This window comes from Sus scrofa, chromosome 9 (assembly GCF_000003025.6).
Source record: "Sus scrofa isolate TJ Tabasco breed Duroc chromosome 9, Sscrofa11.1, whole genome shotgun sequence".
Classification (NCBI taxonomy): domain Eukaryota; kingdom Metazoa; phylum Chordata; class Mammalia; order Artiodactyla; family Suidae; genus Sus; species Sus scrofa.
This window is the reverse complement of record NC_010451.4, coordinates 65,174,587-65,246,675: the sequence shown is the minus strand read 5'-3', so window position 1 is coordinate 65,246,675 and position 72,089 is coordinate 65,174,587. Positions and strand designations below refer to the sequence as shown.

The 72,089-nt window shown below is 42.3% G+C and overlaps 1 protein-coding gene and 1 pseudogene across 4 annotated transcripts; both read right to left on the bottom strand.

The window, feature by feature from the left end:
- LOC100525002 lies at window positions 13,671–14,603 on the bottom strand (annotated as a pseudogene).
- On the bottom strand, window positions 26,929–71,188 carry MDM4 (MDM4, p53 regulator). Of its 4 annotated transcripts, none has more exons than XM_013989569.2 (12): window positions 71,033–71,188; window positions 55,355–55,467; window positions 53,536–53,610; window positions 50,826–50,959; window positions 49,394–49,449; window positions 45,375–45,442; window positions 44,578–44,677; window positions 41,204–41,364; window positions 39,063–39,212; window positions 36,268–36,348; window positions 33,780–34,337; window positions 26,929–29,738 (listed from the first exon to the last, which is right to left on the bottom strand). In XM_013989569.2, the coding sequence occupies exons 2-12, from the start codon at window positions 55,439–55,441 to the stop codon at window positions 29,718–29,720; spliced, it is 1,491 nt and encodes a 496-aa protein (XP_013845023.2). In that variant the 5' UTR covers window positions 55,442–55,467; window positions 71,033–71,188; the 3' UTR covers window positions 26,929–29,717. The 4 variants fall into 4 exon arrangements, 3 of the variants coding, with proteins under 3 accessions (XP_013845023.2, XP_020918887.1, XP_020918886.1); XM_021063228.1 differs by lacking the exon at window positions 71,033–71,188 and adding an exon at window positions 70,765–70,807; XM_021063227.1 differs by lacking the exon at window positions 71,033–71,188 and adding an exon at window positions 70,647–70,770.

Below are 72,089 nucleotides of genomic sequence, written 5' to 3'. Positions count from 1 at the left end.
TCAATCCCTGGCCTCACTCAGTGGGTTAAGGATCCAGCATTGCTGTGAGCTGCAGCATAGGTTGCAGATGCAGCTCAAAGTGGGCATTGCTGTGGCTGTGGTGTAGGCCAGCAGCTGCTGATCTGATTCAACCCCTAGCCTGGGAACTTCCACATGCTGCCAGTGCAGCCCTGAAAAAAAAAAAAAATCTGTGGTATCAGCTTCACTGACTGCATGTCCTCTGTCTAATCATTATCGAGGGTTGAAAAGGTTGAGCAATTACTGAAAAAGAGAGAGAGAGTTTCCCCTTGAAAGTGCTCCCTGTGGGCCTGAGAGATGAGGTGGAGCACACTCCTCCCCATCCTCGGGCAGGGAAATCCTAGAGCTGACCACTCTGCAGAGAGCCAGTGGGGTCGACCCATGTCCTGCCTTATCTGACCTATTTCCCTGTAGCCCCAGGTGAAGCGTGTTGGAGAGGGTCCCAATCCTGGGGACAGCCGGATCACTATCACTGGGTTTGCCACATGACTTTATAACATGCCTCCAGAGCCTCCTTCCTCTGGTCACCACGAGGCCCCTAAGGGCCAGTCATGTTCTCAACTCCCTCTGCTCAGCCCTGGCTCAGTGCCTGACTCACTGTGATAGGAGTACACAGAGCAAACGCCAAAGGAGCACTTGCTCCCCGCCAGGTACAGGGGCCTTACACGCATTAATAACCTAAGAGGTAATGCAACTAGTGTGCCCATTTTACAGATGCTCAGACTGAGGCCTAGAGGGGTGAATTAACGTGCCCACAGTCCTACGGGCAAGAGACATCCAACTCATTTCAAGGCTCCTGAGTTTCTGGGTGACACGTCCCTGAAATATTCATATAGCAGCAGAAATCTGGGGTCAGCTCCAGATCTGGGAGGGACGGCTCGGAGGAAACGTTGCCCCTGCTCTGCCTCTGTGGAGCAATAGGTGGCCTCAAAGGGTTAACAATTTCCCCAGAAATGAATTAATGATCATAAATACCTGTATTACAATAGCACTTGCACTGCACTTGCATAAACTTTTGAAAACACTCTCCCATCAAAAGTCTCTGTTTTTCCTTTTATTTATTTATATATAATGATTTTTCTTGTTGTCATTATAGCTGGTTTACAGTGAGTGTTCTGTCTTTTCTACTATACAGCATGGTGACCCAGTTATACATACAGGTGTAGATTCTTTTTTCTCATGTTTTTTCTTTTCTGGGGGGCCACCCCATAGCATATGGAGTTCCCAGGCCAAGAATCAGATCAGAGCCACAGTTGTGACCTAAGCCAAAGCTACGGCAATGCTGGATCCTTAACCCACTGTGCCGGGCCCGGGATTGGACCTGTGTCCCAGCATTCCCAAGAGCCCACGATCCTGTTGCACCACAGCAGTATCTCCTCAAACGTCTTTTTAAGTGCTGTGAAAAAGGCAGGGAGGGTGTCATGTCTATAGCCGTAAAGAAACGGAGGCCCCGAGAGAGGTGACCCATCCAAGGTCGCAGCATGGTGAGGGCAGGAACAGGGCCCATGAGCTGAAAGACTCAGATAGAATGGAGCTCATCTTTCCTTGGGAAGCAAGCCCTCCCTTCTGCCATTTGCCAGTGGTTCGAGGCATCTGAGGGGACACCCTGTGATGGGACCCGGGGGTCTCGGGGCCTGCTGATGACCGCACACAAGTCTGCTCCCTCCTTGGAGCAGTGGCTGAGTCACTAGTACTCAGGATGGTGCCGAGATGGCACCTCTGCCCGGTGGCTGCCCACTGCAAAGCCAGCTTTCCGAAGGGAGACCAGCAGTTATTTCCCACTTTTACGGACGTAACAAACGCCAGACTCGAAAGTGAGCTTGTGCAGTTGCACCTGCCTGAGTTCCTCCAACAGTTGGTCATGGAGAAACTGGCCCCTCCACCCCAAATGTGGCCAAATCCAGAACCTGGGTGGTAGAGCAACCTCACGGCCACACCTGCGAATCCAGGCTGAGCTGGAAGGGGGCTCCAGTTGAGACAGTCGCTGTCATAAGAGTACATTTGGGATGTCTGTAGAGTTATGCACTGTCTGGACACTCGGGAACCTAACAGGTAAATGGACATTTAGAGACCGCCTAGGAGGTCAGTTGCCAAGTAGCTCCTTTTCTTTTCTCTTTAAAAAATATGTAAATTAAAATATGTAAATTGTCATGTCAATTTCTGTACAGCAAAGTGACCCAGTCATACTTATATATACATTCTTTTTCTCATATTATCTTCTATCTTCTATCACAAGAGATTGGATAGAGTTCCCTGTGCTATACAGTAGGACCTCAGTGCCTAGCCATTCTAAATGTAATAGTTTGCATCTACTAACCCCAAATTGTCCCTCCATCCCACCTCCTACCCTCTCCTCCTTGGCAGCCACAAATTTGTTCTCTGAGTCTGGGAGTCTGTTTCTATTTTATAGATAGATTCATTTGTGCCATATTTTGGACTCCACATGTAAGTGATGTCATATGGTATTTGTCTTTCTCTTTGTGACTCACTTCACTTAGTATGAGAATCTCTAGTTGCATCCATGTTGCAGCAAATGGCATTATTTCGTTGTTTTTTATGGCTGAATAATATTCCATTGCGTTTACGTACCACATCTTCTTTATCCATTCATCTGTCAATGGACATTTAGGTTGTTTCCATGTCTTGGCTATTATGAATCATGCTCCAGTGAACATACTGGTGCATGTATCTTTTTGAATTGTGGTTTTGTCTGGATATATGCCCAAGAGTGGGATTGCTAGGTCATATGGTAGTTCTATATTTAGTTTTCTGAGGAACCTCCATACTGTTTTCCACAGTGGTTGTACCAATTTACATTCCCACCAAGAGTGTAGGAAGGTTCCCTTTTCTCCACACCCTCTCCAGCATTTGTTGTTTGGATACTTATTAGTGATGGCCATTCTGGCCAGTATGAGGTGGGATCTCAATGCAGTTTTGATACTTTTTTAGAAACTGCACATCTGCAAGGTTACAGTGAGTCTCCCAGGGGCCATGTGCCTTTCCCCCAATCCCCCACCTCCAACCACAGGACTAGACCAGCAGTGGAAGCGCACCTGAGTTGGGCCAATCAGAGTTCTCCCATGGGAGTTTGGATTTTGAACCAAGAGATGCCAAAAAAGTCTGGCTTTCTCAGAAACAAGAGGGATATAAACTTCGGAAATGTTGGTGCTGGCCTTTTTCCTCCCTGCAGACAAAGATACAGAGGAAGCCATTCTGCAGCAAGAGAAAAGAATGAATCAGATCTGGAATTCCCACTTTGGCTCAGCATAATGAACCCAGTTAGTATCCATGAGGATGTAGGTTCCCTCCCTGGCCTCGCTCAGTGGGTTAAAGGATCCGGCAGTGCTGTGAGCTGTGGTGTAGGTCGTAGATACAGCTCAGATCTGGCATTGCTGTGGCTGTGGTGTAGGCTGGCAGCTGTAGCTCCAGTTTGACCCCTAGCCTGGAAATCTCCATATGCCTCAGGTGGGGCCCTAAAAAGCAAAAATAAATAAAATAAAATAAAATAAAATAAAATAAAAAAGTAAAGTAATAATATCCTGGTGGTGAGAATTCTCAAGCCCTGAGAGTGAGAGTGTGTGTGGGTTAATGCAACCTCTCTGAATAACCATTTAACAGTATGTATATCAAGGCCCTTAAAATGTTCACTCTTACACCCACCCAGTCATTGACTTTGTAGAATGTATTCTTGGTAGAAAACTTTAATTCAGAGATATTACCCATAGATTTATGCAGAAGGATGTTCATTGCAGCTTTATTTATAATAGTGAAAAATGGAAACAACTTAAATATCCAACCATTGCATACTGGTTAATAAATTATGATACATTCATATCACAGAGATAATATATGTAGCACTGAAAATTATGTTTGTAAAGATTATTTAATAACAGGAAAATTCTCATTACATTAACTGAAAAACAAGAATATAAACATTTTGAAATATGTATAAGCACAGAAAAAAAGGCTGCAGGGAAATGTATCAAAATATTAACCATGGATCTTTTTTTTTTTTTAGGGCTGCACCTGAAGCACATGGAGGTTCCCAGGCTAGGGGTTGAATCAGAGCTGCAGCTACCGGCCTACACCACAGTCACAGCAACTCAGGATCCTGGGATCTGAGCCGCGTCTGCGACCTACACCACAGCTCACAGCAATGCCAAATCCTTTACCCACTGATCGAGGCCAGGGATTGAACCTGTCAGTTCCTCCTGGATACTAGTCAGATTCGTTTCCACTGAGCCACAATGGAATTCCAAACCATGGATCTCTCTAGAGAGTGGAATCACAGCTGGGTTTTGTTTTCCTAGTTTTAAGAAATACTTCCCAACTTTTCTACAATGAAGCATGAATTGCTTTTTTTTTTTCCCCCTTTTTCTTTTTATGGCTGCACCCATGGCATATGGAAGTTCCCAGGCTAGGGATCAGAGCTACAGCTACCAGCCTACGCCATAGCCACAGAAATGTAGGATCCAAGCAGAGTCTGCAACCTACATCACAGCTCATGGCCACGCTGGATCCTTAACCCACTGAGCAAGGCCAGGGATCGAACCTGCGTCCTCATGGATACTAGTCAGATAAGTTTCTGCTGAGCCTTGATGGGAACTCCAGCATGGTCAAGTCTTGATCAAGGTTACACGACTGTTGGCAGTGGCAGGACGCAAACCAGATTCATTGCCCTGTGAACCAACTGCCTATTTACTCTACTTCCTGCCTTAGTGATTGGGCATTCGTGAGTCTGAGGGCTCGTTCCAGAACCATGTGAGGTGGCAAAGAGGGGGTGACCAGGGAATATTTTTTTCTAAATAAATAATTAAAAGCCACAGACTGGGCCTCTGACTGCAGGGACAAGGGTTGGTTGTTTGTAGTGTCAGGGGAGGCATCGGGGCCAGGGATTGGTGGCACGTCACAGCGGTGCTTGGAGCATCCCATGGGAAGGAAGGAGGAGAGCAGCCAGAGGAAACCAACAGAAAGTCTCCTAAATCTTTGGCGATGGAGAAGCCCAGGAGAGGTGGGTGTGAGAGACTGGGAAGACCCAGCAGTGAAGCTATTGGCTTGGGATCACAAGGTTGACTTTGCAAACTGAATTAAGTGACAACAGCAGGTACCTGGAATGGAGCAACTTGTCAGTGTGTACCCAGGACAGAAGGAACAGTTTCTGCACTTCCAATAGAGGGCTGACTGGGTAGGACACTCCGCTCAAGACTCAGGTCATTTTGTGGTTAGCAGGGACCTCCTGGCCCCTTCATTGGCAGAAACAGAAGCCCATCAGCAGGGAAACACCAGGCAGCCTGATCCGATTGCCACTCATAGCTTTGGTTCAGATATTTTGTCCTCAGAGGCAGAGAAACTTCCAGGAATAAGCACCAGTCTCAGAGCTCAGCATCCCCAGTGTGAGACACAGAATCACACTGCCCCTCCTGAAGAAGTCCATCCTCCTGGTGCCTCAGTGACCCCTTCCACATGCGAGGGGGCAGGGGGCGGTGACAGCAGTACCTCCTTCTCCCACCCTGAGAAAAAGCCTGGTGGAGAGGGAGTTTGCTGCTGCTGCTGGGGTTCTTAAGCTAATTTGAGATAACGGATGTGGAAGTACTTTCAGAAACACAAAGCGGGAGTTCCCGTTGCGGCGCAGCGGAAACAAATCCGACTAGGAACCATGAGGTTTCAGGTTCAATCCCTGGCCTTGCTCAGTGGGTTAAAGATCTGGCGTTGCCATGAGCTGTGGTGTAGGTCACAGATGCAGCTTGGATCCCACGTTGCTGTGGCTGTGGCATAGGCCGGTGGCTACAGCTCCAATTCGACTCCTAGCCTGGGAACCTCTATATGCTGCGGATGCGGCCCAAGAAATGCCAAAAAAAAAAAAACCAAAAAACAAAAAAAAAACACCCCTCTCAATAAATGTAACCTCTTTTTACCTCTAGTATCCATAAAACTGCAGTGCTTCTCAGCCAGCGTGGGTCTCTGGGACTAATGGCCCAGGCATCTCACAGGTCTGGGCCCTCTCTCTGGTCTTTGATCCCAGGAAAATGATGCTGGTTAGTAAAGTCCAGACTTCTTCCATTATGTAGCTACATCTAAAGATCTCTCCCATCAGCTGGAGCAAGAATTAGCCTGTAATTAAATTATAGATATCTGAAAAGAGAGAATGGTCCCATTTTAGGCTCTGACCCTGGGAAGCACCAAGAGGGGTGGTATAATTACCCCAGATGAGGAAACCAGGCCTGGAGAGGGAAACTGATTGACCAAGGTCATGCAGGGATCTAGCAGCGGAGTCCAGATCAAGCCTACTCTTGCCTCCATCATGTCGAGTTACTATCTAACAGGTGGAGGCCAGGGCTAAAAGCCCCCTTGATCAGAAGTTACACCCAGAGCCACCCTTCCTAACTCAGGGATTGGTTAGGTTTGGGGGACACCCTTCTGGGAGATGATCAGCAAAGCCTAGAGCCCTCAGCAAAGAGATCCAGCTCTTAGCTCAGCAGCTTAAAGTTCTGAGACCTTGAGCATGTCCCTTTCCCTCTCCTGGTCCCCCTTCCTCCATGTGGAATGAGACAATTGTTCTTGAAGCCTCCAAGACGCCCTGTGCTCTAACTTTCAGGGGCTCCCAGGCATTCGGTAGAAAGACTGTAAGGCCAAATCTCTCGCTGGGATGTCCTGGTCTTTCCCAGGACACAGGCCTCAGGGAATATCTGTTCATCCTGCTCCCCACCCCACCCCTCCCCTCGCCTCCTGCTTCCCAAATGGATCTGTCCCCTATCCCCTGATTGTCAGTGCTGCCACTAGCTGGAGGGGAGAGAAGGAAGAGACCGGATTCATAGCAGCCTGGCCCATATCTACCAAGTGTGTCGATTCCCACCCCCCCCACCCCCGCTGCCTTCACGCCCACCCGCCCCCCTCATTCTCCATCTCCAGTCTCTCCCTCCTCCCTGCACCCCAGGCCCCAACCTCAGGAGCCTAACAGATTCCAAGGTCAAGAGCTCCTTGCAGCTGGACCCTTTGCTGGGGCATGGGAGGCCCCTGGGCTTCTCAGGGAGAAACCAACTCTGGCCTCTGCTTACTGGGTCCCCTCTGTTCCTTTTGTCCCTGTGCACGAGATCAGGAGAAGTAGTCACAAGTCACCTTGCCTGACATGTGAGAGATGATGCAGAAGCCCGGAAATCTTCAATGCTCACATCAGGAGCAGAGCAGGAGGAGGAAGCCACTCACTCCGCATCTGACAGGCCCTTGGCCAGGACCCTGGTCCTCCCTGTGCGCCCCCCTCCCCCGCAGCCACAGCCAGTAGGGTGATTGGGTAGATGTGGGGGAGGGGAGCTCTGTCTTCTGAGTCAGTTCACTTCATGGATTCAAGGAGAACTCGGACTTCAAAACTGACAGCAGTGGGGGGTGGGGGGTGGGGGGTGGCAACGGAGGAGAAGACAGATCAAAGACCACACCCTCCTGGAGAAAAGAGGCTTCAATCCACCACCGATCCACTCCTTTGGCCTCCTGCCAGCTCCCAGTGCCTGGCTCAGCACCCCTCCTACTGAATCTTTAATTAAAAGAACCCAATTTACATGGGGACGGATGTCAAGCTACATACTTAATCTGCAGCAGAGATGGCCCCTCCTGGAGGGCTGAGACAAGTCAAAGCCCCCTCTGCGGAGCACTCACTCACCAGGGAGCTGGAAGCAAAAAAAAAAAAAAAAAAAAGATTTGGAAAACCAAGAAAAGTAGATGAGGAGAGGGTTGAGGAGTTGGGAGTGCGAGAACATTTGAGGAGCATTGGCCAAGGACGGCACAGGACTCCAGGCCACACTTGTTCCCCTGTGTCTTGCCTCACTCCCAGCTTCAGTGACAAGAGTCCTTAAGCGCCAGGTCATTGCAGTGAGCCCCTTGCCTCCATGCACCGGGCCCAGATGAAAAGCCCTCCTGTGGCTCCCTTCCATCTCTGTTCCCAGGAACTTAGGTCCCTTCCTGACTGCCCACCTTTTCTTTCAAGCTCTCACGCCTTTGCAGGTGCTGCTTCCTTTGCCTGGAGCATCCTTGGCTTGGGTTTCCGTCACTTGCCTTCAAAGAGTCTAACCTAAGAGAATGCTCACCTAGGGGGTAGAATGGACAGATGTTAAGTGTGTGGACTTTGGAAGAAAATTGCCATATTCAGGAGTTCCTGAAGATTTATTTCTTTTCTTTTCTTTTCTTTTTTTTTTTTTTTTTTGCCACACTTGTGGCCTGCAAATGTTCCCAGGCCAAGGAGCAAACCCGTGCCACAACAGTAACCTGAGCCACAGCAGTGACAATGCTGGATCCTTAACCACTGGGCTGCCAGGGAACTCCAAAGATTGACTTCTTTTCTAAGCTCCCATTTGGTCTATGGGAGGAATTCGCATGCCTCCAGCTCTCACAACTTTACTCTGTTTCTCCAGAACTCAGACATCTGGCCTCTCTTTTGCCAATAGAGCATTTGCCCCCCATCCTTTACCTTATAAACTGTTTACAAATCTGCTCCTTGAATTGAGCAAAAACATTTTAATCTGCCCTCAAGAGGAAGGTGAGAGGCAAGTGGGAGATGGGGTGAGTGAGAGATAATTAAACACATTTCGCTACAACATGAAAAAAGGAACAGCATATTGCATTTTTTAGGGCCCCATCCACAGCATATGGAGGTTTCCAGACTGAGGGTATAAAAGGAGCTGCAGCTGCCAGCCTACAACGCAGCCACAGCAACACAGGATCCTTAACCCACTGAGCGAGGTCAGGGATCAGACTTGCATCCTCATGGATGCTAATCAGATTCATTTCCACTGAGCCACGACAGGAATGCCGCATAAAGCATTTTAATGTGCTGCTCTTCCCAGTGAATTAACACAAGCCTCTCTCCTATCTGGTACTCGATAAATATTTGTTGAACGAATGACTATTAACAGTGTGTGATTTTGTCTTTCCTGCTCTAAGTCCACGCAGACAAATCAATATTAAACCTAGCTCATAATGTGGTTTTTGTTTTGGGACTCCAGGCCAAGGTGAAGTCAGTATTTGTTGAAAAGTGAGACTGTTGAAAAGTGGAATTTCTCATTGTGGCTTAGCTTGTTATGAACCCGACTAGGATCAGGTATTGCCATGAGCGGTGGTGTAGGTCACAGATGAGGCTCGGATCTGGCTTTGCTGTGTCTGTGGTGTAGGCTGGTGGCTGCAGCTCCAATTCGACTCCTAGCCTGGGAACCTTCATATGCTGTGGGTACAGTCAAAGAAAAAAGGAAGGGAAGGGAAGGAGGAAGGAAGAGAGAGAGAGAGAAAGAAAGAGAGAGAGAGAGAGAGAGAGAGAGAGAGGAAGAAAGAAAGAAAGAAAGAAAGAAAGAAAGAAAGAAAGAAAGAAAGAAAGAAAGAAAGAGAAAGAAAGAAAGAAAGAAAGAAAGAGGAAGAAAGAAGAAAGAAAAAAGAAAAAGAAAGGAAGAAAAGAAAGAAAGGAAGAAAGTAAGAAAGAAGAAAGAGGAAGAAAGAAAGGAAGGAAGGAAGGAAGAAGGAAAGAAAGAAAGAAAGAAAGGAAGGAAGGAAGGAAGGAAGGAAGGAAGGAAGGAAGGAAGGAAGGAAGGAAGAAACCTCAAAAGGGGTGGGGGGCAACTCGGGCAAAACCAGTTCCAGCCTCAGCTGGATCCTGCCTTACTCACTGCAGTATCGGAAGTCTCTCCCTGGTGCTTCGCCGGGCTGTCTGTCCTTGGTTAGCATCCATGGGGAAATTGCACACAGATCCTGGTTACTACTTGCACACAGAGCGTGCTGAGAAATTCTAGGGACAATAATGTCAGAGTAAATTACCTAAGTGCAGGAGAGTCTACCAAGGGAGCTAGGAGATTGCAGAGCAGGGACAGGAGGTAGGAATACATGATTTCTGCATTAATCACCAAGCAATCTGTGGATGACAAGGGGCCCTGGAGCTACTGGGTCTATCCAGCTGGACTCGATGGAAGGAATGGTCACGCTGGCCAGGAAACCCTCATCCATCACTAAGACACCTGCTTACCTGCCTGCCATGTACACAGGCCTCCTGTATCCTGGCTCAGGAGAGATGCCGCCCTGCGCTGGCTCATCCTCCTTGATCCTCTGGACCATCCCTGCATCCACAAGCCCTGCCACATCTGGCTCAGGCCATGGGGTCTCCCTGGCCAGCAGAGTGCAAAAGAGGGCATGGCTTTGGCCAGTTAGCATTTAGGAAGCTGTTTCCAGGGTTTGGCTCTCTTCAGCTCCTGACGCTGCATCCTCCTCTTCCCACGCCCTGTTATCTTCCCAGTTGTCATGTCCTAAGGAGGGAAGGCACAGTGCCCACCGAGCTCCACTGACTCACTCGGCTGGTCCTCCCCAGCATCCTCCTTCGCCTATCAGGTCCACCCCATCCCTCCATCCCCAGAAGCACAGAGGACCCTGCTGGAGGGAGCTCCCCCTGCCCTTCCCCTCTTCCTCTGGCTGGGCCCTAACCCCTGGATCAAAACCTAGTCCCAGACTCAGATCAATTTGTTTGCAACATTATTTTCTTGGCCAGTGTGTTCTGCCTTTCAGGGCATTTCCATTTTAATGAGACACCACTGTCTTTGCCCAGGTGGATTTCAACAGTGGTGGTGGGTTTAGTGGAGGAAAGAGTCTTGACTAGAAGGGTTATTTCAAGGCTCAAATCCCCAGCTCTGGATTCAGACCCTGGATTTCAATCTGGCTCAGCAACTTCCTAGCTATATATATATAACCTTGGACCAGTCATTCAACTTCTTCTAGTTCCTTGCCAATAACAGGGATAAACATATCCACCTCACAGATCTGAGGAATGGACTTAATAAGTATGTATTTTAAGATTCTGGCATGAAGTTGAAACTGTTCCCCTTTGCATGGTGAGGCTGGTTCTTCCAGCATTGGAGAGGGGGTCCAGGGAGGGGCGTCAAATTGTCCTCTGCAGCTGAATACCAGGGGGGCAGGTTATTCTAAAGGCACGTGGCCCCAAATATCTATAGCACAGCACCCCTCTGGATTTTCACTATTACAGTCATTCTTCTGGGTAAGCATTATTTCTCCCCAGGGTCCTCTTTTAAAATGCAAAAACCCTTGAGAAGCCAAAGTTATTAATACTGTATTGTGAGAAGTTTAATCAAAAGATTTTGTTTAGGGAGTTTCCACTGTGGCACAACAGGTTAAGGATCTGGTATTATCTCTGTGGCGGCTCAGGTCACTGTGGAGACACGGGTTTGATCCACAGCCCCACTCAGTGGGTTAAAAGGATCCAGCATTACTGCAGCTGTGCCATAGGTCAGAGCTGCGGCTCACAATCCCTGGCCTGGGAACTTCCATATACCATGGGTGCAGCCAAAAAAAAAAAAAAAAAAAAAAAAAAGATTTTGTTTATTTTGTCTGTGAAAGTACAGGTGGAGCTCCTGTCATGGCTCAGTGGTTAACGAATCCGACTAGAAACCATGAGGTTGCAGGTTCAATCCCTGGCCTCGCTCAGTGGGTTAAGGATCCGGGGTTGCCATGAGCTGTGGTGTAGGTTGCAGACGCGGCTGGGATCCCTCGTTGCTGTGGCTCTGGCGTAGGCCAGTGGCTACAGCTCCAACTCAACCCCTAGCCTAGGAACCTACATATGCTGCGGGAGCGGCCCAAGAAATGGCAAAAGGAGAAGAAAGAAAGAAGGAAAGAAAGAAAGAAAGAAAGAAAGAAAGAAGGAAGGAAGGAACGAAGGAAGGAAGGAAGGAAGGAACGAAGGAAGGAAGGAACGAAGGAAGGAAGGAAAGAAGGAACGAAGGAAGGAAAGAAGGAACGAAGGAAGGAAGGAAGGAACGAAGGAAGGAAGGAAGGAAGGAGGGAAGGAAAGAAGGAAAGAAAGAAAGAAAGAAAGAAAGAAAGAAAGAAAGAAAGAAAGAAAGAAAGAAAGAAAGAAAGAAAGAAAGAAAGAAAGAAACACAGGTGCCCTGGGGCTCAGAATCCAGAAGAAGCAAGGATTGTCCCAGCTATGGAAGGCACATTATATTGCCTGGCCCCCACTTACCCAGGACCTCATTCCACCCTCAAAACAATGTCAATTATTGTGAAGTGGTCTTTTTTTTTTTAACGGTTAAATCAAGACCCTTGTCCATGGAGTTCCCGTCGTGGCGCAGTGGTTAACGAATCCGACTAGGAACCAAGAGGTTGCGGGTTCGGTCCCTGCCCTTGCTCAGTGGGTTAACGATCCGGCGTTGCCGTGAGCTGTGGTGTAGGTTGCAGACGTGGCTCGGATCCCGCGTTGCTGTGGCTCTGGCGTAGGCCGGTGGCTACAGCTCCGATTCAACCCCTAGCCTGGGAACCTCCATATGCCGTGGGAGCGGCCCAAGAAATAGCAACAACAACAGACAAAAAGACAAAAGACAAAAAAAAAAAAAAAAAAAAAAAAAAAGACCCTTGTCCAAAATATAAAATGAACACATTCCAATGATTTCATTTAACTCATCAATTATTGAGGGAACTAGTAAGACGGTCTAGATGTTCAAGAGAGAATCCAAAGAGCAGGAGGATATAAGCCATCAAGAAGGCTGCAACTAATTTACCTCATAAATGCAACTCTGGTCCATATTCATAGGGCAATAATCAATTGCATCCCTACCAGATACAATTTACATATTTTTTTTTTTTGTCTTTTTAGGGCTGTGCCTGTGGCATATGGAGGTTCGCAGGCTAGGGGTCCAATCAGAGATACAGCTTCTGGCCTACATCAAAGCCACAGCAACATCAGATCCGAGCCGTGTCTGTGACCTACACCACAGCTGACGGCAACACTGAATCCTTAACCCACTGAGTGAGGCCAGGAATCAAACCCAAAACCTCACAGTTCCTAGTCACACTTCATGGCCTTCAACAGCCTTTCCCTACACCACTCTCACTATCTGTAGCAGAGAAGTTTCTGAAGTTCAGTAAGACCTGGTCTGTGCTGAGTGCCGGCCAAGAAGGACAGGCAGCAGGGCTCAGGACCTCCTCCCTTCTGACAGCCCGCCCTAGGGCCCAGGGTAGACAGATGTAAGCAAAGCCAGGAAGGAGAAGGGTACAGACTTTCAAAGCCTACGACTGACTAGATCTTGCAGGACTGGAACAGAGATTTCCTGGCATGTTAGATATTAACATTTGCAGCCTGGTTTTCAACTCCTCCACATCAGGAGTTTGGTTGGCAAAGCCCTGCTGCCTCCCCCACATTTGCCTGCCCCACTGGTACAAGTCGGAACAGCAGAGGCACTGCTTTTTTTCCTCCCCCACCCCCCCCTTTTTTTTTTGCTCTTTATGGCTGCACCCTCAGCATATGGAAGTTCCCAGGCTAGGGGTTGAATGAGAGCTACAGTTGCCAGCCTACACCACAGCCACAGCAACATGGGATCCAAGCTGCATCTTCAACCTACACCAGAGCTCATGGCAAGGCTGGATCCTTAACCCATTGAATGGGGACCAGGGATCAAACCTGCATCCTTAAGGGTACTAGTTGGGTTCTTAATCCACTGAGCCACCAGAGGGAACTCCGAGACACTGCTTTTAAAGGCACAGTGTCACCTTCCTGTGCATTTCTCATGGCAGATAAAGAAAGCAGGGGGAAGGGGCCAGCTCCTGATGGTTTTCTTTTTTTCTCATTGACAAACTGTTTATTGCATTTTGCATCAGTATGGGGTGTCTGTTATTATGTCTTAGAACCCCAGGATTTCGGGAGGTGGTGAAGTGGCCATGGTGAATTTGGGAACCTGGTCTCCCAAAAGTACCTGCCACTCTACCCCTGATTCTGCAGTGGCTGCCAGGGGATCCCCCTCCACAGGCCATCCCACTCCATAGCCATAGTGTGAACCCTGGCAGTGGATGGCAGACACTCTTCCTTGGTCATGCCTTCCCAGTAGATAGCATCCACATAGTCACAGACACAGGAGCTCCCAGAATCCCCAGGGACAGGTCTTACCACCATACCCGCATCGGCACCAAGTGCAGTTGCCCCCGCTCTTGGGCGTCCCAGCCTGCGGTGATGCTCCCTGCCATCAGGTCCTCCTGGTATGGGTAATACGCTCCTTAAAGAGACCAGCCGCCCTGTGTACCGGCAGAGGCTCCCTGAGTAAGGCTCAAGGAAGCTCAATGCTGTGGAAAACGAGCTGATAAGTGACTGCATCAGCTATTGCCTGGGTAATAGCTGCTGAGACTGTCATGAATAGGGGTCAACTTGTCAGTCACTCGATGGGCTCTTCTGGAGGGGGTCTGGGGCGGCCCCTGGAACCATGCCCCCACCATATTGCACAGCCATCTACCCCTGTAGACACTTCCTGGTTTTCCCAAGTGGAGATAATGGCCTCAGGCCCCCAGGCTGGTGCTGGCCTCGTTCTGGAGCAGTTACTAAGGCAGCTGCCCTCTTCCTCCTCTGGTACTGCTCCCAATGGTTTCTTACAAGTGCATTTAAACTGAAACCTATAGTGCAGCTGAACAGCTGGGTTGGAAAATTGGTTGTTTAGCTCTGCAGTTGGTGTCAGGGCCCAGTAGCTGAGAGAGAATAAAAGCTGTTTGAGTTTGCAAACTGCCAGGGCTGTGAACCAAGGCAAATGGCCTCTAGGGAGCAGGGACTCAGCGACTTCTTCCCCCATTTCCACTCATCAGGAGGAGACGACAGCCCTAAGCCAAGAAATCACTGCCAGGGGCCCGGGCTGGTAGCACTACAGGCGGTAACCAGACTCTCGGGTTTTCCTGTACCCAGCTCTGCCTTCAAGGAATCACAGCCCCAGAATTCCAGAATCTCACATCTGCAAGGGACTGAGAATGCACAGGAATGCCCCTGCTTTATGGAGCCCAGAGCCCCAGGGAACACTCATAACTCCTCTGCCCAGGCTGCCCTGCTGTTTGCCAGCTCAGATGGGTAGTAAATTCCTTCTTGTGAGCGCTGAAACCCATTTCTCCTCCACCAGCCAGCACAGTGGGCAGACACAGTGGTAGCGCGATTGGGAATGGCCCCTCAGATGACCTGACCCATAGGTCACAGAGCACCTGCAGGCATTTTTTCTTGGTCTACATAACATTTAAAAATTCCTTTTTTTTTTTTTTCTTTTTAGGGCCACACCCAAGGCATATGGAAGTTCCCTGGCTAGTGGTCAAATCGGAGCTGCAGCTGCCAGCCTACACCACAGCCACAGCGAAGCCAGATCTGAGCCGCACCTGTGATCTACGCTGCAGCTCACACCAACGCCGTATCCTTAACCCATTGGGCAAGGCCAGGGATCGAACCCGCATCCTCATGGACACTGGTTGGATTCATTTCCACTGAGCCATAACGGGAACTCCCAAACCTTTTTCTTTCTTTTTTTTTTTTTTAATCCATTATTTACTCCAGCTTCAGCATTCCCAAATACCTCCCAGCCCAGCTGGCTTTCCTTGTCTTCGAGACCCGGCTGGTCTCTAGAGGTACCAGTTTGTGAGGCCAGGCCTGTCCACTTACAACTCCTCAGGATTTAGCAGTAGTGACCATACATGAAGAGGTTCCTTAGTCTAGTGTTCATTTCCTTCCTTAAAAGTTTAGCCTCAGAGTTCCCAACGTGGCTCAGCGGAAACGAATCTAGCATCCATGAGGATGCAAGTTTGATCTCTGGCCTCCGTTAGTGGGTTAAAGATCTGGCATTTCTGTGGCTGTGGTGTAGGTTTGCAGCTATAGCTCCAATTTAACCCCTAGCCTGGGAACCTCCATATGCCGAGGGTAAGGCCCTGGGGGGGAAAAAATATTAGCTTCTTCCCTTCCAGAGCTATGCTCACCTCCAAGGATTTCCTTCCTCCCATCCTGCTCTAATCTCTATCTTGTGACCTTTATTAATATAAAAACAACCAAACCCCCAAAAAAAGCAGCAGAGGAATTTTGTTACTTTTTCTTTTCATGCGCACATGCATTTAGGTCAGTTGTTCCAACCAGCAGCAGTATCACCTCTTACTTTACCTTCTGGGATTTGGGGAAATTCGAGGTGTTATGATGACTGGGACAATTAATGCTTGAGGGCCAGAGATGCTCAGTATCCTGCTAAGTAAGGCATAGGTGCATTAAAAAAAAAAAAAAAAAAAAAAAAAAAAAGCCCCTAACCCTCATGGAAAAACACTGATTGAAATGGAACTGGCTTAATTTTTTCCTAATCTTTTATTTAACTTCTTTCTCTATGCCTCTGCAAAATGGGGATAACAGATTTCATTCACAGGACACTACATTTCTATCTTTTTTTTCTGTCTTTCTTTTTTTTTTTTTTTTCCCGCTTTCTAGGGCCACACCTGTGATGTGTGGAAGTTCCTAGGCCAGGGGTCAAATCAGAGCCATAGCTGTGAGCCTATGCCACAGCCATAGCACCACCAGATCCAAGTCGCATCTGCCACCTACACCACAGCTCACAGCAATGCCAGATCCTTAACCCACTGAGCGAGGCCAGGGATCAAACCTGCATCCTCATGGATCCTAGTCAGATTCATTACCACTGAGCCATGATGGGAACTCCCGAGAAGACTACATTGCTTTCATAGGGTTCTTGTAAAGATGACCCAAGATAAAACAGATGCTTGACACACACACTGAGCATATAATAAATAGTAAGGATGATGACTGATTTTAAAAAGTAAATAGTGAGGAGTTCCCGTCGTGGCTCAGTGGTTAACGAATCCGACTAGGAACCATGAGGTTGTGGGTTCAATCCCTGGCCTTGCTCAGTGGGTTAAGGATCCTGCGTTGCTGTGAGCTGTGGTGTAGGTTGCAGATGAGGTTCGGATCCCATGTTACTGTGGCTGTGGCGAAGGCCGGTGGCTACAGCTCTGCTTCGACCCCTAGCTTGGGAACCTCCATATGCCAAGGGAAGTGGCCCTAGAAAAAGCAAAAAGACAAAAAAAAAAAAAAAAAAAAAAGTAAATGGTGATAAAAGCCCATGAGTCTGGAATCTAGTCCTGCTAGAGTAGCTAGTCTGCCATTAACCAAGAACGTGGTCATGACCGTGACATTTCTCCTTTCCGAAAAATGAAGGCTTGCACTAGATTTCTGGAGTTCTGTTCTTCCCCAAGAGTCTAAGGTTCTGTGTTACTAAGAAGATGCACGACAGACCCTTTTGATTTTCTTTCAGGCTCTCCTTGTCTGGGCCAGCATTCCCAGGAACAATGTTGAATGCTGACCTGAGGCTGTATTCCCACCACATCCTTAAAGAAGACTGGGAAAGAAGCAATGTGTAATGTCTACAGGACAGATACACACTGGATAGCATTGCTGTCTTGAAGTCCGTGAGGTTTTGAGGGAGGCTGTAATAATGGCTAATGGCCTTGACTTCTTCCAATTGTTCCCCTTCCTCAAATGGAGAAAGAGCTTTCTCCGCAGAACCCGTCCCCTTGTGATGGGTACCTGCCGATCACTAGACTCTTATCACAAAGGGATTCAGGGAAACAGCATCTGAGGCTCAGCAGTGAGGCAGAGGCTCAGAAAGTGATCCCTGGGAGTTCCCATTTCGGCTCAGTGGATTACCAACCTGACTGGTATTCAGGAAGATGCGGGTGATCCCTGGCCTCGCTCAGTGGGTTGCCGTGAGCTGTGGTGTAGGTCAAAGAGGTGGCTCAGATCCCGAGTGGCTGTGGCTGTGGTGTAGGCTGGCAGCTGCAGCTCCGATTCGACTCCTAGCCTGGGAACTTCCATAGGCCACATATTCGGCCCTAAAAAGCAAAAAGAAAAGAGAAGAAAAGAAAAGAGCTTCCCCACCCTTTGTTCCCACCTGCTGGCTGTGATTGGAGGCAAGGTGGGGGCAGCTGTACATCAAAGGAAAAAAGCAGCAGTTCAGCTCATTTGAATAAACCAGGAAGAAAGGAACTGCAATAGCTGATTATCGAGAGACTATTTCCTAACTAGGTTACAGATAGTCAGAAGAAATGGATAAAATAAAAAACAAGGAGTTCCCGTCATGGTGCAGTGGTTAACGAATCCGACTAGGAACCATGAGGTGGCAGGTTCAATCCCTGGCCTCGCTCAGTGGGCTAAGGATCCAGTGTTGCCATGAGCTGTGGTGTAGGTTACAGACGTGGCTCGGATCTTGCGTTGCTGTGGCTCTGGTGTAGGCCGGTGGCTACAGCTCCGATTAGACCCCTAGCCTGGGAACCCCCACATGCCATGGGAGCGGCCCAAGAAACGGCAAAAAAAAACAAAAGAAAAACACAAATATAATTCTCTTTGTGCCTGGTGTGTAATTAGAGTATCATTTATTCTGAACTTCTTACTTCAGATTTGACTTCCTGGACATTTGAGACATCTTACAAAAGCTTCCTCCAAGGACCTGGAATAAGAATGTTTAAATAAAGACTTGAACCTAGGGGGTTGTCCTTAGGCAGAATCAACAATGCTGTTTTAACAGCAAAGGGACCTTCCTCTTAGATTTTATAGGTTGCTGGGGCCCTCTGGTGGAAGATGAAGCTTCCGTCTGCTGGTTAGAGGCCAGAGAGTTGATTGGTCCTTCTTGGTTGAGCAAGCTGAAACCTCTAGCTCTGAAGTGAGCAGAGGAAGACGAAATGTCAGGTGCTTGGGACCTCACACACGTGACCTCATTTGTCCCTCAGTGTTCTGGTTTCTAGGTCAGGGAGCTGAGCTCAGAGACATTGAGTTGCTAAGATCACTTGCTGGGAATTCTAATTCAAAGCCAAGGATTCCAGAAATCCTGATGGTCACAAGTGTTTTGGTTTTGTGGCGGCTTGGCGGGGTGGGGGTTGTCTTTGTCTTTTTAGGGCCACACCCACAGCATATGGAAGTGGCCAGGTTAGGGGTTGAATAGGAGCTATAGCCGCTGGCCTACACCACAACCACAGCAACGCCAGATCTGAGCCGCATCTTCAACCTACACCACAGCTCACGGCAACGCTGGATCCTTAACACACTGAGCAAGGCCATCCATGTCCTCATGGATACTAGTTGGGTTTGTTACCACTGAGCCGTGGTGGGAACTCCCAAAAGTGTTTTAAATACGGATACCCATGCACACATGCATGTGCGCACACGCACACGTGCGCACACACACCCACACCCACACACAGAGGGGAGGGAGGGAGAGAAAAGAAGTTGGAGTAGGAGAAGAGGAGGAGGAGGAGAGGGAGGGAGAGTAGGGGAGGGGAGGAAGAGGAGGAAGAGGAGCAGGAGAAAGCATGTGCAATTATCCCCAAAATGTGTCCCTTGTTCAGTTAGCAGTTTTATTGCAATGTCCTTCGCTGGAGTTTGAATTAAGGTTTTTCAGTATAGGACACCAGAAGTTTCAGGTTTCTTTAAACTGTTTTGACTACATGGCTTATTTCCCACCTTTTCTTTGAAAGGTTAATGATGAAGAGAAAAGCGCCCCAGAGGGAGAGGATGCAAGCTGGAGCGACCCAGAATAAATGTGTTCATCAGCCAAGCACTGCTTGATGTCCTTCCCCTCCGTGTAAAGCAAGGGTGTGGAAGATAATGATCTTTTTTTTTTTTGTCTTTTTTTTTTTTGCCTTTTCTAGGGCCACTTCCCTCGGCGTATGGAGGTTCCCAGGCTAGGGGTCGAATTGGAGCTGTAGCCACTGGCCTACGCCAGAGCCACAGCAACGGGGGACCGAGCTGCGTCTGCGACCTACACCACAGCTCAGGGCAACGCCAGATCCTTAACCCACTGAGCAAGGCCAGGGATCGAACCCGCAACCTCATGGTTCCTAGTCGGATTCGTTAACCACCGCGCCACAATGGGAACTCCGAAGATAATGATCTTTAAGGACATATTAACCTAAGAGATAGTGTCTTGCACACCTGGCCCTAAACCTGAAATGAATGCTCACTCCCCTCTCCCTTCTTTTCTCCACCCTGAAAGGTCTTCTGTGTATGTGTGTGGCTGAAACATGTTGAGTATCTAATGGAAATCGAGGCATCCAGGAGAACAAGACAAAAATCTGTCTTTATTCTCATGACCTTGCCCATAATTTCCCACTTCCCTCTCCCTCCCAAATGTACTATTATAATTTATAGACTACAGCAGGGATTTTCAGAATGTGGTTCCTGGACTAGCAACACCGGTGTCACCTGGCAGAAATGCAGGTGCTCGGGCCCACCCAGCCATACCGGCCGGAACCTCTGGAAATGAGGTCTAGCAATCTGCTGGCAAAGCCCTCCAGGTGATTCTGAGACTTGCTAAGGTTTGAGAGCTACTGCTCGAGCACAGGGTTCTTAACCTAAGGTCCACAGAGGGTGTCAGGGGGTCTTAAAGTCCCTTGGGTTTGCATGTACAGTTTTACATGTGTATTTACCCTTTCTCGGGAGAGCAACCACCTCTTGAGCCCAAAATACCAAATAAGTTGCCTCTGACTTTGTAATTCTGTTTCATGGTAAACATCCCCACGAACACTTCTCTCACCTCCATTTATTTACCTTAAAAGACTCCTGGCTTTCCCCCAAAGAATCTTGGTGGTCATTTTCCCACGCCTCATCTACCTTCAGTAGAGAAGGAATGACCCCCCCTGTACTGTTACCAGCCAGTTATCAGCCAGACTGAACATAAATCTCTGATTTTTTTTTTTTAATCTTTTTAGGGCCACACCCACAGCATGTGGAGGTTCCCGGACTAGGGATCAAATCGAGCTGTAGCCGCCGGCCTACACTACAGCCACACCGCAGCTCATGGCAACACTGTATCCTTAACCCACTGAATGAGGCCAGGGATCGAACCTGCACCCTCATGATGCTGGTCAAATTCATTTCTGCTGAGCCACGACAGGAATCCCAAATCTCTGATCTGTTAAGACTTAAACCTAGACTTCTCTTTTCTCTTCCTTTATTGCGTCATCCGCTGACATTCCAGACACCTTCCCTCATTCATTACAGACTTTGGGTTCCTACAGTCCTGCCATCGTCCTGGGTAATAGCAACGTCATGTGAATGAATGACTCATCCAACACCCCAGCCTCACAGGACTGTCCCTTGACCTCTCAACATCAAAGGATCTCACCTCCGTAACACTCGGACCATTTATTCTGTGCCAGGCCTGGGACTTGCCCTTGCATGGCATTGTGGTAGATGGCTAAGACTAAGTTAGACTGTGGTAACAAACTCCCAAATCTCGGTGGCCTCCAGTAAAATGTCTGTTTCTCTGCCCATTGCAGGACAGCTGCCTCTGTGTTCCCTGTCCTCGTCAATCTTGGAGTCAGCCTGAAGGAGCAGCCCCGGATCTGGGGTGCACTAGTCTTGTGCTGAGGTAAAGGTGCAGACTGGCCCCCAGGATGGTCCTCAAATCTCCGTTCAGAGGTAGCTCGCTGCACTTCCACTCACATTTCATTCCTGCCACTGGGACAGGAGGCACAGTCTTCTCTGAGGCCTGGAGGGAAGAGGCAGAAGTCTTTGAAATCTTTTTCTAGGACATCAGTCTCTCTCGACTCTATCCACTCCTGTTATACCATCCTTTCAATTTCATTAAAGCCCCCTCCTGGAAACAGAGAGAATAGATGCACTGAACACTTAGTAAGTGCTCACTTGACATCTGTTATCCTGTGAGGTACTTGGGGTTTAGAGAATTTAATAACCTGCCTTCACCTTCTTCTTTGTATCTTCTATTTAGAACCATCACTTCAATGGTTAGGGAAATAGGGAGTTCCCATTGTGGCTCAGCAGGTTAAGGACCCAGCTAGTATCCATGAGGATGTGGGTTCCATCCCTGGCCTGGCTCAAAGGGTTAAGGATGTGGCATTACCATGAGCTGCAGCATAGATTGCAGATGAGGCTCGGATCTGGCATTGCTGTGGCTCTGGCATAGGCTGGCAGCTGCAGCTCCAATGACCCCTAACATGGGAACTTTCATATACCACAGGTGTGGCCCTAAAAGGGGGAAAAAAAAAAAAAAAAAAAAACTATCACGGGAGTTCCCATTGTGGCACAGTGGAAATGAATCTGACTAGTATCCCTGAGGATTTGGGTTTGATCCCTGGGTTCATTCAGTGGGTCGGGGATCCGGCTTTGCTGTGACCTGTGGTGTAGGTTGCAGACGCGGCTCAGATCCTGTGTTTCTGTGGCTGTGGCATAGACCATCGGCTATTAGCTCCAATTCAACCCCTAGACGGGGAACTTCCACATGCACAGGTGCAGCCCTAAAAAGAGAAACAAAATGAAACAAAAAACTATTAGGGAGAGAGAAGGACCAGTTAGAATTGCAAGCCCAGGTCGGGGACGAGAATGTGTAGTAACGGCAATCTGCAAGTTGCGTGGTTTTTCTCCTGAAGCACTCAGCAGATGGACCAGAGGCAATTCTTTCCTTAAGTGACATCTGCCAATGTCTGGAGACAATGTTGATTGTCCTAATTGGTTGAGCAGTAGCCAATGCTACTGGCTACTGGCATCTAGTGAATAGAGCCCAGAGAGGCTGTTCAGCATCCTACAGTGCCCAGGACATCCCTCCCCTCCACAAAGAATTTTCCAACCCAAAATGTCGATAGTGCTGAGGCTGAGAAACCCAGGTCTAGCGATGGGATAGTCTCAAGCAACTGTCTTGGAAAGCTGCCTACTCTGTTCTCACTCCTATTTTCCAGGGTATCAGTTTCAGACCTTCTCTATTCTCTTTCAACTTGTACCCCAACTACCTCCTCTTTTACACTCAGCTCTTTCCTGCCATGCTCTCAGCTACAGCCTTCCCAGATGCTACTCTTCCCTCACTGAAAGGCCTTTGCATGTCTCCTCCTATCGATGGAATTCTCCTCCTCTTCAAACTCTTATCCTGCCTTTAGATCTCAGCTTCTCATTTCAAGGAGGTTGTTCCTAAACCCATGACTAAATTAAATTAGGCCCTCCTTCTATGTTTCTCATAGCAGCATGTATTCTCCCAACATAAATCTTCACTGCACTACACACTGATAGTGTTTGATTAGTTCCCCCTAAGCCATGAGAGCAGGAACCATGTTCATCACCTTCACTGTTGTATCCCCAGTACCTAGAAGGCATAAGATACATAATAGGTACTTAATATTTACAGCCCAGGTCTCTCCTGAGCTCCATTTCCATTCGAAGCTCCTTATACGCACAAAATCAACACATCCCAAACTAAACCCATCATTTTTACCTATCTCATTGCCATCACCAAAAACCTACACTTTTTTTTTTTTTTTTTTTTTTTTTTTTTTGCTTTTTAGGGCTGCAGGTGAGGCACACGGAAGTTCCCGGGCTAGGGGTCGAATCAGAGTTATAGTGGCCGGCCTATGCCATAGCCACAGCAACGTGGGATCCGAGCCGCATCTGCAGTCTACACCACAGCCCACAGCAACGCTGGAGCCTTAACCCACTGAGCGATGCCAGGGATCAAACCTGCGTCCTCATGGATACTAGTCAGATTCCTTTCCGCTGCACCACAACAGGAACTCCTTACCCATATTCTTTATCTCAGTTAATGACACCACCATCCAGCCAATTGCCCCAGCCATCCTTGATTCCTCCCTTTTGCTCAGATCCACATTCATTCATGAGGCCTGTCACTTCTGTCTTGATTTCTCTCAAATCCATGCACATCTTTTGGGCTTTTGTCTCAGACACGATGGTTCTCTTTTTTTTATTATTACTCAATGAATTTTATTACATTTATAGTTGTACAACAATCATCACAACCCAATTTTATAGCATTTCCATCCCAAACCCCCAGCGCATCCCCCACACCCCAAAGTGTCTCATTTGGAAACCATAAGTTTTTCAAAGCCTGTGAGTCAGTACATGTTCTGCAAAGAAGCTCATGGTTTTCTTTTTTTAGATTCCACATGTAAGTGATAGAATTTGATGTTGGTGTCTCACTGTTGGACCAACTTCACTTAGCATGATCATTTCTATGTCCACCCATGTTGCTGCAAATGCTGTTCTTTCTTTCCTTTTAATGGCTGAGTAATATTCCATTGTGTATATACAGCACATTTCCTTTATCCACTCCTCTGTCGATGGACATTTAGGTTGTTTTCATGTCTTGGCTATTGTATAGAGTGCTGCAATGAACACTGGAGTACATGTATCTTTTCGAGTCATGGTTTTCTCTGGATAGATGCCCAGGAGTGGGATTGCTAGATCAAATGGTGATTTTATTTTTCACTTTCTGAGGAATCTCCATACAGTTTTCCACAGTGGTTGTACCAATTTACATTCCCACCAATAGTGTAATAAAGTTCCCTTTTCTCCACACCCTCTCCAGCATTTATTGTTTGTAGACTTTTGGATGATGGCCATTCTGGCTGGTGTAAGGTGGTACCTCATAGTGGTTTTGATTTACATTTCTCTGAGTGATGCTGAACATCTTTTCATGTGTTTTTCAGCCATCTGTATGTCTTCTTTGAAGAATTTCAGACACAATGGTTCTAACTGCTGACTGACTTTAATTCTTAGAGGCCTTGGACAGATTAACTTTGCTAAGCCTTCAATACTTCATGGGACAATAGATGCCACGTCAGCACATACTATGTGTTTAATCAATGTTACCTATTATTACTCTTTCCAGGTCCACTGCCATTAGCTTAGGAATATAATCATTTCTAGCCCAGATTGCTGCCATAGGCTAATTGTTCTCCCTACTTCTGTTCTAGCCAGCATTCCAGTCTCTTATCAATAATGTAGCCAGAATGATCTTTCAAAACCGTAAATGAGATGTCACATTCCTGCTTAAAACACTTTGATGGCTCTGCACTGTCTTCAGAATAAAGTTCAAACTTGTCAGCTTGGTTAATCACACCTTCACTACCTAGTCCAATCTCTCATCACTTCTCCAATCATATCCTCTGCTTCAGTTATGTGGAAGAATTTAACATTTCCCAAACAGGCCATTCTCTTACCTGTAGGGTTTTTTTGTTTTTTTTGCCTTTTCTAGGGCTGCTCCCGCAGCATATGGAAGTTCCCAGCCTAGGGGTGGAGTCAGAGCTGTAGCCTCCAGCCTACGCCAGAGCCACACCAACACGGGATCTGAGCCACGTCTGCGACCCACACCACAGCTCATGGCAACACCGGATCCTTAACCCACTGAGCAAGGCCAGGGATCAGACCCACAACCTCATGGTTCCTATTCGGATTCGTTAACCACTGAGCCACAACGGGAACTTCTGTAGTTCTTTCATTTGCTGTTTCCTCGGCCCATGTGGAAACTGTCTTATGTCTTAACTTGATTGTTAGACCGTAGGCAACCTGAGGGTGCTTCCCCATTCCCTATGGTATATTCCTAGTACCAAGCAGGCTCTGGCTCATATTAATGCTTAATAACTATTTACTGAGCAAATTTAACTCCTATCCTTAATTTTGAAGAGGAAATAAAGCAAAGGGAAAGCATTAATCAAATGAGTTTAGGGTTGGGGATGTACATAGCAAGGTTATCCCTGTACCCCCAAAACTGTAACGACCTGAAATCTTTCTAACAGTACTAATACCTTTTATACCTTCAGAGGTTAGATTTGAGCAAATTCTAGCAAACAAGTACTGGCTGGGCATTTGTCTGCTAACAAGAGTTTAGCTCAGTTACTACTTTCAGCTTGCCCTCCTCTAGCCTCAAGGCTACATTCAATAAAGATGATAAATCTGCAGCATCGGGAATCAAAGTGAGTAGGAGGTAAATCCCAGGAAACAAAACATGGTATGCAGTTATTATTAAACAGTAATTTTTTAAAGAGATCACAAAACATGGAAATGGTTGTGTGGACACAAAAACTCGCCTCATCCTTCTCTAATGTTCTGCCTTATTTTTTCTTTTCATTTAAAAAATGCTCTCCCTGGAGTTCTCATTGTGGTACAGTGGAAACTAATCCTACTAGTATCCATAAGGATGTGGGTTCAATCCCTGCCCTCGCTCAGTGAGTCAAGGATCCGGCGTTGCCCTAAGCTGTGGTGTAGGTTGCAGAGGCAGCTTGGATCGCGTGTTGCTGTGGCTGTGGTGTAGGCCGGCAGCTGTAGTTCTGATTCGACCTCTAGCCTGGGAACTTCCATATGCTGCTGGTGCAGCCTAAAAAGCAAAAATAAATAAGTAAATAAAAAATAAACATAAAAAATGCTATCCCTATTTCCAGTAACCACCTGCACCCCATGCCCAGGGCCTCTTCACACAGGTGTATACTACCTATCTCTAGACGTCATTTGTATGGTCAGCCTACGAAGGGTGCTCCCAAAAGTTGTGCAGAGCACCAACTGACCAGAGGCTTTACCCATATTAATGGCCTTAGCTATCAGGGACAATCTTTTGAAAAACATGTGAGCTAGCCAAGCTCTTTACAAGTACATTTCCTTTTCTTTGATATTCCTCTAAAGAACAGAACCAGGGGGTCATGGACCAGCTTTAATGAAGCTCCTGAAAGTGACTGTAGTGTTGTTTGGGCTTTTTTCATACAAGATTTTGTAAGTTTCTTTAGCTTTTCAAGGAGTGCTATAATTCCCAAAAGCTTAGGAACCACTGCTAGAGACCCTAGCAGACGCGAGGCATACAAGTGATCAATGTGTACTTAGGACAAACCCTCAGTACCTCTCCACACCAGCCCCAGCTCAGAAACAAAACAGAACAGAACCCTGTGTCTGGAAGCTTTTCATAAACTCGACAGGGGCAAGTCCGTTACCTCACCATTTAAAATCTCTTCAGGAGCAAAGAGGGTGATATAACTGTGGGTTCCGAAGAGTTAGGCACAGTGGGGGAAACTCCACAGCTCACGGCCCTCAGCTCAATGTTAAAAACACTCTGCAAAATTTTGAGGTTTCCTTCAAGAGTGGGAGCCTAAAAATGAAATACAACAATTATTCTAGTAGTTAACTGTGAGTGTACGTTGGCCAGGGACAGGAGAAGGGGATTAAAAGTTGTTTTTAAGCACTATAACTTCTATTGCAAAAGCTATTCTCTTCACTCCCAAGTCGGAACAAAGACTGTACATAAAGACAGAAAACAAGATCTTGCTGTACACAAACACTACATATTTCCCAATAATGACACCACGAAATAGTAAAATGAAAAATATTTAATGCACAACAAAAAGCACAAGAGGAAAAACAGGTATTAAAAGCATTATACAGTGCAAAACCCAAAAAAGACACAAAGCGATTTAGTGGTGCTTACAAAGATTAGGCAAGAACTCGTGAAAATGTCTCCTTTCCTCATCTGGTGAGCTGGTCACTATTCAAAGTTATTTCAAATTACCTTTTCCTGCCCATTTTAGGAAACCACATCTGCCTCATCAGATGTTAGCTGAAAAATTGCATGTTTGCTACATACTGACAGTGCATTATATGCCACCCACTCAAGTGCATGTACGACAGAGCATTTCTGTATACCAAGACCCTGACGACGCAGGGATAGCTACTACCCCAATTTACACACACACTTCTCTCAGAACCTCGAGGCAAAACTCTTCTAGACAAGAGCCTCATATCAAGGAAAAGATATCTGAGCTAGAGGCATGTGCAAAAGGAGGCAACAGAGGCTCTGTGCGGCAGGTACAAAGGGGAGCTTGTGCTCAGCTTCTAGGACATGAGGTATTCAGATTATATACCCCACAGTCAGATCTACCAAAAGCTTAACAACTTCCAATACCTGATTCAAGGCAATTAAAGGTTAAGCTGCTGCCCACACTTAATCCCTACAATGGACGATGAGGTAGAAAGGGTAGTACACTCATTTTACAGATGAGAAAAAATGGAAGCTTAAGAAGGTCAAGACAGCGGAATCTTACTCTTTATCTCTACCCAAAAAGGCACCTAATAGTGTCGCGCTAGAGAATGGAAAGGTCCTGTTCAGAGGCTTGCCAAGTGCTGAGGAGGACAGAGACATTTCATTCCTCCTTTAAAACATTTTCTCTTACTTTCTAAAGGGGGAAAGGAAAAAAACCAAAGGAGATACTTTGATTCTTTAGGACAAAGGAAGTGGAAAAAATGAAGGAACCTGCAGGGGGAGAAAAAAAAAAAATCCCCCTGTAGGAAGAGGACAAGCTGACCTGAATTTCTTAATACTGGGACAAAAGAGGAAGTAAATCCCGTTGCCTCATCGTATACGCAAATCTTCAACTACAAGTTTTTTACTAGATAGGAGCTCTGATGTCACATCTTTCCTTCTTATTGCTAGAATTTACCACCTAACGCTGCAACAGAAACATTCCCAGGACTGAGTGAAAAAGAGAAACCTTATCTAAAGATACGGTAGTTAAAACCATCCAAGGGGTGATACAGAAGACTTCTGGTATAAAGGCAATACCCAGAAATAAATAATAACCTTGACCTCCAAGGAAAAAAGAGCAATAGTAAGAAAGAAAGGAAGGGGACATGTCTGACATCAAAGTACTTACTGTTTAAAAATAAAACAAAAAAACTATGGGATAAGAAATCAGATGCCCTGATAAACTATTATAAAAATGTCAATTTTCAATAGAGCATTTGTCAAATTACAGCAACTATTCTGCAAAAGAAATTGCTCTGGCAGTACTATTGTCCCTTTTGAGGATCCTTGACCCATTCCACCCCAAGAAATGAGTTCTACTCACTTGCTATGCTCCCAGAAGACAGTGAAGACAGATACTAGATGAAGGACAACAATGTGCAGAAGCAGCATCTTTGATTTCAGATAAGCTACCAAGAAATATTAACCACCTCTTTCCACAGAAACACTTGTTTCTCTAGAACACTTTAGTCATTCAAAAGGCTTTGATAGAGGTACACTAAGCCCAAGTGTAGGTTTATTATAATATTTTCTTTAACAACGCCACATTCACCTATAGTGGCATTATTTGGGATTGCACATTTATTGCATTAAAAGACCTGAAAATGCTAACAGGACATTCTCCCATAGGAGAGAAGAGATCTGATGGCTCCTAAAAAAGAACATATAGCAACGGCAAACAACTAAAGTTCTGTCAACAGAAAGGACATCTCAAGGCGATCTGGAAAAACTGTTCCCAGATTAGTTATTGGGAGTCATCTGAACCACTACCTCAGATAACCCTCATTTCCAGTGGCTTTGGGCCTCTAATATTATATCTCATATGCTACACTGCAATTAAGCTAATCACAAATCTAGGAAATCGCAGCAAAGTAACCTCAGCATACCGCATACCCTACGGCAGTGCAAGACATCTGTAAACATTGTACATGTTACTTTTGGCACAGGGAGAGCTGGCAGGTTCATTTACCTCTGAAGTGCAGCTTCTAGACACAGCCAGTCTACAGCCGTTTTTAGCAAAAGCATTAATAGTCTTGATAGTGTGTGTGCATATATGTACTTCCATGAATGGGAGAGCTGTCAAGATGAATCCTTTTTTAGGACATGAGAATGAGCAATTTAAGTAGATGGTTGGCTAAATGGAAAACAAGAGATTCACAGTATCTAAAGCAATATCCTTTCAGAAGTTCATATAACTCTCTGCAGGGAAAAAAACAAAAAAACAAAAAACCAATTATCTGGTTAACGAGTTTCACCCTTTCCAAAGAGAACCAAGAGGTAACACTACGATAGCTGTGTAGAACCCACGATCTAACATTCACCAATTTCTCATTAGTGACTGTCAAAGGCGCCAACACTGCATTGAAGTGACGTTAAAGTAACAAATGATCCTCACCTTTAAAAATAAATTCTTACAAACAAAATAATTTCCCACAAAGCATTGCATATATCTAAATATACATAAATTATTACTAAGACACAACTGAATATTTCCAATGCTTGGCAGTGATTCAGTCTTACATCAGAGGAGTTCATGGCAGTCTGGATGCTGATCCCTTGTTCAAGCCTAAGATCAGGAACCTATGATATTCCACAGATGGACTGTGAAGACATAGTAATATCAGTTTAAAGCCTTGATCTAAGATTTGTACAAAGTCTGACTTAAGTGTTAAATACAAAAGCAAACCAAAAGTTGTAAGTATAGCGTAAGCAGGATGAGTTAACATTAAGAGACAGAAGACATTTTTAGATAATCTAGAAATTTATGCTATCGCCATTTTTTTGTCTTTTTTCTTTTTTTCTTTTCTTTTTTTTTTTTTTTGTCTTTTAGGGCCGCACCTGCAGCAGATGGAGATTTCCAGGCTAGGGGTCGAATCAGAGCTGTAGCCAATGGCCTATGACACAGCCACAGCAATGCCAGTTCTGAGCCGAATCTTCGACCTACATACACCACAGCTCATAGCAACGCTGGATCCTTAACCCACTGAGCAAGGCCAGGGATCGATCCTGTGTCCTCATGGATACTAGTCAGATTCGTTTCTGCTGAGCCACAACAGAAACACCAGAATTTGTCGTTTCTGTTCTGAAGTTTTTGTCTGGGATAACATGGTCACAAATATTATTTTAAATAACAAAAATAAGAAATTTAATGCTATCATGGGATGATTTCATTAATCACAAGTCTATGAGGTGATGCAGCGGAAACAATAACTCCACTGACATCTATGTTAAAGGATCCTTTCCTGGCAATCAAAGAAACACCTGGAGCACTGGAACTCAAGGTTCTATCCCTGGCCCAGCACAGTGGGTTAAGGATCCGGCATGCTGTAACTGCTGCTTGGATCTGTTCCCTGGTCCAAGAACTCCATATGCTGTGGGGTAGCCAAAAAAGAAGAAAAAAAGACTTCTACCTCAGCATGGCTTACCCATAACTAGAAGCCAATAATAATTTAATGTCCAAATGAAGACATTTCAGAGTGCGAGTGAAGATTCAGAGACAAACTAGATAGGGTGCTAGAAAATGGGTCAACTGGCACAGGAGGACTCTGTGCTAGACGAGGACACACTAAATTAGCTTCAAATATCTACACACACAAATGAAAATTTTAAACTTTTCCTTATGTACATTTTTGAAAAAATTGCAATTTTACACTTGCAAAAGCACCTGACTGGCAAAAAATAAAACAAAATTGAGGGCTATCAAACTATCATGAGGAGAATAATGATAGGGGAAAATAGGGTAGAAAGCAATTTGACTAAATTTTCAGCCCACTTAACCATGGTATAACAAAACACTAAACTCAATGAACTGCTTGTACTTATCAAGAGGGAAATATCCTTGCCCCTAATGCCTGGAGAGAGAGACAGAGACCTGAGCTTCACTCCCCAAGAAGGACAAACACTGGAGAAAAGAGCTCAGGTTCCTCTACCACCTTTACTTGTCTTCCCAGGGAGAGAAGTAATTTAGCTGATTATATAAGAGTTTATCAGGCCTTTTCTCTTAGAGAGGGGATTAAAAGTCTATTCTAAGTCCTATTTTGGCTGCAACTAATATTCTCCAATATTTTAAGGATATTAGTTGTTCCAAATTCAATAAGCACCATCTTTTATTTTTTTAAATTTTTTTTTATTTTTATTTTTTTGTCTTTTCTAGGGCCACTCCGACGGCATATGGAGGGTTCCCAGGCTAGGGGTCGAATTGGAGCTGCAGCTGCCGGCCTACACCACAGCTCACGGCAACGCCGGATCCTCAACCCACTGAACGATGCCAGGGATCAAACCCGCAACTTCATGGTTCCTAGTCGGATTCGTTAACCACTGAGCCAGGACGGGAACTCCCAAGCACCATCTTTTAAATATTTAACAAATAATGAGAAGGAAGGAAGAACAGTTTAAAGATTTACTACAAGAGACTTAGATTCCAGTAATAGCTCTAACAGCTGTAACTCTTAGCAGTCACTTATCCTCCTGGCCATATGTGCCAAATAAAAAGGGCAGACTACATGAGTGCGTTCTAGTTTTAAAATGCTGTATCTTCACAAAACTAGCCCTCTAGAAATTAAAATATCATGCTAAATAAAAGGATCCATCTACTTCCTGTACCTGAAAATCCCTAGGCCAGACCCTCAGGGATCAAAGAGTCGGTGGGGGGTTGCGGCAGGGGCAGGGGGTTGAGTTGGGCTTTTAACAGGCAACTGGGATGAGTCTCAGTCCTTTTAAATTTGTAATTCTAGGATCTTGGTCTTTAAAATGACTATACTCCCAGCCCTGGGCATATACCAAGATCTTCTGCATCAGGAAAGCAGATAGGGATATCTATAAGGAAAAAAACTTGAAGACCTTCCATTTCTATACATACTATCCTAAGATCTGTGTGCTCTTCAAAGCTATCATTTCTCTCTTTCATTACTTTCCTTTCCACAAAAGCCATACTCCCTACTTTCAAAAGAAAGGCTGCCTGGAAGTTCCCTTGTGGCTCAGCGGGTTAAGGAAGGAGCCGGCACTGCCACTGCAGCTGCAGCCCAGGCTACAACTGTGTCCAAGGTTCAATTACTGGCCCAGGAACTCCCATGTGCTACAAGTGTGGATAAAAAAAATAAATAAATAAAAAAAGCTGCTGCTAACACATTTAGAATCTCACTATGAGCCATTGCCTCAGAATAAAAAAAAAAAAAAAAAAAAACTCTCTAGGCATCAAACTGAAGACAAAAAACCCCAGAAGACCTCCAAAACCATGAGCAGAGTCAAGCAAAGAGAGCTTTGGTTAACAACTCTGTATCTTGAGACGGGATTAAGACAGCAGAACAGGACTAGCGCTCACTTCCTCTCATAAAAACAATAGAATTACAACAAATGCTGAACAACCTTCAACCAAATGGACTGGAAACTTTCAAAAAGATATCCTACTGCAGAAGACAAAGAAAAGGCCACATCAAGACAATCTTCAGTCCATAATTTCTGTGTCAAGTTTTCTGCCTTCAACACTATTGCCTGTGGTAGGGTGGTCAAACTAAATAAAGCATCAGAAAATTCATAAAACAAACAAACAAACAAACAAACAAAAAACACTCTGCGCCTCATCTTTCTTAGAAGTGTCATTGAGAAGGTTGTACCAAAGATGTATGTAATACATTTAACTGAATAAAGTCAAATATTTTGACGGAAAACATGGTCTGATTCGGCTGATTAGTTTTATGAGAACAGGCTTGGCCAGTTTTTATGACAAGACTTTTCCTATAAATTCTATCAGCTAAAACTGCAGATCCAAAGTTTAAAGCACATCTACAATGTAGTGGATAGTAGAGCCTCTGTAAATACTTAAATTTACTTAAAAAGTTTAGCTGTCAAATAAAACATGTGCAAAAGGAAAACTAATCCAGGGTGAGCGTCATGAAATGGCAGTGCGAGAAAGGGACACAAGAGAACATTCTGAGGTGACAGAGAAGTTCTATTGCTTATTTTAGGTGGCTACTCAGATGTCGACAGTTCATCAGAAGGGAAGACTTTTATTGTCCGCTAATTGTATTTCAACTTTTAAAATGTGAAAAAGGCTATCTATACTTTTTCAAAATTATTTCTGGGGCATGTTAGCAAAAAGGTTTGATACCATTGTTCTAGGCACATAGAGAAGAAATCTCTTCCAGACTTTATAAAAATATTGGTTCCTCTGAACCATGTAGCCTAATTGTAACACAAAGTGATCTGCAATGCTATATAACCTGACTAATCAACTTATGTTGGATTTTGATGCCTTAGAACATTCCCTAACAGAAAAGAAGAGTAAGGAATAAAATGACCTAAAGAAATGATTAACTGTCTAGTAATTAGGAAAAGGAAAGAATGAATGTATTTGTACTGATTTGTACTTCCTCCTAGATCCTTATCTTTCAGAAGAGAATTGAGTGATTAACTTATCTTTTCATGTTAATGGAGTCTCCAAAATGATAACCTAATTTTAAGGAACTTACTCTCAAATTCCAAAAAAGTTTAGAAGGAAAAGTGTCCCAGAATACATGTATTTATATGAATAAATGAAAGTAGGCAATGGGTGACAATGAGCTACTCAATACTGGTACTTTGATGTATAACCTAATCCTGTTAAAATCACTCTGTAATTCACTGATTTAGCTATGCTATAAATACCTTAATAACCAACTGAATCTCTTTCTTGCAAATAGGACATGAAGCCCCAGCCTTCTTTAATCTTCTGGCACAATGAAAACAAGTGACAAGATGGCCTGTCCTCCCATGAATAATGTTCCCATCTCGTGGTCTTTTCTCACAGAGACTACATGGCTTCAAGAGATTCTGGCAATCTTCCATGTTTTCTGTATCTGTTCTCTGTTCAAAAAGGTTATCTGATTGTTCCCCCATGCTTGATATGGTCTCTTGGCTTTCAGAACTGTGAGCCAAATCCAAGAATTCCACTGAGTTGCAGGGACCAAAACACTTGGGCTTTTCTTCTTTTACATATGTATCCTTAGGCCTAACGACTGGAGCTGATATGGTTCTTCTGCAGTCAGGGACATCAATTCCTTCATTTTCTTGCTTTTCAGGTATGGCAGTGATATCAGATGTGGAGAGAGAATGGGTTAACTTAGAGCAATCTGAATACCAATCCTTCCTCAAGGCCCAGCAACGAAAACAGTACCTCTTGCTTGGAGAGTTATATTTCTTGCACTCAGTGCACTGCCACTCATCCTACAAAGACAAGTACAGACAATTAATACTGTGTGAACATAATGCTGAGAAAAAGGGAGCATAGGCCAAATTCTCATCATCTCACACTAAGCCAGTCAGAGTTCAGACATTTCACACCAGTGGTCTAGCCTAGAATTTGAACAAATTCTATAGCTACACATAGGAAAGTCTTGAGAAGCTTTACAATGATAGTGACACAACTGCCACTTCAAGCCAAAACTTGGTGTAGCTATCTCTAAGAAATTTAAATTATTTTAGCTTTCTATCTAGTCTGAGTAGAATTTACATTGTTTGCTTTTCCCCACTGCCTTCTTTTTAGGTCATTTCTCTTTGTACAACTTACTCTTTTACTGAGCAAGAGGCTAAAGAATGAAGAAGAGATACTGTCACTCTTTCCTACTAAGAAATGTTATAAAATTTGTCAAACGAGAATGCTAAAATTAAAATGAGATTTGAAAACTACTGCATTTACTTAATAGGATCAGGATCATAGGGAGCTAACTGTATGCCTAAATCACAGTCTCTGAAAAGTGAATGTTCTTGTCCTTGAATACCAAGTAATTTTTTTTTCCCTGCTTCTCCATATTCAAATCAGGAGATACCAGACCTCAATGAATTTTAAATGCCTTGCTTAATTCAAAGGTAGCTACCTGGAACAAGTCAAGAGTATTTAATGTGGATAATTGCCTGGTTTTGACAGGATCAATGATTTGACACACGCTGACTTGATTACTTTCAGAACGAAGGCCAAGCACTTCAAGTTGAGAAGTCATAATTCAACTGCCTATACCGAGGCAGGGACACAACCATTTGTTAAACTGGGATGTTCTCCAGAGAGCATCAGAACATTCTTGCCAGTTTAAGATCCTCAGATCTCATCTGAAATGCTACATAAATACTCAAAGGAACTCCATAAAGATTTGGAATTCATAATTAATGGTATGTCATAGTTTAATTGGCATCACTTTTCTTTTTTAGTAGTACATAAAAATAATAGGGTTTATTAAATTCCATGGCATCTCTGAATTGATGAAATATAACCTATTTGCTTAAATAGGTTTTCTTGGCCCAAGTAGCCTCAAAAGTCTGATTAAGATGGAAAACACTTATCTCTGTTATTTGTATTGTGGTCAGCAACACTTTATTAGTTACCTATGCACAGACAAATAATTTACAATGAATTACCATAACAGTCAGTAGTGGTGGGGTGGGAGTTGGGGGACAGGATCAACATCGGAGACAACCTAAAATGTTTATACCCCCAAGCAGCAAAATGTAAAATCCCCTCCTTATCCTTCCGCCACCACCCTTCCTCCCACAGGGAATTATCGGAGGGAAGTACTAAAAGGGAAATGGGGAACTAGTGTGAAAAGAAAGGCAAGGTATACATTTGAGCCTAGACTTGAATTGCCAATTGGCAACAAATCCATACCTAACAGCTTAATAAACAATCTTCATTTATTAGCACTCCATTCATATAAACCTATATAGAAATTAAGTCATTTTACATTTGTTTCTATTTAAGAATGCATCAAAAGTATTATTTTTATACTTGACAAAGAATTTTAAATAGCTTGTAGGTCTATCTTTGGGATTAGACAGGTGTTCAGCGGGAAAGTAGAACTGGACTATTTTGAATAACTGTGTATCCAGCATAATGGTGTAATGTCCAGAGATTTCAAAGCAAGGAGAAAGGCATTTAAGTCATCTCTTTTCAAGGTTGGGACAGGATTAGATCAACTCACCCCATTCTCTTCTCAAATCCCAGTAAAAATGTCTAACAAGATATAAAGAAACCAGTATCTCCTAACACCTAAGAAAAGTAGATAGAAATTGGGGGAAAACAGATTCTTCAACAAGTGAACCGCTAGAACATTAACATCTGAAGAGTTAGAGGGTATAAAACAGCTCTTTTACTAGAAATTCATACCTCAGACGTAACTTCTATATCAGTATCATCGTCTATGGACTTAGAGTCCTCAAGGTCATCATTTTTTCCCACTTCAATCACCTGAGAAGGCAAACACATTTCTTAGTAAGGTTTACCTATTTTAGATGAGGTTATTACCTGAGAGCAAAATGATAACAGAGCTTCAAGTTTAAAACTCACATTCTACTCCTATCACTAGCACTTTAAGAAGGAGACAGCTTAGATGTGAGACCAAAAACATGATTCTGTACAAACCTAGTTGGCATTTCAGCAAAATAAATGATTGAAAAGCACCTAGAAGGGTGACCAAATATCTTATGCATTCAGAAGGGAGAGGGTTCCCAAATTTATGACCTTAAATAAAGAATATCAGAGCACAAATCATTAACTGTGGAAATATTTTATCTTGAAAATCTAGGTAGGCATTCACAGGATTAATAAAACAGGATTCCATGAGAAAATGGAAATAAAAAGCACCATATAAAATAAAGAACTCAGATGTGAAGAACAAAATAAAGTACTGTAAAATTTTACTTTTCATACTCAAAAGTAAAGTTTGTTATGTGATCTTCTGGCTGTCCTGTAAAAACATGACATGCCATGGATTAGAAAACAAAAGTCAAGAAATGCAGAAAGTGTCTTCTAAATTTTAAATTTTAGGAGTTCAGGTCGTGGTGCAGTGGAAACGAATCTGAGTGGGAACCATGAGGTTGCAGGTTCGATCCCTGGCCTCGCTCAGTGGGTTAAGGATCCGGCGTTGCCATGAGCTGTGGTGTCCGTTTGCAGATGCAGCTCGGATCTGGCGTTGCTGTGATTCTGGTGTAGGCCGCCGGCAGCAACAGCTCCGATAAGACCCCTAGCCTGGGAACCTCCACATGCCGAGGGTGAGGCCCTAAAAAGATGAAAGGCGAAAAAATTTAAAAAATAAATAAATAAATAAATTTTAAAATTTAAAATTCTAAAAATTAAAACCCAAGTTTTGCAATCTAGTGATTGGAATAAAACCAATTATGATATGAGTTCCCGCTGTGGTGCAGTGGGTTAAGAATCTGAATGAAGCAGTTTGGGCTGCTGCTAATGCAGGTTCAATACCTGAAGGTGCAGTGGGCTAAAGGATTTGGCATTGCCACAGCTATGGCAGAGGTTGCAGCTGCAGCTCAGATTCAGTCCCTGGCCTGGGAACTTCCATATGCTGCAGGTGTAGCCATTTAAAAAAAAAAAAAAAAAATTACGACAGAATTATGAACCACTATATAGCAACATTCTCAGAAAAGTTCAAGTATTTCAAGAAAAAAAAAAAGAGTTCCCACTGTGGCTCAGTGGGTTAAGAACATGCCATAGTGTCCGTGAGGATGAGGGTTCAATCCCTGGCCTTGCTCAGTGGGTTAAGGAGCTGGTGTTGCCATAAGCTGCAGCGTAGGTCACAGACGCAGCTCAGATTTGGTATTCATGTGGCTGTAGTTGTGGCATAGGCCAGCAGATGCAGCTCGAATTCGACCCCTAGCCTGGGAACTTTCACATGCTGCAGATGCGGCCGTAAAAAGGAAAAAAAAAAAAGTATTTTAAGCCCCATCTGTCTCTAGAGAAGTTTCCAAATGTCACCTTTGTCTTCATTCTTGCCACTTGCACTCCCTTCTAATGTTAACCCCAAATAACTAGCTCAACAAATCCAAGGTATCTATCTGCCCACCACAAACATACCAGTATCTAGAACAAATCCTTCAGGGACCTAAATTACTACAAAAATCCCTTAAATCAAAAGATGCAATTTATGTCTGGTTTTTGCTCTATGTATTCAATCGCTATTTACTGAGAAGCTTACCCATGTCAGTACTGGATCTATAGCCCAATATCTTTAGAGATTTGAGCATGTGTTTGTATGACTCTTGATGTGCTCACACCATGTGTATTCTAGCTCTGTTTTTCCCCTATGTAAACTCTAAAATATGTAACGGAGTTTTCTGGTGGCTCAGTGGGTTGGGGATCTGGTACTACCACTGCTGTGGCTCAGGTGGCTGATGTGGTGTAGGTTCAATCTCTGGTCCAGGAACTTCTGCATACCACAGGTGTGCCCAACCCCCCAATTTTTTTTTTGTTTTTTGCCTTTTTTTAAGGGGCTGCACCCGAAGCACATGGAGGTTCCCAGGTTAGGGGTCTAATCAGAGCTACAGCTGCCAGCCTACACCACAGCCACAGTAACGCCAGATCCGAGACAAGCCGCATCTGCAACCTACACCACAGCTCACGGCAACGCCCAAGCCTTAACCCACTGAGCAAGGCCAGGGATCAAACCCTCATCCTCATGGATACTAGTTGGATTCGTTAACCACTGAGCCACGATGGGAACTCCCCCCCACAATTTTTTAATAAAATAAAATACGTAGTAAGACCTCGGCGTTCTGGTTCCATTAGGTATAAAACAGGTATGAAAACTATTGAGAAATCTAAGAAATAAGGATTTTTTTTTTTCCTACAGGTTATTGTGGCCATGCAGAACTTTGCCTAAAAGAAAAAAACTCCACAATAAGAGATTGGACAAGCAGGAAAAGGGTACTTTATTGCTTCTAACACAGTAGGAGCTTTACCCATGAAGTCCTGTCCTATTTTTAAGACAGGCTTAGTTAACTTAATGTCAATCTTAAAACTGGATATAGGAAAATATTAAAAAAAATACAAGGGAGGATACATGAGTCATTCGTTGTACAAAGCAGCATAGTGTCAGGTCACCATATCTGAAAAGATTATACTACATGCAAGGAAATATAATCAAGGCCCGAAATTTTTCTACAACATACCTTTTTATCTCTCACCTTCCCTACTTCTTCACTTGTTTGTTCAGTATCAGCAGCTTCAACTTTTATTCCAATACCAAACTGCTCTGATACAGACTCATTCAAAAACCACAAGTCATCTGTGGTGTCTGAAACAATGGCAGTACCAATATCCTAAAAGAAAACACCAACATGAGCTTTTGTAGTCCGAGGCTTATCAGGGATGTTTTACCAACATAAATGAACCCCACACTCACTGTCCTCACACATCTCAAGAGAATGCCTAGTCTCTCTACAGCAGATATCTACTTGGCACCTACTATGTATAAACTAATGGGGGGATAAAAGAGCACCTGGCAAGGAATTTTCTATTTTAACAGTAAATTAGGCCTAACACCTGAGAAAGAGTATTAAAGCACTTAAAAGCACTTAAAGCCTAAAAACTTATAATTGCTCAACTAAAAAGAATCCATTCTCTACATTCCTTTCTACAGGTGGCTCTCTAAGGACCTAGAAACTTTCTATTATTTATGACATAACCTTTCCTTTAATAGCCAGTGATGTTTATTAAAGAAATATGAGAAATATTGATGGAACTCAAACCTTCTGTCTCCTTTCTGAACTCCTTTTTTAAAAAGATTTTATTGAGGTAAAGCTGGTATACAACACTTCTTCCTTTCTTTTTTTTTTTTTAGGGCCATACTTACATTAAGTTAAGCATGTGTTAAGTTTCCAGGCTAGGAGTTGAATAAGAGCTGAAGCTGCAGGCCTACACCACAGGCACAGCAACGCAGGATCCGAGCTGCGTCTGCAACCTCTACCACAGCTCATGGCAATGCCAGATCCCCAATCCACTGAATGAGGTCAGGGATCAAACTTGTGTCCTCATGGATACTAGTCAGATTCATTTCTGCTAAGCCACTACAGGAACTCCCTAACACTTCTTTCTTAACAACTTTAAATATAACTTTCTGCTTTCACCTGTGGATACTTTAACATATTTTTCCTACAATATTCATGAGAACTTATTATTTTGCCACTATTATATGTCCATTTTTTACTGAACAAATAGCCACTGTCTATTATGTGTCAGATACTGCTCTAGATACTAGGCAATAGAATAGAGTGGGCAGTAATACAAAAGTCCTGGGCTTATATTTCAGTGGGGTCAAACAGGTAACAAGTAAATAAGACATAATAATAGGGGAGTTCCCATTGTGGCGCAGCAGAGACAAACCCGACTAGGAACCATGAGGTTGTGGGTTCGATCCCTGGCCTTGCTCAGTGGGTCAAGGATCCGGGATTGCCATGAGCTGTGGTGTAGGTCACAGACGAGGCTCGGATTCCGAGTTGCTGTGGCTGTGGCGTAGGCCAGTGGCTACAGCTCCGATTAGACCCCTAGCCTGGGAACCTCCATATGCCGCAGGAAGCAGTCCTAGAAAAAAGCAAAAAGACCAAAAAAAAAAAAATTAATACTTGGAGTTCCCGTCGCGGCGCAATGGTTAACGAATCCGACTAGGAACCATGAGGTTTTGGGTTCGATCCCTGGCCTTGCTCAGTGGGCTAAGGATCCAGCGTTGCTGTGAGCTGCAGTGTAGGTCGCAGATGCGGCTCAGATCCCGAGTTGCTGTGGCTCTGGCGTAGGCCGGTGGCTACAGCTCCAATTCGACCCCTAGCCTGGGAACCTCCATATGCTGTGGGAGCAGCCCTAGAAAAGGCAAAAAGACAAAAAGACAAAAAAAAAAAAAAAGATTTGGGCTGTATGCATAAAGATGGAACTTAAAAGTTGAAGCACTGGAAGTTCCTGTTGTGGCACAGCAGAAACAGATACAAATCCAACTAGTAACTGTGAGGTTTCAAGATTGATCCCTGGCCTTGCTCAGTGGGCTAAGGATCCAGCTGTTGCTGTGAGCTGTGGTGTCGGTCGCAGATGTGGCTCAGATCCTGTGTTGCTACGGCTGTGTCATAGGCTGGCAGCTGTAACTCCGATTCAACCCCTAGCCTGGGAACCTCCATACGCTACAGGTGCGGCCCTAAAAAGCAAAAAAAAAAAAAGTTGTAGCACCAAATGGGAATTCTTAGAGGATATAACATAGGGTCAGGAGTAACCAAGAATGTTACCCTTTCAAAAGAAAAAAAGGTTTCTCTTCAAATGTCAGATTTACCTGATTTGTCTGTAAATCAGTTGAGCCATTACTTCTAGGTGTATAGTTGTTTCTCAAGTTTCCCAAAAACCACCAAGGCAGGCCGGCTACATCCCACTCCTCAAACCCGAGGTCCAGTCTTGATGTCTCATCTTGGGTTAAATTTTCTACCACATCTTCATCTACAAAAGTCAAACAAAAAAGGACGATAAACTCTGCACACAACACTTAAGAATCAAGACTCTATAATATTTACAATCTATTTTTATAAGACAAGGAGTTCCCTGGTGACTCAGCAGGTAAAGATCCAGTGTTATCACTGCTATGGCATGGATTCAATCCCTAGCCCAGAAACTTCTGCATGCCACAGGTATGATCAAAAAAAAAAAGGAAAAGAAATTTCTCTTCCCAGTAAAATGAATTAAAAATCAAATACCTGTTTCAGTTTTGAGCCCAAATCTCCTTCCTCCCCTGTTTGGCTTCATTAGCAAATAATGACACTAGATATCATTCATTAAGAAATCTAAATTCTGGGGGAGTTCCTGTCATGGCGCAGTGGTTAACGAATCTGACTAGGAACCATAAGGTTGCGGGTTCGATCCCTGGCCTTGCTCAGTGGGTTAAGGATCCAGCATTGCTGTGAGCTGTGGTGTGGGTCGCAGACGTGGCTCGGATCTTGCGTTGCTGTGGCTCTGGTGTAGGCCGGTGACTACAGCTCTGATTAGACCCCTAGCCTGGGAACCTCCATATGTCAGGGGAGTGGCTCAAGAAAAGACAAAAAAAAAAAAAACCAAAAAACTAAGAAATCTAAATTCTGAAAGCATCCAAATAATGGCATTGTTCTAAAAGGATTTCTAAAAAGTTCCAGCTGTGGCTCAGCGGTAACAAATCTGACTAGTATCCATGAGGATGTGGGTTTAATCCCTGGCCTTGCTCAGTGGGTTAAAGATCCAGTGTTGCCATGAACTGTGGTGTGGGTCACAGACATGGCTTAGATTCAGCATTGCTGTGGCTGTGGCGTAGGCCAGCAGCTATAGCTCTGATTTGACCCCTAGCCTGGGAACTTCCATATCCACAGGTTCGGCCCTAAAAAGCAAAAAGCAAAAAAAAAAAAAAAAAAGGATTTCTAAATAGTCATTCAGTGGTAATTTTAAAAATCTCTATTATTATAACGAAAGAATGACTTGCCCTAATAGATGATACCTGACAATGGCTTAATCCAGTGGACTGCACAGTGGAGTCCAACCCTTGACATGGAAGCAAAGTGGTACAGACCATAATGGGTAATCACAAGATTGTCCAGGGAGTCTCACTGGTACCACACACTTTCAGACGTTTCTCAAAGGATTCATGTTCTGATAGGTAACAACCACTATGAAACACTGAACTGTAGGGTATCCAAATAAATATAGACATATGTCCCTTCTGGCTCAATGGGCTCTTCAGAAAATCTAGAAATATTGCAAATCCAAGACATATTAAGGGTACACATGCTCCAAATAAAAGATCTCCTGTTGTACATCTAAAATGATGTTCAAGGGAGTTACTAACCTAAGTTTGTTGCTACCACATGAAATTCTTTTTCTCCTTTCCCATTGTCCAACTGATTTCATTGTGTTTTACTCTTTTTCTACTTGTGACTCTCTTCCACCTCTTCCCAATGCACTAAGCATGCCAATGGCAACCAAAGTTGTTTAAATGTGCTAAACACATGTGTACCTATGGTTGGAAAAAATTTCTGTGATAAACAGATCCCTGTCAAAACAAAATGTTACTCTACGTACTTATAAATTATGTTGTTCCTGTCTGTGAAATGGCACACCTGTGCTCAGGGAAACTTTAACTACCTTTTGCTTATTCATTGCTGAACCTATGATAAACCTAATTCCTGATCTGGTGCCACACTACAGTTATTTTCAACTATTCAAGCTCTATAAGTTCCTGTAAAGGGAATGAAAACAGGCCATTCTTTCCACATAAAAAAATTCTGCCCTTTCTACCTGTACACCTTCCTGAAAACACTAAGCTATTTATTCTCAAAATTTACAGCACAAGCTACATAGACTCTCCTTAACTGGCTGTTTTTATATTTTAAACAGCCTTCTGAGTAGAAAATAAACGAGGACCTGTATTTAAAGAAACAAAATGACACATTTAATACCATACAAGCTCCAAGGTAACTAGGAAGCCTAAAATTCAGTTTATATCCAAAACGCAATCTGAAGAAAACAATGCAGCATGATAAACAGATTAAATTTTAATTTAACATTTAGAACAATTTTAGGAGCATAATTTTCTGGAATGTTGCTAGAGGTCTAACCTGCCAATTTTGCAAGGGTGAGTCAGGTACCTACGCTAGAAACCATCCTGCTATAAAATATCTTCGAGGAATTTACGATTTTATATATCTTTGTAGAAAAAATTTTAAGAACTATTTTATAAAGTAGGGTTTTGGGGAAAACTTCCAAAATGTCAACCAACTTGCTTAACCTGACCATATCATATCTAGTATGAAATGGCAAAGATCTTATAACTACCATCCAAAGGCAAAGGAACTAATAGGCTTCTATTAAATATGAAGAATATTTTACATCTTTGCAAACTTTTAAAATCTACGAAAATTAGACTTTGCCTCAGGCAGACAAATACAAATAAAAATTCTAACCAGATCAACCCACACAAGGGTGCCAAGGTTTAAAAGGCGAAGGCAGGGAGTTCCTGTCGTGAGCTGTGGTGTAGGTCACAGACTCAGCTTGGATCCTGCGTTGCTGTGGCTGTGGCGTAGGCTGGCAGGTACAGCTCCGATTAGACCCCTAGCCTGGGAACCTCCATATGCCACAGGTGCAGTCCTAAAAGGACAAAAAAGACAAAATAAATAAATAAATAAATAAAAAGCCAAGGGCATCTGAGTTGCCAGGTGGCAAACTGATAACATGAGGCTATTTTCTAGTAGCTTGCTAGCTAAAGGAAAGCTCTTGCTCCAACCCAGTCATCGTGTGTTGCTAAAAGAGCACTACCATCTCCTTCAAAGTTAGCAGTGGTGACTAGGGTAAAAAGAAGATTTTCAGAAAAGAATGAAAAGTAAGTATGACATATGCCCCCACTACTTCACATGCAAAGAGACGGCATTATTATTTCTGAGTTTTCTACGTAACAGTTGTAATTACTGCTACTGCTTAATATGGACAGATGCCATTTCTAAAAGTCACCACCAAAAAAGAAAGAAGGAGTTCGCTGGTGGTTCAGCAGGTTTAAGGATCTAGCAGTGTCGCTGCTATAGTGTAGGTTCAATCCCTGGCCCAGGAACTTCTGCGCTGCAGACACAGCCAAGAAAATAAAAAATAAAAAGAGAGGAAGAGAGAGAAAAGTCTACATAGCCTTAATCCAAAACTTACCCTCTCTAGAATTTTTGCATTTATGCTGTGAGGTAGGCAGTGCAGGAATATTGTCTTCTTCGGTTCTTTTCCTGGAATTAGAACTTTCTTCTACGCTTTGCTGAAAAGAAGGGAAAGGCACCTATCAGTGTAATAGCAATGACTGAGACCAGGGGATGTAGCAGTTCCATTCTGGCTCACCAGTTAGTGTGCGACACAATGGGTTACGCACAAGAAAGGAAAACTCTGAAGTTTACAACAGTCATCAAATAAAGCAACACCTGTCCTCAACCTACTGTGGGGAAAAACATTTCCACAAAAGGCTAAAATCTACTGTTAAAAACAGGCTATCAATATAAATCCTCTAGCCTACACAATATTAGGCATAATTCAGAAAACATGAAACCCTCGCCATATACCAAGATGATCATAAAGTTGTCCCAGCTTTGGGAAGCTTTAAGAAATGGTCTGACATGAAGTTAACTACAACAAGCCTGTTAAAAATCTAATTAAGCAATTTCCTCAAACACCTATGTACATACACCATCACACAAACAGGTATATACAAACCCCAAAGAAAATGCAACTGGAAGAACTGAAGATCAGAAGTGCTACATCCCAAAGAAAGATTCAGAGACTGGAACTCTGTTATGGGCAGAACAGAGAAGGTTCACTCTGTCCCTAGTCTGTGAACTCCCAAGAACCTTTCGTATTAAATTCTTACCATATTCAGGGAAAGGTCTTGGGAATCCAAGATCATAGGTACAGAGAAGGGGCCACTCTGTACAACAAAAGAAGTCACCGTGTGGTGATTTTACCTTCAGTTGGTCTTGACTTGGAATATCCATACTGTGATCCTGTGCGAGAGCGAGAGTCTGAGCAGCATCTGGATAGCAAGTAAAACAAAAGGAAAACCTTCCCTGGTAATAACCATTCTTTCCACACCAAAAGGACCTCAGCAAACAACCCTGCAGCCAGGTTTGGTCCCTAAAGATGTACTTCTCCATTTTGACTGGACAAGCCTCTCATCCAAAAGGAAAAACCGAAACTAATAAAAAAGGCATAGACCAAGAGAGGTATGTTCAAAATATATTATCAAAACATCATCTGAAGAAAAGTGAAAAACGTCTAAAAAAAATGTTCTTCCATAGCATACTCTCAAATTTAATACAGAAAGTGATTCTAAGCATGGAAAAATGGAGAGTATTTTATCACTTATTCCTATAGGTGTACTTCCTACTTGGCCTAAATTGTAAACAATAAGAAAAAAAATTTGGCTTTTAATTTAATTTTATTTTCAAGTGTTAAAATTATACAGGATTATGAAATCTAAAAATATGCAATTTTTCCCACTTGCTTTATGACACAATAGCGGCATCCTCATGTAAACTTACACTCCAAGTGTCAATGATGATTTCACAGTTTAAATTTCCACCACCTGAATATAGATTAGTTTTTTTAATCAACAAGTCTTCTTTTTTTCCAGTTCCTATAAACATTGCCTAAGAAGGAAGAGGAAGCAGCTAAAGTTTTTCTCAAGGCCAAAAGGAAGCAAAGAAAAGAATCACCTAAGAGAAATTCTTAGAAAAATGTATTTCAAGGCCTTTAAAATTTTTCAAGCAGAACAGAGGATGAAAACTTATCTACAGGAAAAGAACAAGATGCAGAAAACGTAACAACTTGGACCACTCATTATGTAAGGCTATATGTAACTATATGCACCCACATAGGTCTATCATAGATTGGGTTCATCAGCTACTATCAGGTCCAGAACTAAGACACTATGGAAAACATCATCCTCATCCAATAAAGACTTTGCCAGGGAAAGAATAAAGATCCTACAACTAACTGGTCTGACAATTCAGTGGTTTTACACAAAGCAAACATTTTTAAAATTGTAATAATAGAGAGCATTATTTCTAGAAACATTTTTAAAGATAAATGGAGATACATTTTTTGACCACACTGGTCTTCAGAGATCAACTAACGTACAATGCAGTGAAGCATTTCTTTAATAAAGTAATTTGACTCCTGGCATTTTTAGTTCTAAAGACTTACTACCTTACTTAGGTTAAAACAATTAGAAGCAAAAATAAATTATTAGGGAAAGCTACAATGTATAAGGCATCTTAAAATATAAAATTTGTCATATATATTTCATTTTATTAGAATACATGTGGAAATTTGGAGAAATGATTTATAAAGAACCACCTTCACTTCATTTCTTCAACCATCAAAATAAAAGGTTTATCTCATTTGCCAAGGTATAAAACAGTTGATATGGAAAACATTTTTCTCATTTGTCCCTTCAAATAAAACACATGCAACCCAACTTATGAAGATCAACAGAGAAGGCCAACCATAACCACTAATAAGTTCAGGTCCAGAACGGACAATCAATCAAAATTGCTTTGGGGAAATTTCCTGGCCTGTTTTTGATCACTGCACTATGCTTATGTAAGATGTTACCATTTGCAGAAACTGGATAAAGAGTATATGAAACTCTTTTTAATACCTCTGTAACATTTTTTAACTGATATCATTTCAAAATGGTAAATTAAAGAAGAAAATGCTTTAAAGAGTTAATGTTCAGATTTTTGTTTAATGTGTTAAAAAATTAATTGGGGCAAACTCTGTTACAAGCAAAGGTTAAGGAAACAGCAGTGTGTGGCACAAAAGGAAAGGGCAAGGACTAGATAGTCAGAAACATCTGCTCTACCTCTTATCTCAGACAAATTACTTGTTCTACTAAAAAAAAACCCAAAACTTCAGTTTCTTCATCTCCAGACCTTCCTCATGGAGTTGTGAGGACAGATTGAAATGTTTGTTATAAAAGTGTTCATTTTAATATACGGCATGTTAAATTTTGCTAAGTGCAATAAAGAAAATGAGAGAAAGTGAGAATTTTACCTATTCTAGATATTCAGAGAACAGATCAATCAGAAAGCAAATTATACTGAAAGAAGAGATCACCAAATATAAAATCCTCTGTGTATTTTAAGTCTGTAGTGACTATCCCAGGAAAACCGCACTATTTCACAAGTGACTGAATTTCAATAATGCACCCTCTCATTTGCAAGGCCTTTCCTCTCAAACAGAAATTTATAGTTGGGTGAAGTGGGCAACTGGCTCAATCAAACCAACAGGCTTCAAAATTCAGTAAGTTCAAAATCACATTCCTTTTTTTGTTTTTGGCCAGACCCATGACACACAAGTTCCCAGGCCAGGGACTGAACCCTCTCTATAACAGCAACCCAAGCCACTGCAATGACAATGCCAGATCTTTAACCCACTGTGCCAGAAGGGAACTCCCCAAAAATCACATTTCAATATGAGAGCAAAGTCCCTCTGATGTCATTTTTAAGTGTAAATCTTTATTAGGAATGGATTTGTTTTCAATCTGTTTCAGTAAACTATTGGAAAATAGCCGATCTAAAAGGATTACAAACTTGGGCTTTCTTCAAAGGACAATGTTATCTAAAATCTGATTTGAAACTCACAAAAGCGCTTCATGAAGGAATGGAAAAAGGAAAGGTTCATTATCTGAGTGAGAGGGTTACATTTCAGTTGCATCCAGTTTATTCACATATTTCTAATACGCTATACTTAAGACAGCAGTTTGCTGCACATACCTAATAAATTAAACTCAAAGGGGAGTATTTAAAAGGTATAGAATAAAGCAAAGAATTAGACAAATTGGCATTCAAGTAACACAAAGTTAAAACCTTTAGGTGAAAGGTTCTTGGGGGACCTTTATAACAGATGGATCAGGGACGCCACATAACCCACAGAATCTAAACATCACTGAAAGAGGAACAAGCAGATCTTACATGGCTTTGATGTGATGCAACAGATGTATAAAGCACCACCTATAAACCTTGTCCTCAAAAAATTTAAACTTGAATCTATCCAAGCACTATTTGTTACCCAAAACAGAAGAGATAAAGAAACATGTTAAACAACATCACAAGGATACAATCTGCAAACAAGAATGTGGGAAATTCTACAGGACAAATGATCCATTTCTTCAACAAATAAATGACATAACAAAAGGAAGGTTAAATTTTATAGATTAAAGATACTTCAGACACATCGACCAAATGTACAAGTCAAATGTAAAAGACATCTCTGAAATAACTGGGGTTAACCATATATGAACTAGCTATTGGGCAGTATTATGAAATTACGATTTGTTTTATTATTATTAATTTTGTTGGGTGTAATAATTGGCACTGCAGTTATGTCTGAAGGAAAAAGAGCCCTTATCTAACTGTTAGAGATTTTAAAAGCCTGTGTAGGGCGTTTCCGTTGTAGTTCTAGGAGTTCCTGTTGTGGCTCAGCAGGTTAAGAACCCAACTAATATCCATGAGGAGGTGGGTTCAATCCCAGGCCTCACTTAGTGGGTTAAGGATCCGGCGTTGCCTCAAGCTGCAGTGTAGGCCAAGGATGCAGCTCGGATCCCGAGTTGCTATGGCTGTGGTGTGAGCTGGCAGCTGCAGTTCCAATTCAACCCCTAGCCTGGGAACTTCCAAATGCCACCAGTGCAGCCCTAAAAAGAAAAAATAAAAGCCTGTATAGGTGAAGTAAATATGGTAAAACATTAACAATCACTAAGTCTAAAAGGCGGGCATTACTTATACTAATCTCTATTTTAAGTATATTTGAAAATTCTCACAACAAAAAGTCAAATAACATAGGAACATTCTGTGTGACAGATATCCCTCCTAGTCAGGCAAAATAGCATTCAATTTCCATCTTGATATTCCTTGTTTTCCCATGATTTGCCCTCTTAAACTCAAAACTGTGATAGAGACTGAAGAAATATAATGCGACATACCTGTAGTAGCAGTAGCTAAAGTGACAAGATTCTTTCTTAGCATATCATAGAGAGGGCTGTCAAAGAGATAAAAAAAATTAATAAGCCCACGGTTTTCCATTAAAATGTTAAGTATATTTCTAATATGCTATCTCCAGACTTTGTCTATGATAATAAATATGAGGCAGAATTTCTTCCCCAGAATAGAATTTTTTTTTTTTTTTGGCCACACCTGTGGCACGCAGAAGTTCCTGGACCTGGGATCAAACCCACACCACAGCAGTGACCTGAGCCACAGCAGTAGCAATGTCAGGTCTTTAACTGCTGGGCCACCAAGGAACTCCAGAATAGATTTTTTTTAATATTAAATAATTACCAATATGTTACTACCCAAGCCCTTGTGTTACTGGCTCCCATTAAAAAAAAAAATTTACATTTTCTGATTTCCTTTCCTTCCTTCCTTAAGCTTTACATTTTACTGGGGAGTGGGGGTGGAAGGGAGTCTTAGAAGAAACAGTTCTCAAGAAGCTATAGAGAGAAAGAGAACACTGACTTCTCAATCACTAGCTTTTGACTGTGTAAGTTAATAACCATTTATCCCATGAAGCAGGAGAATGGCATGCAACAGGTCAGAAGAGCTCTACTGTGATTCTTACGAAGCCCATTATCAACCTTGAACTGCCCTGCAGTCCAGATTTCTCTACCACAACTCTTTCACAATATTTTAACTTGGCCACATCAAGCTCCCTCCTACCTAGGCCTTTACACATGATGCTCAATCTGCCAGAAGCTCTCCTTCAATTAGCTCCCTCTAACTGACTCTTTAATTTTATCCTTCAGCTCTCAGCTCTAATATCAATTCCTTGAAAAATCTTTTCTTTATTTCTGAGACCCTAAATCCCACCCCCCAACACAGCTTTATGTACCTCTTCTACGTAACACTTATCACAGTATAATTTTACCCTGTATAATGTGATCTTTTTTTTTTTTTTTTTTTTTTTTGGCTTTTTAGGGCTGCATCCGAGGTATATGGATGTTCCCACGCTAGGGGTTGAAACAGAGCTGTAGCCGCCAGCCTACACCACAGGCATAGCAATGCGGGATCCGAGCCACATCTTCAACCTACACCACAGCTCACGGCCACGCCAGATCCTTAACCCATGGAGCGAGGCCAGGGATCAAACCCACAACCTCATGGTTCCTAGTCAGATTCGTTAACCACTGCGCCACAATGGGAACTCCTGATATATCTACTGTCTCACTACTCTTTAAGCTCCATAAAATCAGAGACTGTGTTGCTCACTACTACGGCCTCATGCCTCACAGTCACCTGACATACGTAGGCCCTTAAATATTTGGTGACTAAAGTATTAAACAACCATAAATAGCCTATGGAAATTAGGTGGTTAGGTATAAGCACCCCAAAAGATAAGCAAACCCCCACTCGTTTTACCTTGGATCTTTCACGGAGAAGCTCTGACGACCCAGTAGTTCTCCCAAAAGATCTCCACCACAATATACCATATGTTGTTCCTGCTGATCGTAAAGCTGCTTCACCATTATATACTGGCCTAGATAGTGCATGACCTTCATAGGAATAAAACATCATGAAGAGATCTACCCAGATGCTGCCCAGATTAATTAAAAAATTAAGGAGATAAGGTAAGTTAGTTAGCTAGAGAAAGAGATAACATATTATAAACATGACTGACAGTGTGTTAGGGGTTCTACAACAGGAAACTTACCCCCAACTGCTAGTTTTATCTACTTATTATCATTCTAAACACTAACAGACCTGTACCTAACAGAATAGAAAGGTACTGGTCTGATAATGAGAAAAAGAGGTGAATTAACCTAGTATCCCCTTAAAAATGTTCTCGCCAATCCAAATAATGGGGTCTGTGCTAATATTAGAAGTAATGAACTTTTTTTTTTTTTTTTTGGCTATGCCCATAGCGTACATTAGTTCCTGGGCCAGGGATCAAACTTGCACCACATCAGTGACCTGAGCCTGAGCCACAGTAATAACACCAGATCCTTAACCACTAGGCCATCAGGGAACTCAAGTAATAAATTTCAAACTCACCTGGATCATAAAAATATTTTCCAAGTCCAGGAGCACATAACTACTATAGGCTCTGGTTGTGTGTTTACTTTAGTCTTTTTGGCAAATGTATTACTATGGTTAATAAGCCATCAGCACTATAAGTGAATAAAACAGAATTTAAGAGTTTCTCAAACAAAATTTAGTCCATCTGACCCTTTCCATAAAGTTCACAAAATGGAAGGGAATGGCAGACAAGTTCATGATTCAAAATTTTTAAATTATCTAATTTGCCTAATGTTTCTTCCAGGTGATAATTTTTTTTAATTGCTCAATTCTTAAGTTCACTTAATGATAGTAAAAATTTTTGTCACAGATCACAAGCAGACCACGGCAGCTATCTAAAGATATCTTTAGGTCCTAACTTCTTAAGACTTATTAGATATTTGCACAAAAATTTTCTGAATACTGTTCCCAGTATATTGGAGCAATGATGCTCTTAGGCTCCTTTCATCCCAAACAACATGTCCCAATAATAAGGGAGCTCTCCTATCCTATAAAATGTCTAGAGAAAAAGAAGATGGGGAAGAACATCTACTATAAGAAAAAGAAGTCTTACGTCTGTCCAGCTTTCAGAAAAAAACAAATCTACTACTTTTAAACACTACTCTAAACCTGTATATACTATTCTCATTATACCACACTGCCTCAATGCACACACTGAGAGCCAATATTTAAAAATAAAAAAATAGGAGTTCTCTCATATCAAAGCAGGTTAAGGATCTGCCATTGTCACTGCAGTGGCACAGACTGCTGCTGTGGTGCAGGTTCCCTGGCCTGGGAACTTCCACATACCACAGGTGTGGACAAAAATAAAAAATAAACGTAAAAAACTAGGAAATTCCTCTTTATGCATCAGGTAGCATCAAGATTCATAATAGAGGGCTTATTGTATAAACCTACTCTGCCCAACTTTTTCTCCATAAAACAATCTCCCTAAAAAATACATAATTAATTTCATCTTAACCCAGGCAAACTCTGCCATGGTATTATTGAAGGAGATAGCATAATATATTATAACAACTTAATTGACATAAAAATCCATTCTCTTTTTTTTGTCTTTTTGTCTTTTCTAGGGCCGCACCAGCAACATATGGAGATTCCCAGCCTAGGGGTGGACTTGGAGCTGTAGCTGCCGGCCTGCGCCAGAGCCACAGCATCGCCAGATCTGAGCTGCATCTGTGACCCACACCACAGCTCATGGCAACGCCAGATCCTTAACCCACTAAGTGAGGCCAGGGATTGAACCCACAACCTCATGGCTCCTATTCAGATTCGTTTCCGCTTTGCCACAACAGGAACTCCATAAAAATCCATACTTTAATTACTGAACAGAAATTTAGATATAAAGTACAAAATGCACATAATTTAAAACAATAAGGAAAAATGAATATTCTAGAAAGTCTAAAATGCCTCCAGATTCATTTCCTTGAGAGGGAGGATGACTTAGAAGCACAACATTGCTAGTAAGTGTTAAGCTTTTAAGAAAAGTAAAAAAAAAAAAAAAAAAAAAAAAAAAAGGCTTGATGATTTTGTTTCCTTTTGTTAGATCTATATCCTACTAAATCTGATCAGTTAGAAGAGATTAACATTTTAATACTGAGTCTTTTCCACTTAAAGAATTCAATGTGTTTTTGTGTTTTAAAAAAACTCAAAAATGAAGTTATTTCAATGCACAAGTGTTTAAGTTCACAGTGCTCAGAAGAGTATCTGACACATTTATAATGAAAACTACTGCATTCAATTCTAGCCTGAGAGCATATCCTGTAAATCTTAGACAGTGTCATTTTTTTGATCGTGTACACATTTTGCATTTTAACCCTGAGATCAGAGAACTCATGGTTAATCTTACGTTTAGCTAATATGCTTCGTTCAAAATGAAATTTAAAGGAAATAGAAATTCAGCTTAGCTCAATGGTGTTTAAAACAGAACAAAAGTTGCCTCTCTAGTACCTCAAAAGTAGAAATTCCTTTCTTAGGCCTGATTTCAGAACTATACAATCACAGACTTCTAATTCACAGTTTTTATTAAGACTGAGAATTTTCTTTGATGGCTTACCTCTTTAACAGTGAACATTTCACCTTGTGCACCTGCTGCCTGCAAAATCTTCAAAAGTGGCAGTTTTGGTCGTACCTGATATAAACATAAAATAAACCTGCTATTTACATTTCAATTAGTTGGTTTCTGAAACCTAAGGGAAAGACAAACCTCCCTAAGCTCTTTTTTTAACAAATCTTGGTAGGTACTTGTCATCTAATAATCATAGATGATCAGACTGTTAACTTGTTGACGTCCTAAAAAAATCACATTTTCAAAAGATTGCACATTCATACCCACTAGGATGACTATAATAAAAGGAAAAAAGAAAAGAAAAAAATAACAAATGTTGGTGAGGACATGAAGAAACTGGAACCCTTACGTACTGTTGATGGGAATGTAAAATGCTGCAGCTGCTTTGGAAAACAGTTTGGCAGTTACTCAAAAAGTTAAACATAGAATTACCATACAACCCAGCAGCTCCATTCCTAGGTATACATGCAAAAGCAGGGACTCAAACAAATATGTGCTTTGCTATGAATACCAGTGTTCACAGCAGCATTATTCATAATAGCCACAAGATGGAAACAGCTAAATATCACTGATAGATGAATGGATCAACAAGATGAGGTATGTATACACAAGGAATACTGACTTTGCCATTGCTTGACTCACTGCAGTCTATAGTCATTTTTTTCATTGTATATGATCAAATTTGTCTCTTTCTTCCTCCTAACAGTCTCCTTGATTTTGTCTTTTTTTTTTTTTTGTCTTTTTGCCATTTCTTGCACAGCTCCCTCAGCATATGGAGGTTCCCAGGCTAGGGGTTGAATCAGAGCTGTAGCCGCCGGCCTACACCAGAGCCACAGCAAAGCTGGATCTGAGCCGTGTCTGCAACCTACCCCACAGCTCACGGCAACGCTGGATCCTTAACCCATTGAGCAAGGCCAGGGATCAAACCTGCAACCTCATGGTTCCTAGTCAGATTTGTTAACCACTGAGCCAACGACGGGAACTCCAATTTTATCTTCTTTAAGGTCTCTCTTATTCTCAAGCCTCCCAAATATTTTCTAAATTTCCTTCACATATTTTTATTTCACCTTTTACATTTAAATCTTTCTCTCTCTGTAATTTGTTTTTGTACAAGGTTTGAGGTCTTCATTTGTTTCCTTCCAGAGATGGTCAATTGAGTCAAATCTCTTTATTATATAAGCCACATTCTTTCCCCTTCAAATCCAAATTCCACCTTTATCATAAATTAAGGTACATAATATTACAATTTGGCATAATGTTGATGATACCACAAAATTATGTTTTTATGTTAGAGTTAAAGATCTGGAATAAGGCATACCAAATTGATAATAGTGTTATCATGGGGGAAGGGACCTTGGGGGAAGAAAGGAGGAAATGGTCAAAGGAATCTCTGCAGATAAATACTTTACAAATACATGATAAAGTCTGATTTTTTTATAAGAAAACACTTGCTATATTTACAATTTAAAATTGATTTTTTAAAGAAAACAAACTAGTTAAATAAAGTGAGAAAGACAGAAGACAAACATATAAGTTGGCCCCAAATTCTCCACTAGTCATGCATACCCTAAAATAGGCTAGTGTTCAAAATGTGCAATTTTGAGCAATCTGTAACCTCCAAATATTTATTCAATCAATGATCATTTTGAATTTACAAGCACTGATACTGTTTACTAGTTTCCCTAATATGACATTTTAAAAAATAATTTTTTCTGCTCTGCATAAAATCCTACAGTCAGTGAAGTCAGCTACATGCTCCAATTTAATTTTTAAGAACTTAAAGTAGGAATGCCTAAAAATAATTTACCTGATTGGTTTGTTCTGGAGAGATCCTGCAAGCACTGTCAGATGTTGAACACTGGGCAGAGGTGGAAAATGATGTCATTTTGTCCATGAATAAATTGTAGTCTGTTGACAACTCTAAAAGGAAAAAAAAAATATATAAATTTCTTCTAAAGTAGAAAATTCTCTCTTTAGAACATATAAAAAAGCAGCCAGCAGAATTAAAAAAAAAAAAAACCATATATCAGAGCACCCTACATAAGCACAATATACCAATGCAGAGGTGGCTATTACTCTTCTGATCACTCTCTGGTTCAGATCTGATAAAAACGTGAATAGCTTAATCAAGAGTAAAAATCATCTATACTTCCCTCAAGTGAGGTCTGCAAGAGAAACAGGTTCAGGCATGCTCCCACCTCTACACTGATGATAATGAGTAAACTGTTTCATCTGAAAGTGAAATTTACAATCATTACCTCCCAGGGAGAACAGACAGTTCTCTGGTAATCTCCTCCTCTTGGACAGTGCTCAAGAGCACCCCCTAGGAGACAGACGCAGGGCTGGGGGAATTACCAAGATTAAGTAACATTTAAGATTCCAAGAGCACACCAAGGAAAACCTCTGCAGCATGTTGGAACATGCCTTGGCAAGAGACCACAGGAAAGTGCGAGTCAAAATATTCAGTATCACTTAAAGCAGCTTTTAAAATGTGCCAAACCCCAAAAGAGTATATCAACTAAATACTTATAAAATGGATTTAACCAAGGTGGAAATAACACCATCAAAGGAAAGATATATAGGATGAACTGAAATAAAGAGTAAGGTTTAATTAGTTTTTCACCTTTTACCTTTTGTCCTTTAAAAAAAAAAAAGCTACAGGGACGGAAAATAATAAGTTTTAAATAAACTTGAGTTTACCTTGAGGATTTTTTCTAGTAAAAAGATGATGAAAGTCAGTGAAATTTACGAATAAAAAAATCAACGGTCTAGTTGAGAGCTAGTAAGATTTCTCACTCTTCTGAGAATGCTTATTCACTACAACAAAGCATAAATTCCGCCTTCCTTCTATGAGCTTCCTTTGCTACAAAATGAGAAGTCAAACAGGACACAAGCATAATTTATAATTTGAAAGCAATTAGATTTTAATTGGCCTTTCAAACCTTATTTAAAAAAAAAAAAAATCCTCATCTCTCCAAAACTTTGCTAGTCCTATAGTCTTCCCCATCTCTGTAAACAGCAGCTCCATCCTTCCAGCTGCTCAGGTCAATCAATTAAGGCAGGAGATGAATGAGGCTCCAGGATAAACATTTACAACCAGCCACCTATCTGTACTTCAAAAAAGACATAACAGGGAAAAGGCAAATAACTGGTGCTTATCTTCCGTGAACTTGTTAAACAATGGTAATGACAGTATCGGAAGAGGGGCAAAGCCTTGCTTGGGCAAAAGACCAAAGGTCACATACTTCCCATCCTCAGAATCAGGGAGACTCCAACTACACATGTGCAGAGAGACCCCTCTGGGTGGGAAAGGGAGGGGATGCCAGGCCATAGTAAGTCTAGATAACCTTCTTACCATGCCTTGCTCTAGACTCCATCTTAGCCAAAGATGTACACACAGATTGGGGAGGGCCCTGGGTCTGGCCAGGTGTAAAAGATAAAACAACCGACCAGAGGAAAACAAAGACCTGGAAGAACTGCCCCATAGCAGTGGCTTAAACCACCTGTCTGGCACACTCCTCATGCAGGGGGATGCCCACACCCACTCTACTTTGGATGTGTACTACTGCTTTGCTTCTGCCTTAGATTTAAAAAAAAGACCAATTCTCTGTGTTTTTCCACATGTTGTATTGTCTTTCTAACAATAAACTGTGTTCCTGTTTTTAATCTTTGCCTCCTTGAGACATTCTTGCTTTCAACAGGGGGCAAAAAAACAAGACAATTCTGCTTTTACTCTCTAGCTAGTCTAGTGCCTAGGATTTCTGGTTTTCACTTAGTCTGCCCAAGTTCAATTCCTGAGCAAGGAATTAAGCCCTCACTCGAAGCCATCACTCACTGCTGTCTCCCCCAAAATCACAATGACCCTGAAGCTATCCTTGATTCTTTTTTCCTCACACTTCACACTCAGTCTATGAATAAATTATGAAGCTCTATCTTCAAAATAGATCCCAAATCAAACTTCTACTTCAATTATTACTACACTAGCCGAGCTGCCCATCTCAGAACTGCCTTAGCTCTGAAAGGTTTTCCTGCTTCTACCCTCCCGTCTCTGGCTCCTAACCTCCTGTCTTTGTTCAAAATGTCAGTTTATCAGTGAAGTCTTCCAATGACCACATATTTTAAAAACTGCAACTGCCAACCCCCAGTATTTCCTATATTCTTCCCTGCTTTTTTCTTCACTGTCCTTGTTAACCAACATATTTGATACATTTTAATTTTTATCATGTAAAGTCAAATTTAGTTATCAATCTTTTTTTTAGTCAATGATTTTTTCACGGTTTAAGCAATCTTTTATTCTCCAAGGTCTCATTTTCACCTATACTTTCTACTAAGATTTGTGTGTTCGCAGAGTAGGGGTCCTACTAAATTTTTTAAATTTGTCCATGACATTTAAACTCTTAATCCATCTAGAGTTGACTTTTCTTCTTCTTAGGAGATATTATTCTTTTTCCATTTGGATGGTCATTTTTTTCTAGCTTAATTTATTGAACATGCTTTTCTTAATTGAAAGCCACCTTTGCTGTCTATCAACATGCATGGGTATTCTCTATTCTAGTTCATCAGTCAATCTTTCTGCCTATTACAATTTAACACTATCTTAATTCTTATATCTTAAGTCTTGCTACTCAGTAGGGCAAGTCTTCCCTGTTCCTATTTAAAAGCAACCAGCTATTTGTGGCCCCTTAACTCTTCCATATAAAATTTAGCATCATCAGCTTCCATGAAAACCCCAGCTGGGGAGTTCCTGTTGCAGCTCAGCAGTAATGAACCCAACCAATATCCATGAGGATGCGGGTTTGACCCCTGGCCTTCCAGAATGGGTTAAGGATCCAGCATTGCCATGAGCTGTGGTGTAGGTTGCAGACTCAGCTTGGACCTGGCATTGCTGTGGCTGTGGCACAGGTGCTGGCAGCTGTAGCTCTGATTCGACCCCTAGCCTGGGAACTTCCATATGCTGTGGGTGCAGCCCTAAAGAAAAAGAATATATCATGGAAAGAAGAAAAAAAAAAATATATATATATATATATATATATTTTAGTCAATGATTTCTTCACAGTTTAAGCATGAAGAAATATATCATGGACGAGTGCTTTTTTTTTTGGTTGGGTTTTTTTGTTTTTTAGGGCTGCACTCAAGGCATATGAAGTTCCCAGGCTAGGGGTGAATGGGAGCTACAGCTGCCAGCCTGCACCACAGCCACAGCAACACCAGATCCAAGCTCTGTCTTCAACCTACACCACAGCTCACGGAAACACCAGATTAACCCACTGAGTGAGGCCAGGTATTGAACTCGCATCCTCATGGATCCTAGTCAGGTTCGTTAACTGCTGAGCCACAAAGGGAACTCCCATGGAAGAGTGATTTAAAAAATGCTTTTGCTGTGCTTATTGAGATGGTCATGACTTTTTTGTCTTTTAATCTACTAATGTGGTGAATTTTGAATTTCATTTATTAATTTTCTAATATTAAATCCTTGCACACCTGAGACAAACCCAACTTGGTTTTGGATGTTAGCCTTTTTTGCACACTGTTGGTTTTTATTTGCTAATATTCTGTTTAGGTTGTACAGTCTCTATTAGTGAATGAAAGAGGTCTGTAATTTTCCATTATCAAGTTTTTTTTGTTTAGTCACTATTTTTCTATTGCCTGAAAAAAAAATTCTATAAAATTAAGATGTTCTGGTCCTTGAAAGATTGGCAGACCTCACCTATAAAAGTTACAAAACCCAGCATTTTCTTTGTGGAAAGATTTTTTAATCGCTGCTTTAGCTTAATAAATACTGGATTATTCAGCTTTTTTCTTCCAACATTTTGTCTAAGTCTTCAAAATTGCTGGCACATAGCTCATAGTGTTCTTTTGATCTCTACTTTGTGTACAGATACATCCTTCTTCCCATTCATATGCTTTTTCTTTTTATTACCTTTCACTTCAAAAAAAAGTATTCTATTGATCCATTTCCTGATTACATAAATCACACAGTTAGCTTATTCCTTTTACAATCTGAATATTTAAGGCTACGAATTCCTTCCCCCTGCCATTCCAGCACTACTTTTTAATTCAGTTCATAGGTTTTGATAGTCTTCATTCTCATTCAGCTGTAGGTATTTTTAACTTTCCATGTTAATTTTAATCTATGAATTATACAGCTATTCCTATGCATATGGAATTTTTCAAATGTACATTTTTCTGATTAACCTTGAATTTTGCAGCACTGTAGGAAGAGATCATCCTCTGTTAAGTCTTTCACCATGGTCTAGCTGATGACAATTCTGTGTTACATGCTTGCAAAACTCTATGTTCATTAGAACATAGGTTAAGCTTGCTGATTTTTCACATTCTTATATTTCTGCTACTTTGTCACTTTGTCCTACAATTAGAGATGTAGTGAAATCTCCCACCATGATGGTGGATTTGTCCATTTATCCCAGTGTAGTTCTACCACTTTCACTTCATCTATTTTAAGGATTTTTAATTCAGAGGCATTTCTGCTTTAAACTGCTACATTTTCTTGGTGAGATCTTAATATATAGTGATTATCACTATGTATTGATTCTTTCCATCCCAATTAAGACATTGTCTTATTTATTTATTTATTTATTTTTTAAGGCTGCACCCACAGGCATCTGGAGGTTTCCAGGCTAGGGATCCAATTGGAGCTACAGCTGCTGGCCTGCACCACAGCCACAGCAATGCCAGATCTGAGCCACATCTGTGACCTACACCACAGCACATGGCAACACCGGATCTTTAACCTACTGAGCGAGGCCAGGGATTGAACCCGCAACCTCTTGGTTCCTAGTCGGATTCATTTTTGCTGAGCCATGACAGGAACTCCAGACATTCTGTCTCAAAGTACATTTCATCTTATATTAGTATGGTCAAGTCCATTTTCTTTTAGTTAGTACTTCCACATATGTATTTTCCCAATCTTTTACTTTCAATTTTTGCATGCCCTTAAACTTTCGGTATGCCCTTGTAAAAAGCATATATCTGGATTGAGTTTTTTAATCCAATTTGTCAATTTTTATCTTTAACTGGTGAATTTAGTCTGCTTATTGTAATTTATATATATATATATATATAAAACACACAATATATATATTTCTACCATCTTAATTTCGCATTCCAGTTTGTCCGACTCGTCCATTTTTTTTTTTTTTTTTTTTAGGGCCACACCCACAGCATATGGAAGTTACCAGGCTAGGGGTCAAATCAGAGCTGCAGCTGCTGGCCTACACCACAGCACAGCAACACCAGATTCAAGCCTCATCCATGACCTACACCACAGCTCACGGCAATGCCAGATCCTTAACCTACTGAGCAGTGGCAGGGATTGAACCTGTGTCCTCAAGGATACTAGTCAGGTTCGTTACCGTGCTGACCCACAACAAGAATTGACACTTTTTTCTAATATGTTATTACCTTTCTTAAAAATTGTATGCGGAGTTCCTGTCGTGGTGCAGTGGTTAATGAATCTGACTAGGAACTGTGGGGTTGTGGGTTCCATCCCTGGCCTTGCTCGGTGGGTTAAGGATCCGGCATTGCCGTGAGCTGTGGTGTAGGTTGCAGACGCGGCTCGGATCCCACATTGCTGTGGCTCTGGTGTAGGCCGGCGGCTACAGCTCAGATTAGACCCCTAGCCTGGGAACCTCCATATGCCGTGGAAGCAGCCCTAGAAAAGGCAAAAAAAAAAAAAAACCAAAAAACGAAACAAAACAAAACAAAAAGAACTTTAACACACAGAGTCCGGCTGTGGTGCTTTGGGTTAAGATCTGGCATTGTCTCTGTGGCAGCACAGGTTTGATTCCCAGCCCAGTGCAGTGGGTTAAGGATGATCCAGCATTGCTGCAGCATATTTGATACCTGGCCCAGAAATTTCCATATGTTACAAGCACAGCCAAAAAAGAAAAAGAAAAAAAAGAACTTTAGCATGGTATCATTTGGATTTTAAATTCTGGAAGAGATATATTCTTCTCTCTCTTGATTTTTCCTTCTCTCTTTTTTTCCCTTAGGCTTTACAACAATAAATGATACCAAGATATCTGATTACCTTTACTTCATTTATCTCTTGTAACATTTTCTGGATTTGAATCTCTCAATACTTCATCTAGAATTGTCTTCAATGTGGGTCTTTAGATGGCAAGGCTTCCAAGACTGCATATGCCTAAAAATATGCATATCATTCCTTTTTTTTTTTTTTGGCTGCGCCCTCCAAAAAAAGTGACAAGGTCAGGTCCTTAACCCACTGCACTACAAGGGAACTCAATCTTGTTCTCCTATGTAAATGAATATGGTTAGGTATAAAATTCTAAGTTTCTCTACACAACACTGAAAATGCTTTGTCTTCCAGCATTTAGTGATGCTGTTCAAAACCGATGTCAATTCAATTTTTGCTCCTGATCTATTCTTTCTGAGGCTCCTATAATTTTCTTTTGCTGTATAATACTCTAAAATTTCACTATAATGTGCCTAGAAATCAGTTTTGCCTGACCTCTCACCTTTAGCATTTTAAGAAACCTTCCAATCTGGGGACTTTCTTTTGCCTCTTTAATTCTAAAAGAGAACTATTTTTCCATTATTTAATACTTTCTCCTCTTCCTTTTTGTTTCTCTAAGATTCCTAATATTCAGATGTGAGTACCTTTAAATTTATTCTCCTTATCTCTTAGCTTTTCATTTATGTATTTTTTTCTTTGTCCTATTCTCCTTTGTTCTGGGGGGGGGACTTCCTCAATCTAGAATTCTCATTCTTCAATTGTATCCATTCTGTTATTTCGCCTGCCTGTGACGTTCTTTATTTCAACCACTGTATTTTTCAAGCATTTTATTTGTGCTTGATTCTCTCAGCCTCTGCTTAGTCTTGTTTCAAGTTGCCAATATGGTTCCTATTCCTTTTAGGATGATTATCAGGCTAACTTTAAACCCTTGATCCACCTATGGTTATTATTTCACTTCCAACGAAGCCTATACATTGTTCTCTTCTTGAACATACCTGTGTTCTTCAATACTATTTTTCCCTAGAGGATAGCAGCTACTCTTAGAGACAAAGTAAAAGAGAGAAGACCAGATTCCAGTCCATATCAGCCACTGTAAGCTGGGGTGAAGTAGGAAATGAGCACTAAAGTGCTCACTTAAGCACCAGAAAAGCACAATCATTATCCACCACATACAATCGCTGCACAGTTCAAGGAGTCACCCTTTGTTCCCCTGGGAGATATAGCATTATAATAGAAATCTTAATAAAAATTAAGAAGGTGGACGTTGAGCCTTCAGGAGCGACATGGCGACTCTCCAGAGGCTGAGTGTCCCCTCTGGTGCCCAAAGAGAAGCTCTATTCCTCCGAACCCCAGTGGTCAGACCTATTCATGTTTCAGCATTTCTCCAGGCCCAACCTATCCCAGGATGGTGTGGAATACAGCACATTCACCTGTCACCCAGCCACCATTCTGGTTCCAAGGCTCCATCTCTCCATTGGACTGGTGAGAGGGTTGTCAGTGTTTTGCTCCTGGGTCTACTTCCAGCTGCTTATCTGAATCCTTGCTCCACATTGAACTACTCCCTGGCTGAAGCCCTGGCTCTCCAGTCACTGGGGCATGGGACAAGTTATTACTACGTTTGAGGGGATGCACTGCAGGAAGCTGCTGAGGCAGCCCTTTCAGCACTATTAGCTTTCACGTTGGCTGTGCTGTTATTTCAACTATCATGATGTGGGCATCTGCTGTGGATGCTCTGAGGTTTTAAACTTAATACCTTGAGGTCTGTACACCTCCTTGCCTTTGCTCTGCAATGCCATTCAACTCACAATAAGAATGAAGTAACAGATTAGGTCTACTAGTGAGACAAATCTCTTCTCCTACTAATCACTTGGTTATTTTTAGAATTTAATCTTTGAGGAAAGATTTGAGAGGAACTGTATCCAAGAAATTCTGGAATTGCATGCTGAAATTGAGTTCTGTATTCTGGGGAGTAAATGGGGTGTCTCTCAGGTTCTCACAGGATTCAGTATAACTAAGTACCATGTAGGCCTTTTGTCTTTTAATGTATCAAACCCTTAAAGGGAATTCAGTTTTATTACTCTCAGTATCCAACCAAACTTCTATATTTGTCCTAGGGTGATGGAGAAAGAGAAAGACTGTTGGTTCATAACTAAAGACTTTGCAGAAAATTAAGCAGTGTTTAGTTTTTGCAAACTTTCCCTCTCTGTTCAGTTGATACCAGTTACTGATGGTTATGTGTCTGTCCTAGGGAAATAAGAAAATTAGAAATGCTGATATTTCACATTACTGATTTCTAAATCCTAGGATGAAGAACCTGGAGAGTTTCTGAATATAGAGAAGTTCCATGTAGGGGAGAGATCCCTTTATAGAAGTTTCAAACTGTTACAGATCTAAAACTGAGACTTAATCCTCACATTTATTTTACTTGTTCCAAAATAAGCCATCCACAGATATAAAATTATAAGTAATAAGTTGTTATTATCCCACTGTGGAGATTTCTACCATTGAAATGTGTTCCTTGAAGATAAAGTTTTTTAAAAACAAAATGCTGTATAATAAAAATGCATTCTACTCTTTAAAAAAAAAAAAAAAGAATTAAGGTAAGGAACAGAGAAGTGAGTGCCTAAAGTCACTCATCACTTGTTTTCTCTCAACTCCTCCTCACAAAAATAGGCGGCTTCTATATAGCTGCCTGATTTATTCTTGGGGAGAAGGAGACTATAGCTGGGTCAGAGCAAATACAGGAAAAGGTAATTCCAGGGTAACGGAGGCAGAGGAGACACTAGAGCAGTACTCCAATAGTTCTTTTCCCCCATGCCTTTATTCTCCTACAACCATGCCTGGCTGACTCCTGAACTAGGCCAACCATTCCCACCCCATCCCACCCTACAGCAAGTCAAAACAGCCCACATAACCTATTTCTTTCTCACAGTATTGTCCTTCCATAGTCCCTCTAGGGAAGATTTGGGAGAAGAGTCAGCAGTCATGTTTCTTCAGCATCTGAGTAGGAACAGGACTGGACCACTTACTTGGAAGCTCTGAAGAATTTAAACCTCAATAAGGGTTTCTTACTTTGCTTTAACACCCAGTAGAAAGTGTTGTGCCATTAAAAAGATACTGATTTAAGGGACATGGAAGTTCAGAGCAGAACAAATTACTTTTGACTGCAAGGCAGAGGAGGAATGAGAGGGACTGGAGATAAGAGTGGGAAGATTTTTAAACGGTAGAATACTGGAAAGAATAGGAGGGAAAACATGATGAGCAAAGGCACTGTTCAAGAATGTATGTGATGGAGTTCCCGTCATGGTGCAGTGGTTAACAATCCAACTAGGAACCATGAGGTTTCGGGTTCGATCCCTGGCCTCGCTCAGTAGGTTAAGGATCTGGCATTGCCATGAGCTGTGGTGTGGGTCACAGACGCAGCTCAGATCCCAAGTTGCTGTGGCCCTGGTGTGGGCTGGTGGCTACAGCTCCAATTCAACCCCTTCGCCTGGGAACCTCCATATGCCACGGGAACGGCCCTAGAAAAGGCAAAAAGACAAAAAAAAAAAAAAGACATAATCTTAAATATAGAAATCCCTAAAGAATCTACACAGGGGAAAAAAAAAAAAAAGAATGTACGTGAGAAATGAAGTCGGTTGACAGGCTTTGAACCCAAAGCAAGATCTTGTCCCTTTTCAGTCTGGAAGCTCTTTTGAGTGATATTACTCGATCCTTAAAAGAGAAAACTGAGTTTTAAAGAAGTCAAATAACTTGCCCAAGACTAAAGCATATCCTTTTGCAACCAACTGCTCAAACCAGAAACTTACAAGAGTCATCTTGATCTCTCTCTTTCCCCATTATCACATCATCAAATCTTATGGATTTTGACTCCTAAATCTTTCAAAACCACCCCTTCTCTTCATGACCAATTCCTAAACCCAAAAAATGCTATTTCTTGCCTGTGTCACTGCAGTAGACTCTTAACTATCTCTCTAAAGCCACTTCAATCCAAACTCCACACTACGGCCAGAATGATTAAAAAATAATAAATAATCCTACAGTCCCAGGCCCTGGTCCACTGCTTATTTCTGCTCTAAAGATAAATAGAATCTAGACCCTCAGCACCTTGGCAATCTTTCCAACTTGCACTGGTCTTCCCACTGCACTTCATCCACACTCATCCTTTACTAGTTTCTCAAACACAGTCTTTGCACACATTGTGCCTTCATTTTGAATACTGAGTCCTATATAAGACTGACGCATCCTAAACCTTCCAGTCTCAGGTTAAACATCATCTCAACAATCACTAATAGATGCTAAAACCATTTAAGTGAAAGGTTGGGGGAAGGGAAGACTTTAAAGCACATTGAACAGGCATTTAACACACAAACCAATTTTACCTCTAAAAAGAGGGTCATTCATACATCATGTTGGAATTCCCGTCATGGCTCAGTGGTTAATGAATCTGACTAGGAACCATGAGGTTGCGAGTTTGATCCCCGGCCTTGCTCAGTGGGTTAAGGATCCGGCGTTTCCATGAGCTGTGGTTGTAGACATGGCTCGGATCCCAAGTTGCTGTGGCTGTGGTGTAGGTCAGTGGCTACAGCTTGGATTAGACCCCTAGCCTGGGAACCTCCACATGCCTGCCGCAGGAGTAGCCCCAAGCAAAAAAATACATCATGTATCTCCTGTATGAAGCAAGAGGAAGCACCCAATACCTATGAAGTATTCTTAAAATCCCCCAAAATCCAAATCAAGCTTCTAAATCTAACAACTAGCTGACCGTAGGGGAAAAATGGAGGGTGGAAGAATTAAGTAAACAATCCTAAAGGCAGACAATTAGCTAAACCCAGAATGTAGGAAATTCTTTTTTTTTTTTTTAATAATTTTTTTTTCCATTATAGCTAATTTACAGTGTTCTGTCAATTTTCTGCTGCACAGCAAGGTGACCCAGTTTGGAATGTAGGAAATTCTACAAGACCTTGGGCGTGCTATTACAGTTGAGGTGGGCAGACTGTTACTAAGACTGAAGAAACATTACCCTAATACAATGCGTGGATTTTGTTCAAGTCCTGATCCAAACAAGCCATCTGTAAAAATGTAATTTTTTTCCTAAACAATCAGGAAATTTTGAATTATATACTAGGTATTGGATACCACTAAGAAGCTGTTGGAGTTCCCACTGTGGCTCAGAGGTAATGAACACAACTAGTACCCAGGAGAATGTGGGTTTGATCCTTGGACTTAACTCAGTGGGTTAAGGATCCAGCGTTGCCGTGAGCTGTGGTGTAGGTCACAGACGAGGCTTGGATCCCACATTGCTGTGGCTGCGGTTGTAGGCCAGCAGCTGTAGCTCTGATTCAACCCCTAACCTGGGAACTCCATTTGCCCCAGGTGTGGCCCTAAAAAGTAAAAAAACAAACAAAAAGAACTGTTGATCAAATGAACCTATCTACAAAACAGAAACAGACTCAAAGACACAGAGAACAGACTGTGGTTGCCGAGGGGAGAGGGAAAGGGGTGGACTGGGAATTTGCGGTTAGCAGATGCAAACCATTACATTTAGAATGGAGGATAAACAAGGTCCTACTACTGTACAGCGGAGGGAACTATATCCAATCTCCCAAGATGGACCATGATGAAAAAAAATATGTGTGTGTGTGTGTGTGTGTGTGTGTATGGAGTTCCCACTCGTGGCTCAGTGGTTAACGAATCCGACGAGGAACCACAAGGAGGTTGCGGGTTTGATCCCTAGCTTCGCTCAGTGGGTTAAGGATCTGGTGTTGCCGTGAGCCGTGGTGTAGGTCGCAGACACAGCCCGGATCCCGTGTTGCAGTGGCTGTGGCTACAGCTCCAATTAGACCGCTAGCCTGGGAACTTCCATATGCCACGGGTGTGACCCTAGAAAAGACAAAAAGATTAAAAAAATATGTATGTGTGTGTGTGTGTGTGTGTGTATAAAACTGAGTCACTTTGCTGTACAGCAGAAATTGGCACAACATTGTAAATCAACTATAATAAAAAAATTAAAAAACAAAATTAATAAAGCCACACCAAAGGGGGAAAAAAAAAAACAGCTGTTAATAATAAAAGGCACCATGGTAACTTTTTATAAGGATCCGGCATTGCTGCAGCTGTGGCACAGATTCCATCCCTGGCCCAGGAACTTCCATATGCCACAGGTGGGGCTTAAAAAATAAAAATAAATAAATACATAAATAAATAAATGTAAAATGACATATCTGTGAAGTGCTTTAAAATAGTTCATTAAAGGAGCTTCCTGCTAGCTCAGCAGGTTTAGGCTCTGACATCGTCACTGCTGTGACTTGGGCCACTGCTGTGGCAGGTTTGATCCCAAAGGCTTTCTTGCAGGTTTTTTCACTTGCTTTTAAAAGGACTCTCCTTTCAGAGTGATGTGCTTATTGAAAGAGAAGTCAATCCCACCACTTCCGTCCAGGGTTTGATCCCTGGCCAAGGAACTTCTACAGGCCACAGGCATGGCCACAAAAATAAATAAAAATAAAGTATTCCATTAAAAAGGTGGGAAAGGGAGTTCCCTGATGGCCTAATGGTTAAAGACCCAAGTTTTGTCACTGCTGTGGCTGGAGTTCTATCCCTGGCCTGGGAAACTCCACATGCCAAGGGCACAGCCAAAAAAAAAAAAAAAAAAAAAAAAGTTGGAAAATTTAAAAATAAATAGTAGTGAATTAAAACAATAGGTTTTAATTAACTTTTTGAATGGTACAGGGCAAATACGTAAGAAATCACAAAAATTCCTTGTGTTTATCTACTGTATGTTGAAAAAATTAGAAATCTTAGAAATACTATTCCAGTTACATTAAAAGAATCATTATCACTAGCCTGTACTGCTTTGGTTCTCTGGAGATGGGATTCTTTGAGGCTAATAATAAACCCTAGGGATGAGTACAGCGAGCTGAAAAGAATTTGCCTTTTAAATGAGCAAGAGAAGAAAGGCCTTTTTGCAGCTTTTTTCTGCTTGCTCTTAAAAGGACTCTCCTTCAAGAGGGATGTGCTTATCGAAAGAGAAGTCAATTCCACCACTTCAGTCCACAATTCAGCAGAACAAGGAATATCCCCAAGGCAGGCCAAGATACCCTGGTTTTTCAGGGCATTTGAAGAATGAAGGACTATGGAACTACAGAGCTGACTCAATAGGCACTCCCACTCCTAGAAACTCATTCCCCTCACTGAATATGTGCACATAAGCTTTCCTGATCGTTTCCAACGTACCCTCCATTCCATCTTGGTACTCTTCTCAAGTCTCCATTTCTACCATTCAATACCCACCATGATGAATGATGAACTCAGTGTCTTGAATTTGTCTAGCCCTTTACCACTTATCTCTCAGAGTTTTTCAAACTACAAATTGTATCCCAGTTGGTCTTAACCTCTCCTCTCTTAATGAAACAGAACAGATAAAAAATACAAGTGAATAACAAAGGTTTAAGTTTTGTTAGGTAGAACTGTTTCTGTATTGAAAATAGCCAACATTTAACACACTAAAGCGTCTTTGTGTCAGGCGCCCTTTAAAGCACTTTATATTCAATAACTCAGTTAACCCTAGCAGAGATCCTATAACGTAAGAATATTATTGTCCTCATTTTCAGAAGAGTGAATTGAAGCAGGGAAGATAATTTATCCAAAATCCCAGTCTTAAGAGTCCAAGCACTCTGTCCGCAGAGCCAGAGCTCTTAAGTATTACCCCTCCTATGTGTTCTGGGTCACAATATAAAATTTATTTTTTTGCTAGGAGTCATGGTTAAAAAGTTTGAAAGCCACTGCCTTAGCACCTTCTCCTCTTCTGTGCTCTATTTTCCATTCCTGAAAATTCTTACTCATTCTTCTACTTAGGTCAAAAGTTACTTCCTTGGTCAAGGCTTTTCTGACTCCCAGAGCATCTCTATTAAAACATTCACCACACTATATTTATGTTTTTATGTGTGTTCCCTACTGCACTGAAATCATAAGAGAGTACACTCTTACTGATGACAGAAGAGTGGTTTTTACCCTAAGAATCCAAGACTCTTACACCTCATCTTCAAATCTCTACCTTTGAATTCAACTGTGATTTGAAGACTCATTAAAATAAAAACCTGTCAGAAATCAGCAGGCATAATCATTCTTTTCTAGTCTTTAAAGCCTTAAATACTGCTGTCTGATTCCCTTTCAACTAATTACATAAAAGTAATAAAACTAACTTTCTAAAAAAGAAATTATTCAGATGTTGTTTTAGCTCTTACCAGGTCTGTTACACACCTAAAAAGGCGAAGCGTGTGTGTAGCAAGAGTCTGCAAAACAAAAACTATGCTGGGAGACACCCTAAAAATCCATCAATGGGGAACTGGTTAATGAAATTTTTGTACAACCCTATTAGGCGGGACTATACCAAAAGAAGCATTACATGTATACTTTAGGGACAGCTGTCCCAGATGTTGTTATTTGAAAAACTATAAGATGCAGAGCAATACATACAAAATGAGTCTACTATGGTTTAAAAATGTGAATAAGTGCGGAAAAAGCGAGGATGGACATGATAGCAAGTAGTTAAGGGTAGCTGGCTTGAGGAGGGGAAAGGTTAGGGACAAGTTTACTTCAGTACTGTGTGTTTCTTGTTTTTAACAACCGGCAAGTATATTATAGGTTTTTTTTTTTTAATTATACAATAAAACGTTGTGATCCTGACTGTACTGTTACTTCTAAAGTAAATTAACTTTTCATAGCAGGAATGTAGGAGAAGGGAGGGGTCTAAACCTACACTGAGATGTAGTAATACCTGATACCAAAGAGTACCAAGTATCTTTGATACTTTCTCCAGGTGCCAATATCCCCAGGCATGAAGGAGCTTCCCAAATAAAAGATCTTTCCAGTTAAAGAAAAAGAGCAGCAGCACTTTCCCCGGGTGTGGTTTTAAAACGGCGGTTTTCAAACTTGAGGGTGTACAAGAATAAACTGGGAAACGTGCTGAGGAAATACATATTCCCGACCCCATCTCCTGGTCATTCTGCTTGGGGAAGCCTGAGTGCGGGCCTCAAACGAGCATTCTTCAAGCAAGCACTCAGCACAACTGAGACAGATAGTCGGCAGCCTTGAAAACCACTACCTTAAAATCTTGAAGACACCTCAATGTCATTCTCTCCTCCTCCCTCCCACCTTTCCTCCTAGGTGCCTCGGTTGTTTTCAAATTTTGCGTCAATGTATTTCGATTTTAGGTTTGTAACCTGTCGGCCGATCTGCTTCACGTCACTCCACCTCCATTTTTATCCTCCGCGAATCCTCATCATATAACCCTTCCCTATCAGCCCAGCCCTTCTTCCGCCCAGTGGGACCGTCCCCACGCCGCCACCCACGCTCCTAGCTCCTCCCGCCCGTAACCCCCCCACCCCACCCCGGGGCCTGCAGAACTGGCCGCGCCGCGCCCGCTCCCCACTCTCCAGTCCCCTACCTCCCGCCTCCCGGCACCCCGCGGACGAAACCCTAGAGCCACACCTTACGGCTGCTCCATGAGTTGCTCCCCCGCCGAGTCCGAGGTGGGGGAGGGGGCGCCAGTCACAGGCCCTAAGGCCTCGGCAGCATTTTGAAAAGGCAAGTAATGAGGCCGCAACTTCCGGCCTCCCAACCCATCTCGCGTAAGAGCTTCCGGTGAGGCCTCCGGAAACCATAGATGGACCAACTGGAGGGCTAGAGAGCTAGAAGGCTGGGCCACCTCTACCATAGAGTAGATCCCCAGGCGGAGGAAAGAGAGCCTCAGGACCTGGACAGTTAAAGAGTTGTGAGGTTTCAAGAGAGAGCAATTGAGGAAGTTGCAAGCGCTTTTCCTGTTTCCAAACACATAGTGGGAGTTTAAGAGAAATTTTAAAAATTAAAAAAAACTGGGAGCGGAGAAAGCCGGAAGCATAATCAGAGGCCACCTTTTCAGCTCTTCAGAAAAATGCCAGACTTTGTATTCTTCAGTGTTAAGTTATTCACCTTCCCAGAGGTGGCTGCAGGGAGGAAACAGCTCCCCAGTGTTGTCGCTAATCGGGGAAAGATAGGACTAGTATATAAACGAATCACTAGAAGGTACGTGATAAATGTTAAAAGAGAGGTGCAAAGCACAATGAGGTCATCTAACCTAACCTCTCCCAATACGTTCAATAAACCTCTCAGGCAGGCTGTCTCCAACCTCTGCCAGTGCCAAATGGCACCGCCTTCCCCAACCCCCCATATGTCATTTTGTTTATTTTAGGATGATTTCAGATGTTAGAGGAATTTCCGAGCTGAAATATTTTGCCATTTCTGCTGGTTTCAGTTCTGCACTTTGGGGAAGAGTAAGCCTTCACTCTTTCCAATATAAGTACTATTGCGGTTTTCTGCAGACAGCTACCATGTCTCGTCTCAAACCCTCTCTTTGGTTTTTCTGCAGGCTAAAAGTCGCATCATAACTTTGATCTATTCCCTTGCAGTGGCTTCAAGCCCCCTTGCCACCCTTCTGAACAAGCACCTGCTTGTCCTATTTCAAATGTGGCTCCCAGAACCAGATACACAACCAATGCAAAGTAAAGTG

Excerpts from the sequence above, each read along its gene's own strand:
- MDM4 (XM_013989569.2), bottom strand. The coding sequence starts at position 55,441 with ATGGACAAAATGACATCATTTTCCACCTCTGCCCAGTGTTCAACATCT. Across the intron at positions 39,213-41,203 it reads CTGATTTACAGACAAATCAG|GATATTGGTACTGCCATTGT; the intron begins GTAAATCTGACA and ends GTTTTCTTTTAG. Across the intron at positions 36,349-39,062 it reads GGAAGGTGAGAGATAAAAAG|GTGATTGAAGTGGGAAAAAA; the intron begins GTATGTTGTAGA and ends TTGCCTTCTCAG.